This window comes from Hyperoodon ampullatus (genome assembly GCF_949752795.1).
Source record: "Hyperoodon ampullatus genome assembly, chromosome: 4".
NCBI classification, from domain to species: Eukaryota; Metazoa; Chordata; class Mammalia; order Artiodactyla; family Ziphiidae; genus Hyperoodon; species Hyperoodon ampullatus.
In genome coordinates this window covers 98,095,079-98,167,167 of record NC_136917.1, presented here as the reverse complement: position 1 = coordinate 98,167,167, position 72,089 = coordinate 98,095,079, and the positions used below count along the sequence as shown (strand labels likewise).

General features: G+C 39.7%; 1 protein-coding gene across 2 annotated transcripts; it reads right to left on the bottom strand.

The window, feature by feature from the left end:
• Window positions 1-27,726: 27,726 nt before the first annotated feature.
• On the bottom strand, window positions 27,727-67,266 carry PCSK1 (proprotein convertase subtilisin/kexin type 1; the record flags this gene model as incomplete). Of its 2 annotated transcripts, none has more annotated exons than XM_079702058.1 (14): window positions 27,727-28,098; window positions 29,994-30,161; window positions 31,712-31,845; window positions 33,236-33,393; window positions 36,519-36,752; window positions 44,579-44,679; window positions 47,202-47,414; window positions 48,430-48,602; window positions 51,245-51,333; window positions 56,962-57,038; window positions 58,344-58,490; window positions 60,434-60,544; window positions 63,836-63,940; window positions 67,087-67,266. In XM_079702058.1, 14 exons carry the CDS (start codon window positions 67,264-67,266, stop codon window positions 27,727-27,729), a joined length of 2,262 nt encoding a protein of 753 aa, XP_079558184.1. The 2 variants fall into 2 exon arrangements, with proteins under 2 accessions (XP_079558184.1, XP_079558183.1); XM_079702057.1 differs by having other exon boundaries at window positions 27,727-28,104; window positions 30,000-30,161.
• Window positions 67,267-72,089: the final 4,823 nt, after the last annotated feature.

The following is a 72,089-nucleotide window of genomic DNA, read 5'->3' as shown; positions in this document are numbered from 1 at the left end:
TCTGAGTGTGGGCAGTAGCATTTGCTGTTCCATTTAGCATATGAAGTTTATATAAAACATGTGTAAAAACATTAAGATTGGGCACTTTATGTAGAGAACCTCTTCCGTGCCACTCAAAACTGGGTAATTGCCAGCTATTCAAATATACTTGGTGGAGAAAAGATGAGTTTCCATGGCACCAAAACAATGTCTGCCTGAACCATATGTTTTCCAATCCAAATACAAGGTTTTTTTTTTTTTTTTAAATCAGAATGTTCTCCCTCTTTATCAGATTTTTGCTATCATGACAAGCAAGAAAACAGCAGGAAATACTTAGGACCTTATAACACAGATCCATTTCCAGAAAACAAGCCAGTCCTTTAGAAAAGGACATTCCAGAAAAAATCCTTTATATGCCCATGTTAAGTATTTAATCTATTCTGAAATTTTTGACATAGAAAAGGTGTAATAGAAAGGGTTGTGGACTGAAATAATTTGATTTCCATTCTCTAGGCTCGGGATGAGGGAGGTGGGAATGCTACACAACAAGAACACCATCCCAAGCCTTCTTTGTGGCTCAGCAAAGTATCAACTTCAATCTGAATAATCCATGCACCCGTGGGTACAGTAAGCACCTATGGCTGCTTAACATCTTTTGAAAACACTCTCTTATGTCTTGATCATGTCCCCATTTTGAGTCCTGCCTTGTTGAGATATGATGCAAAAGACTGTCCCAGAATCCCTCACTGCTTAAGGTACAAAAGCACATGACCTAGATTTTCCCATTTGGATGCACCCATGCAAGAGATGGATGAAGAAGGGAACAATGCTAGGATGTGGTCCCACACAAACCTGGCCAGCATGGTGGCAGAGGGGTTCTTGTTCTTCTGGGTTTGCAGTGGTGGCACATCTGGCACCGAGTCCCAGGTACTCTCAGTGCTGAGCAGTGGGCAGTGGCAGCTGTGGTGTTGTCACTAGGGTGTTTCCCCACAGGTGGCTGGGTGTTGTTCTTGGGCACTTTATTACTCACTAGTCAGCAATGTAAGTCTAATTCTCTGACTCTCCTTGAGATTCTGGAAACAAAACATGGTAACAGAGAAGTAGTTTAACTTCAGCAGAAATAGATAAGAAGGGCTTTGGAAATGGAAGATTCAGAGTGTCCACAGAATAAAAGAATCTGATAGATTTTGGAGGCCTTCAAATTGAGTGTTCTTTTTTTGATTTAATATGAGATTTTTCCCTTTAACTTTCCCCATAGCTGTACAAGGAACGACACTAGGGAAAAATTCTTGAGTATCTTCAAGGGCTTGTAAAATAGTATGAAGGAAATAAAAATTGTCCCAAATCATCATTTGGGATAAGTTATTATTAGCTTTTTTTGCTCCAGGTTTATTGAGATATAATTGACATACGACATTGTGTAAGTTTAAGGTACACAATGTGATGATTTGATATGTGTATGAATTGCGAAATGATTCCCACAATAAGGTTAGTTAACACATCCATCACTTCACATAATTATCTTTTTTTTTTTTTTTTTTTTTGTTTGTTTTTTTTTTTTTTTTTTGCGGTACGCGGGCCTCTCGCTGCTGTGGCCTCTCCCGTTGCGGAGCACAGGCTCCGGACGCGCAGGCTCAGCGGCCATGGCTCACGGGCCCAGCCGCTCCGCGGCATGTGGGATCTTCCCAGACCGGGGCACGAACCCGTGTCCCCTGCATCGGCAGGCGGACTCTCAACCACTGCGCCACCAGGGAAGCCCTTATCTTTTTTTTTTTTTTTTTGCGGTACGTGGGCCCCTCACCGCTGTGGCCCCTTCCGCTGCAGAGCACAGGCCGCGGACGCGCAGGCTCAATGGCCATGGTTCATGGGCCCAGCTGCTCCGCAGCACGTGGGATCCTCCCGGACCGGGGCACGAACCCGCATCCCCTGCATCGGCAGGCAGACCCCCAACCACTGCGCCACCAGGGAAGCCCCATAATTATCTTTTGTGTGTGTGTTTATGTACAGTGAGAACTTTTAAGATCTAGCAACTTTCAAGTATAAAAATACAGTATTGCTAACTGTAGTCACCATGTTGTACATTAGATCCTCAGAACTTATTCATCTTATAACTGGAAGTATGTACCTTTTGACCACTTTTATCCACCCACCCCCACCAGCCCCCTGCCTCTATCTAACTTATTTCACTTAGCATAGTGCCCTCAAAGTTCATTCATATTGTCACAAATGGCAGGATTTCCTTCTTTCTATGGGTGAATAGTATGCCATTGTTTATCCATCTATCTCACCTTTTCTCTATTTGTCAAGGGACACTTAGGTTATTCCTATGCCTTGGTTATTGTAAATAATGCTGCAATGAATGTGAGGGTACATATATCTCTTTTAGATAGTGTTTTCATTTCCTTCACATATATACCCAGCACTAGACTTACCAGATTATATGATAGCTCTATTTTTAATTTTTTTAGGAACCTCCATACTGTTTTCCACAGTGGCTGTACCAATTTACATTCCCACCAACAATACACAAGGGTTTTCTTTTCTCCACATCCTCACCAGCACTTGTTATTGCTTATCTTTCTGATAATAGCCATTGCCATTCTAATAGGAATGAGGTGATATCTAACAGTGGCACTGACTTGCATTTCCCTGTTGATTAGTGATGTCCAGCACCTTATCATGGACCTGTCGGCCATTTGTGTATCTTCTTTGGAAAAATATCTATTCAGTTCATTTGTCCAATTCTTAACTGGATTATTTGGTTGCTTTTTGTTTTTGCTATTGAGTTGTGTGAATTTCTTATATATTGGGTTGGCCAAAACGTTCATTTGGGTTTTTCCATAAACATTTTACTGAAAAAACCCAAACGAACTTTTTGGCCAATCCAATATTTTGAATCTGAACCTCTTATCAGATATAGGATTTGTAAATATTTTCTCCCTTTCCATAGGTTGCCTTTTCATTTTGTTGATCATTCTTTTGCTGTGCAGAAGTTTTAGTTTGACATAGTCCCACTGGATTTTTTCTTTTGTTGCTCATGCTTTTGGTGTCATATCCAAAAATTCATTGACAAAACCAATGTCAAGGAGATTTTTCCCTATGTTTTCCTGGGAGTTTTATAGTTTCAAGTCTTACATTTAAGTCTTTAATCCATTTTGATTTAATTTTTGTGAGTGGTGTAATATAGGAGATCAGTTTCATTCTGTTGCATGTGAACATTCCTTTTCCAGCATCATTTATTGAAGACACAACCTTTTCCCCATAGAGTATTCTTGGTCCTCTTGTTAAATATTAGTTGACTGTATATGTGTGGGTTTATTTCTGAGCTATCGATTCTGTTCTGTTGGTCTATGTAAATGATTTGATGCCAGTACCATACTGTTTTGATAGATCTTTCCATCTATTAATGTGATGTTTCATATTTATTGATTTACAATGTTTAACCATGTCAATAATATTGAGTGTAAAATGGACTTGATTCAAAAAACTTTATTTATTTATTTATTTATTTATTTATGACTGTGTTGGGTCTTCGTTTCTTTTTTTTTTTTTTTTTATTAGTTTCTGCTTTATAACAAAGTGAATCAGTCATACATATACATCTGTTCCCACATCCCCTCCCTCATGCATCTCCCTCCCTCCCACCCTCCCCATCCCACCCCTCCAGGCGGTCACAAAGCACCGAGCTGATCTCCCTGTGCTCTGCGGCTGCTTCCCACTATCTATCTACCTTACGTTTGGTAGTGTATATATGTCCATGCCTCTCTTTCCCTTTGTCACAGCTTACCCTTCCCCTTCCCCATATCCTCAAGTCCATTCTCAAGTAGGTCTGTGTCTTTATTCCCGTTTTACCCCTAGGTTCTTCATGACATTTTTTTTTCTTTAAATTCCATATATATGTGTTAGCATACGGTATTTGTCTTTCTCTTTCTGACTTACTTCACTCTGTATGACAGACTCTAGGTATATCCACCTCATTACAAATAGCTCAGTTTCGTTTCTTTTTATGGCTGAGTAATATTCCATTGTATATATGTGCCACATCTTCTTTATCCATTCATCCGATGATGGACACTTAGGTTGTTTCCAGCTCCGGGCTATTGTGAATAGAGCTGCAATGAACATTTTGGTACATGTCTCTTTTTGAATTATGGTTTTCTCAGGGTATATGCCTAGTAGTGGGATTGCTGGGTCATATGGTAGTTCTATTTGTAGTTTTTTAAGGAACCTCCATACTGTTCTCCATAGTGGCTGTACCAATTCACATTCCCACCAGCAGTGCAAGAGTGTTCCCTTTTCTCCACACCCTCTCCAGCATTTATTGTTTCTAGATTTCTTGATGATGGCCATTCTGACTGGTGTGAGATGATATCTCATTGTAGTTTTGATTTGCATTTCTCTAATGATTAATGATGTTGAGCATTCTTTCATGTGTTTGTTGGCAGTCTGTATATCTTCTTTGGAGAAATGCCTATTTAAGTCTTCTGCCCATTTTTGGATTGGGTTGTTTGTTTTTTTGCTATTGAGCTGCATGAGCTGTTTATAAATTTTGGAGATTAATCCTTTGTCAGTTGCTTCATTTGCAAATATTTTCTCCCATTCTGAGGGTTGTCTTTTGGTCTTGTTTATGGTTTCCTTTGCTGTGCAAAAACTTTGAAGTTTCATTAGGTCCCATTTGTTTATCTTTGTTTTTATTTCCATTTCTCTAGGAGGTGGGTCCAAAAGGATCTTGCTGTGATTTATGTCATAGAGTGTTCTACCTATGTTTTCCTCTAAGAGTTTGATAGTTTCTGGCCTTACATTTAGGTCTTTAATCCATTTTGAGCTTATTTTTGTGTATGGTGTTAGGGAATGATCTAATCTCATACTTTTACATGTCCCTGTCCAGTTTTCCCAGCACCACTTATTGAAGAGGCTGTCCTTTCTCCACTGTACATTCCTGCCTCCTTTATCAAAGATAAGTTGGCCATATGTGCGTGGGTTTATCTCTGGGCTTTCTATCCTGATCCACTGATCTATCTTTCTGCTTTTATGCCAGTACCACACTGTCTTAATTACTGTAGCTTTGTAGTATAGTCTGAAGTCAGGCAGCCTGATTCCTCCAGCTCCGTTTTTCATTCTCAAGATTGCTTTGGCTATTCGGGGTCTTTTGTTTTTCCAAACAAATTTTGAAATTTTTTGTTCTACTTCTGTGAAAAATGCCAGTGGTAGTTTGATAGGGATTGCATTGAATCTGTAGATTGCTTTGGGTAGTAGAGTCATTTTCACAATATTGATTCTTCCAATCCAGGAGCATGGTATATCTCTCCATCTATTTATATCATCTTTAATTTCTTTCATCAGTGTCTTATAATTTTCTGCATACAGGTCTTTTGTCTCCTTAGGTAGGTTTATTCCTAGATATTTTATTCTTTTTGTTGCAATGGTAAATGGGAGTGTTTTCTTGATTTCATTTTTCAGATTTTTCATCATTAGTGTACAGGAATGCCAGAGATTTCTGTGCATTAATTTTGTATCCTGCTACTTTACCAAATTCATTGATTAGCTCTAGTAGTTTTCTTGTAGCATCTTTAGGATTCTCTATGTATAGTATCATGTCATCTGCAAACAGTGACAGCTTTACTTCTTCTTTTCCAATTTGGATTCCTTTTATTTCCTTTTCTTCTCTGATTGCTGTGGCTAAAACTTCCAAAACTAGGTTGAATAAGAGTGGTGAGAGTGGGCAGCCTTGTCTTGTTCCTGATCTTAGTGGAAATGGTTTCAGTTTTTCACCATTGAGGACAATGTTGGCTGTGGGTTTGTCATATATGGCCTTTATTATGTTGAGGAAAGTTCCCTCTATGCCTACTTTCTGCAGGGTTTTTATCATAAATGGGTGTTGAATTTTGTCGAAAGCTTTCTCTGCATCTATTGAGATGATCATATGGTTTTTCTCCTTCAACTTGTTAATATGGTGTATCACATTGATTGATTTGCGTATATTGAAGAATCCTTGCATTCCTGGAATAAACCCCACTTGATCATGGTGTATGATCCTTTTAATGTGCTGTTGGATTCTGTTTGCTAGTATTTTGTTGAGGATTTTTGCATCTATGTTCATCAGTGATATTGGCCTGTAGTTTTCTTTCTTTGTGACATCCTTGCCTGGTTTTGGTATCAAGGTGATGGTGGCCTCGTAGAATGAGTTTGGGAGTGTTCCTTCCTCTGATATTGTTTGGAAGAGTTTGAGAAGGATGGGTGTTAGCTCTTCTCTAAATGTTTGATAGAATTCGCCTGTGAAGCCATCTGGTCCTGGGCTTTTGTTTGATGGAAGATTTTTAATCACAGTTTCAATTTCAGTGCTTGTGATTGGTCTATTCATATTTTGTATTTCTTCCTGAGTCAGTCTTGGTAGGTTGTGCATTTCTAAGAATTTGTCCATTTCTTCCAGGTTGTCCATTTTATTGGCATAGAGTTGCTTATAGTAATCTCTCATGATCTTTTGTATTTCTGCAGTGTCAGTTGTTACTTCTCCTTTTTCATTTCTAATTCTACTGATTTGAGTCTTCTCCCTTCTTTTCTTGATGAGTCTGGCTAATGGTTTGTCAATTTTGTTTATCTTCTCAAAGAACCAGCTTTTAGTTTGGTTGATCTTTGCTATCGTTTCCTTCATTTCTTTTTCATTTATTTCTGATCTGATCTTTATGATTTCTTTCCTTCTGCTAACTTTGGGGGTTTTTTGTTCTTCTTTCTCTAATTGCTTTAGGTGCAGGGTCAGGTTGTTTACTCGAAATGTTTCCTGTTTCTTAAGGTGGGATTGTATTGCTATAAACTTCCCCCTTAGAACTGCTTTTGCTGCGTCCCATAGGTTTTGGGTCGTCGTGTCTCCATTGTCATTTGTTTCTAAGTATTTCTTAATTTCCTCTTTGATTTCTTCAGTGATCACTTCATTATTGAGTAGTGTATTGTTTAGCCTCCATGTGTTTGTATTTTTTACAGATCTTTTCCTGTAATTGATGTCTAGTCTCATAGCATTGTGGTCGGAAAAGATACTTGATACAATTTCAATTTTCTTAAATTTACCAAGGCTTGATTTGTGACCCAAGATATGATCTATCCTGGAGAATGTTCCATGAACACTTGAGAAAAATGTGTATTCTGTTGTTTTTGGGTGGAATGTCCTATAAATATCAATTAAGTCCATCTTGTTTAATGTATCATTTAAAGCTTGTGTTTCCTTATTTATTTTCATTTTGGATGATCTGTCCATTGGTGAAAGTGGGGTGTTAAAGTCCCCTACTATGATTGTGTTACTGTCGATTTCCCCTTTTATGGCTGTTAGTATTTGCCTTATGTATTGAGGTGCTCCTATGTTGGGTGCATAAATATTTACAATTGTTATATCTTCTTCTTGGATCGATCCCTTTATCGTTATGTAGTGTCCTTCTTTGTCTCTTCTAATAGTCTTTATTTTAAAGTCTATTTTGTCTGATATAAGAATTGCTACTCCAGCTTTCTTTTGATTTCCATTTGCATGGAATATCTTTTTCCATCCCCTTACTTTCAATCTGTATGTGTCTCTAGGTCTGAAGTGGGTCTCTTGTAGACAGCATATATATGGGTCTTGTTTTTGTATCCATTCAGCCACTCTGTGTCTTTTGGTGGGAGCATTTAGTCCATTTACATTTAAGGTAATTATTGATATGTATGTTCCTATTCCCATTTCCTTAATGGCTTTGGGTTCGTTATTGTAGGTATAGTCCTTCTGTTGTGTTTCTTGCCTAGAGAAGTTCCTTTAGCATTTGTTGTAAAGCTGGTTTGGTGGTGCTGAACTCTCTCAGCTTTTGCTTGTCTGTAAACGTTTTAATTTCTCCATCAAATCTGAATGAGATCCTTGCTGGGTAGAGTAATCTTGGTTGCAGTTTTCTCTCCTTCATCACTTTAATTATGTCCTGCCACTCCCTTCTGGCTTGTAGAGTTTCTGCTGAGAGATCAGCTGTTAACCTGATGGGGATTCCCTTGTGTGTTATTTGTTGTTTTTCCCTTGCTGCTTTTAATATGATTTCTTTGTGTTTAATTTTTGACAGTTTGATTAATATGTGTCTTGGCGTATTTCTTCTTGGATTTATTCTGTATGGGACTCTCTGTGCCTCCTGGACTTGATTAACTATTTCCTTTCCCATATTAGGGAAGTTTTCAACTATAATCTCTTCAAATATTTTCTCAGTCCCTTTCTTTTTCTCTTCTTCTTCTGGAACCCCTATAATTCGAATGTTGGTGCGTTTAATGTTGTCCCAGAGGTCTCTGAGACTGTCCTCTGTTCTTTTCATTCTTTTTTCTTTATTTTTCTCTGCATCAGTTATTTCCACTATTTTATCTTCCACCTCACTTATCCGTTCTTCTGCCTCAGTTATTCTGCTATTGATCCCATCTAGAGTATTTTTCATTTCATTTATTGTGTTTTTAATCGATGCTTGATTCATCTTTAGTTCTTCTAGGTCCTTGTTAACTGTTTCTTGCATATTGTCTATTCTATTTCCAAGATTTTGGATCTGGGAAATAGAATCTTGGATCATCTTTACTATCATTATTCTGAATTCTTTTTCAGGTAGACTGCCTATTACCTCTTCATTTGTTAGGTCTGGTAGGTTTTTATCTTGCTCCTTCACCTGCTGTGTGTTTTTCTGCTTTCTCATTTTGCTTATGTTACTGTGTTTGGGGTCTCCTTTTTGCAGGCTGCAGATTCGTAGTTCCCGTTGTTTTTGGTGTCTGTCCCCCGTGGCTAAGGTTGTTTCAGTAGGTTGTGTAGGCTTCCTGGTGGGGGGGACTAATGCCTGTGTTCTGGTGGTTGAAGCTCGATCTTGTCTTTCTGGTGGACAGGTCCACGTCTGGTGGTGTGTTTTGGGGTGCCTGTGGCCTTATTATGTTTTTAGGTATCCTCTCTGCTAATGGGTGGGGTTGTGTTCCTGCCTTGCTAGTTGCTTGGCATAGGGTGACCAGCACTGTAGCTTGCTGGTCGTTGACTGAAGCTGGGTGCTGGTGTTGAGATGGAGATCCCTGGGAGATTTTCGCTGCTTGATATTATGTGGAGCTGGGAGGTCTCTTGTGGACCCGTGTCCTGAAGTTGGCTCTCCCACTTTAGAGGCACAGCACTAACTCCTGGCTGCAGCACCAAGAGCCTTTCATCCACCCGGCTCAGAATAACAGTGAGAAAAAGTAGAAAGAAATAATTAGTAGAAGAAAGAAAGAGAGATTGAAAGAAAGGAAGAAGGGAAGTAAGGAAGGAAGGAAGGAAGAAAGAAAGAAAGGAGGGAGGGAGGAAGGATGGAAAGAAAGGAAAGAAAGGAGGGAGGGAGGAATGAAAGCAAAAGGAAGAGTGAATGGAAGAAGAGAGGGAGGGAGGGAGGAAGGAAAGAAAGAAAGAAAGACAGGAGGGAGGGAGGGAGGAAGGAAAGAAAAAGAAAGTGGAAAGAAGAAGGGTGGGAGGGAGGGAGGGATGGAGGAAAGAAAAAGAAAGAAGGAAAGGAGGAGCGGAGGGAGGGAGGGAGGAAGGGAAGGGAGGAAAAAAAGAAAGAGCAGGTAAAATAAAATAGAATAAAGTATGGAATATAGTAGCGTTATTAAAATTAAAAAGTAATTATTGAAAAAAAACACGGACCGAAAGAACCCTGGGACATATGGTGGAAGCAAAGCTATACAGAGAGAATCTTACACAGAAGATTACACATACACATTCACAAAAAGAGAGCAGGGGGAAAAATCAAAAATCTTGCTCTCCAAGTCCACCTCCTCGATTTGGGATAATTCGTTGTAAAAAGAGGAAAAGGGCGAAAAGTCTGAAATCTTGCTAAGTCCACCTCCTTAATTTGAGATAATTCGTTGTAAAAAGAGGAAAAAAAAAAGGGGGGGAAAGTCTTAAATCTTGTCCTCAAGGTCCACTTCCTCAATTTGGGATGATTCGCTGTCCATTCATGCACTCCACAGACGCAGGGCACATCAAATGGACCGTGGAGCTTTAATCCGCTGCCTCGGAGGCTGCACAGAGAGATTTCCCTGTCTCTGCTCTCACAGCTCCCGGGTCTCAGCCTTGGACCTGGCCCCGCCTCTGCGCGTAGGTCGCCGGAGGGTGTTCGTTCTTCGCTCAGACAGGACGGGTTTAAAGGAGCCGCTGATTCGGGGGCTCTGGCTCACTCAGGCAGAGGGGAGGGAGGGGAATGCCCTCTCCTCGCGCACCAGGCAACAAAAGGGAAAAAAGTCTCTTGCCTCTCCGGTAGCTCCAGACCCTTTCCCCGGACTCCCTCCGGGCTAGCACTAACCCCTTCAGGGTCTCTTCCTGCCGCCAGCCCCAGACCTCTCCCTGCGCTCCGACTGAAAGCCGATACCCGAGCCTCAGCTCCCAGCCCCGCCCGCCCTGGCGGCCGAGCAGACAAGTCTCTCGGGCTGGTGTGTGCCTGAGGGCACCGATCCTCTGTGCCAAAATCTCTCTGCTTTGCCCTCCGCACCCCTGTTGCTGTGCTCTCCTCCGCTACTCCGAAGCTTTCCCCCTCCGCCACCTGCAGTCTCCGCCCTCGAAGGGGCTTGTAGTGTGTAGAAACCTTCCCTCCTTCACGGCTCCCTCCCACTGGTGCAGGTCCCGTCCATATCCTATTGTCTCTGTTTATTCTTTTTTTCTTTTGACCTACCCAGGTATGTGGGGAGTTTCTTGCCTTTTGGGGGGTCTGAGGTCTTCTGTCAGCGTTCAGTAGGTGTTCTGTTGGAGTTGTTCCACGTGTAGATGAATTTCTGATGTATCTGTGGGGAGGAAGGTGATCTCCGCGTCTTACTCTTCCGCCATCTTCCTCCGGCTCCGGGTCTTCGTTTCTGTGTGAAGGCTTTCTCTAGTTGCAGCAAGCGGGGGCCACTCTTCATCGCGGTGCGTGGGCCTCTCACTATCGCGGCCTCTCTTGTTGCGGAGCACAGGCTCCAGACACGCAGGCTCAGTAGTTTTGGCTCAGGGACCTAGTTGCTCTGTGACATGTGGGATCTTCCCAGAGCAGGGCTCAAACCCATGCCCCCTGCATTGGCAGGCAGATTCTCAACCACTGCGCCACCAGGGAAGCCCCCTCAAAAAAATTTTAAATGCTACCCTAATAAATAATTTTTGAGGAATTTTGCATTTCAATATCATGAGGCTATACCAAGCAAGTTAATATATTCAGCAATAGATTAGGATGACCTCCCAATTTGAATGTAAAAGTGAGAATAATAATCAATAATAGTCACATAAATAAGAGAAGTCAGAAAGAAAAACAGTTTTAAAAGCCTCTTTGACACTTTGTTCACATGCACTGAAGACTACTGAACTTGGTTACTGGCACAAGATGGTGAACGCAGCTCTTGGTCTCCTAGGGAAGCTGTTTGCTTTGCCATGTCACATACACACTTTTTTGATCTCAGATACTATTCTTCTGTCTTGTTTCCTTGTGTTTAATACTTCTGACATATGGCTTGTTTCTCTGTCTACCTTTTATTATGTCGTTTCATTGGGGGTACTTTGAAATCAGTATGAGGAATAATCAGCAGGCTACAATTCTGTTTTAAGTGCATTTCCTTATCAAACTACATAGAATTATATGGCATTCTTAGGATTCAGTGCTTCTACTGATGACATATAATGTAGAGCTGAGTAAAACTATAGAGCCTGAGAGAGTTAAGTCTATTATTACCTGATATAGAACATAAAAACAGAAGAGGGAAAGCAGCTGGATGAAAACAGCCAGAGAAAGAAAAGAAAGATGTTTTCCTGCTGTCAGTATTTCTTTTTCTGAGCTTTGAATTTATCTCATTTCCTCTCTCCTTGGGACTCTGTATTTTCAGCTAGTTTGATATAACTTAAGCTACTGTCAGTACAGTGAAGTCACCTGTGCTCAAATGCATCTTCACCACTTATTAGCTATGTGACCTTGATCAAGTGACATCAGCTGTCTGTGCTCTAATTCCCTTTCTATGTAATGGGGATAATACTAAGTGAATCTACATCATTGAATGAAGATTAAGTGAAACAATTCATGTACCATGTTCAGCATCCTGCCTGCCACCCAGTGAGTCCTCCATGGATATCAGCCATGACTCTTCTGCCCTACTTTTACTCATTGGCACTTTTATCTCAACTGTACTTTAAATGAGTAGGAAAAATAAAGAACTATATTAGATACTTCAACAAGTACATATTAAACTATTATATACCAGACATTGTGCTAGAGTTGGGGATACAAAATGAATACAAACAGTGTCTAGAAGGACAGATGCTTTGTCCATGTAGCACATTACTCTATTTCTAGCCTCTATCAAAGTGTCTGACATATAGTAGATGTTTTAAAAATATGTGCTGAAAAGTAAATAATCAACCTATGAGGTAAGTATAATTACTCTCACCGTTTTACGGATGAAGAAACTAAAACTTAGGAAGATCCATTTATTCAGTGTCACCCAGCTAGTAAGTGACAGAATCAGAATTGTAACTACCTCAGCTTCACTCAGCTTGGAGTTGGTACCTATGCTGCATCTATAGGAAGGAAATGCTAGCACGAGCTATCTGTGATGCTTGAGAGGTATGAATTTGGCTCCTTAATTTCTAGTTTCCAAAGAATATCATCACCCTGCAGATAAACCAAATGCTCAACAAAACATTTCCTAAATGTTTATTGAGTATTCACCTTCTTGAATAGGACACTGTACTAATCTTTGAGGATGTATCAGTTAATATGAGAGATGTTAGTGGAACTTACATCCCAACCATGGGGACAGCCACTAAATAATTAATTATGTACATGATTGCCTTTGTGATGAATGCTGTATGGGAGCATATATCAGAGATTCTAAATTAATCTGACAGAATGGTCAGAAAGTCTACACCAAGGAAGGAATGTTTATTTTTTACTTATTTATTTTTAACATCTTTATTGGAGTATAATTGCTTTACAATGGTGTCTTAGTTTCTGCTTTATAACAAAGTAAATCAGCTATACATATACATATATCCCCATATCTCCACGCTCTTGCGTCTCCCTCCCACCTTCCCTGTCCCACCCCTCTAGGTGGTCACAAAGCATCCAGCTGATCTCCCTATGCTATGCAGCTACTTCCCACTACCTATCTATTTTACATTTGGTAGTGTATATATGTCCATGCCACTCTCTCACTTCATCCCAGCTTACCCTTCCCTGTCGCCGTACCCTCAAGTCCATTCTCTACGTCTGCTACTTTATTCCTGTCCTGCCCCTAGGTTCTTCAGAAACATGTTTTTAAAAAGTTTATTTTTAGATTCCATATATATGTGTTAGCATACGGTATTTGTTTTTCTCTTTCTGACTTACTTCACTCTGTATGACAGACTCTAGGTCCATCCACCTCACTACAAATAACTCAATTTCGTTTCTTTTTATGGCTGAGTAATATTCCATTGTATATATGTGCCACATCTTCTTTATCGATTCATCTGTCGATGGACACTTGGGTTGCTTCCATGTCCTGGCTATTGTAAATAGAGCTGCAGTGAACATTGTGGTACATGACTCTTTTTGAATTATGGTTTTCTCAGGGTATATGCCCAGTAGTGGGATTGCTGGGTCATATGGTAGTTCTATTTTTAGTTTTTAAAGGAACCTTCATACTCTTCTCCATAGTGGCTGTATCAATTTACATTCCCGCCAACAGTGCAAGAGGGTTCCCTTTTCTCCACACCCGCTCCAGCATTTATTGTTTGTAGATTTTTTGATGATGGCCATTCTGACTGGTGTGAGGTGATACCTCATTGGAGTTTTGTTTTGCATTTCTCTAATGATTAGTGATGCTGAGCATCCTTTCATGTGTTTGTTGGCAATCTGTATATCTTCTTTGGAGAAATGTCTATTTAGGTCTTCTGCCTATTTTTGGATTGGGTTGTTTGTTTTTTTGCTATTGAGCTGCATGAGCTGCTTGTAAATTTTGGAGATTAATCCTTTGTCAGTTGCTTCGTTTGCAAATAATTTCTCTGATTCTGAGGGTTGTCTTTTCCTCTTGTTTATGGTTTCCTTTGCTGTGCAAAAGCTTTTAAGTTTCATTAGGTCCCATTTCTTTATTTTTGTTTTTATTTCCATTTCTCTAGGAGGTGGGTCCAAAAGGATCTTGCTGTGATTTATGTCATAGAGTGTTCTGCCTATGTTTTCCTCTAAGAGTTTTATAGTGTCTGGTCTTACATTTAGGTCTTTAATCCATTTTGAGTTTATTTTTGTGTATGGTGTTAGGGAGTGTTCTAATTTCATTCTTTTACATGTAGCTGTCCAGTTTTCCCAGCACCACTTACTGAAGAGGCTGTCCTTTCTCCACTGTACATTCCTGCCTCCTTTATCAAAGATAAGGTGACCATATGTGTGTGGGTTTATCTCTGGGCTTTCTATCTTGTTCCATTGATCTATATTTCTGTTTTTGTGCCAGTACCATACTGTCTTGATTACTGTAGCTTTGTACTATAGTCTGAAGTCAGGGAGCCTGATTCCTCCAGCTCCGCTTTTCTTTCTCAAGATTGCTTTGGCTATTCGAGGTCTTTTGTGTTTCCATACAGATTGTGAAATTTTCTGTTCTAGTTCTGTGAAAAATGCCATTGGTAGTTTGATAGGGACTGCATTGAATCTGTTGATTGCTTTGGGTAGTATAGTCATTTTTACAATGTTGATTCTTCCAATCCAGGAACACGGTATATCTCTCCATCTGTTTGTATCATCTTTAATTTCTTTCATCAGTGTTTTATAGTTTTCTGTATACAGGTCTTTTGTCTACTTAGGTAGGTTTATTCCTAGGTATTTTATTCTTTTGGTTGCAATGGTAGATGAAAGTGTTTCCTTGATTTCTCTTTCAGATTTTTCATCCTTAATGTATAGGCATGCAAGAGATGTCTGTGCATTAATTTTGTATCCTGCTACTTTACAAAAGTCATTGATTAGCTCTAGTAGTTTTCTGGTAGCATCTTTAGGATTTTCTATGTATAGTATCATGTCATCTGCAAACAGTGACATCTTTACTTCTTCTTCTTTTCTGATTTGGATTCCTTTTATTTTTTTTTTCTTCTCTGATTGCTGTGGCTAAAACTTCCAAAACTATGTTGAATAATAGTGGTGAGAGTGGGCAGCCTAGTCTTGCTCCTGATCTTAGTGGAAATGGTTTCAGTTTTTCACCATTGAGGACGATGTTGGCTCTGAGTTTGTCATATATGGCCTTTATTATGTTGAGGTAAAGTTCCTTCTGTGCCTACTTTAAGGAGGGTTTTTATCATAAACGGGTGTTGAATTTTGTCGAAAGCTTTTTCTGCATCTATTGAGATAATCATATGGTTATTCTCCTTCAATTTGTTAATATGATTTATCACATTGATTGATTTGCATATATTGAAGAATCCTTGCATTCCTGGAATAAACCCCACTTGATCATGGTGTATGATCCTTTTAATGTGCTATTGGATTCTGTTTGCTAGCATTATGTTGAGGATTTTTGCATGTATGTTCATCAGTGATACTGGCCTGTAGTTTTCTTTCTTTGTGAAATCTTTGCCGGGTTTTGGTATCGGGGTGGTGACGGCCTCATCGAATGAGTTGGGGAGTGTTCCTCCCTCTGCTATATTTTGGAAGAGTTTGAGAAGGATAGGTGTCATCTTTTCTCTAATTGTTTGATAGAATTTGCCTGTGAAGCCATCTGGTCCTGGGCTTTTGTTTGTTGGAAGATTTTTAATCACAGTTTCAATTTCAGTACTTGTGATTGGTCTGTTTATATTTTCTATTTCTTCCTGGTTCAGTCTCCAAACATTGTGCTTTTCTAAGAATTTGTCCATTTCTTCCTGGTTGTCCATTTTATTGGCATATAGTTGCTTGTAGTAATCTCTCATGATCTTTTGTATTTCTGCAGTGTCAGTTGTTATGTCTCCTTTTTCATTCCTAATTCTGTTGATTTGAGTCTTCTCCCTTTTTTTCTTGATGAGTCTTGCTAACGGTTTATCAATTTTGTTTATCTTCTTAAAGAACCAACTTTTAGTTTTATTCATCTTTGCTATTGTTTCCTTCATTTCTTTTTCATTTATTTCTGATCTGATCTTTATGATTTCTTTCCTTCTGCTAACTTTGGGGGTTTTTTTGTTTTTCTTTCTCTAATTGCTTTAGGTGTAAGGTTAGGTTGTTTATTTGAGATGTTTCTTGTTTCTTGAGGCACGATTTTATTGCTATAAACTTCCCTCTTAGAATTGCTTTTGCTGCATCCCATAGGTTTTGGGTCATCGTGTTTTCATTGTCATTTGTTTATAGGTACTTTTTGATTTCCTCTTTGATTTCTTCAGTGATCTCTTGGTTATTTAGTAGTGTATTGTTTAGCCTCTATGTGTTTGTATTTTTTACTGATTTTTTTTCCTGTAATTGATATCTAGTCTCATAGTGTTGTGGTCAGAAAAGATACTTGATATGATTTCAATTTTCTTAAATTTACCAAGGCTTGATTTGTGACCGAAGATGTGATCTATCCTGGAGAATGTTCTATGTGCATTTGAGAAGAAAGTGTATTCTGTTGTTTTTGGATGGAATGTCCTATAAATATCAATTAAGTCCATCTTGTTTAATGTATCATTTAAAGCTTGTGTTTCCTTATTTATTTTCATTTTGGATGATTTGTCCTTTGGTGAAAGTGCGGTGTTAAAGTCCCCTACTATGATTGTGTTAGTGTTGATTTCCCCTTTTATGGCTGTTAGCATTTGCCTTATGTATTGAGGTCCTCCTATGTTGGGTGCCTAAGTGTTTACAATTGTTATATCTTCTTCTTCTATTGGTCCCTTAATCATTATGTAGTGTCCTTCTTTGTCTCTTATAATAGTCTTTATTTTAAAGCCTATTTTGTCTGATATGAGAATTGCTACTCTAGCTTTCTTTTGATTTCCATTTGTGTGGAATATCTTTTTCCATTACCTTACTTTCAGCCTGTATGTGTCCCTACGTCTGAAGTGGGTCGCTTGTAGACTGCATATATATGGGTCTTGTTTTTGTATCCATTCAGCCAGTCTGTGTCTTTTGGTTGGAGCATTTAATCCATTTCCATTTAAGGTAATTATCGATATGTATGTTCCTATTACCGTTTTCTTAATTGTTTTGGGTTTGTTATTGTAGGTCTTTTCCTTCTCTTGTGTTTCCTGCCTAGAGAAGTTCCTTTAGCATTTGTTTTAAAGCTGGTTTTGTGGTGCTGAATTCTCTTAGGTTTTGCCTGTCTGTAAACTTTTAATTTCTCTGTCGAATCTGAATGAGATCCTTGCTGTGTAGAGTAATCTTGGTTGCAGGATTTTCCCTTTCATCACTTTAAATATGTCCTCCCACTCCCTTCTGGCTTACAGAGTTTCTGCTGAAAGATCAGCTGTTAACCTTATGGGGATTCCCTTGTATGTTATTTGGTGGTTTTCCCTTGTTCTTTTAATATATATTTTTTGTATTTAATTTTTGATAATTTGATTAGTATGTGTCTTGATGTGTTTCTCCTTGGATTTATCCTGTATTGGACTCTCTGCATTTCCTGGACTTGACTGAGTATTTTAGTTCCCATATTAGGGAAGTTTTCAACTATAATCTCTTCAAATATTTTCTCAGTCCCTTTCTTCTTCTCTTCTTCTTCTGTGACCCCTATAATTTGAATGTTGGTGTGTTTAATGTTGTCCTCAGTTCTTTTCATTCTTTTTTCTTTATTCTGGTCTGCAGTAGTCATTTTCACTATTTTATCTTCCGGGTCACTTATCCGTTCTTCTGCCTTAGTTATTCTACTATTGATTCCTTCTAGAAAATTTTTAATTTTATCTGTTGCATTGTTCATCATTGTTTGTTTGCTCTTTAGTTCTTCTAGATCCTTGTTAAACATTTCTTATATTTTCTCCATTCTATTTCCAAGATTTTGGATCATTTTTACTGTCATTACTATGAATTCTTTTTCAGGTAGACTGCCTATTTCCTCTTCATTTGTTTGTTGTGTTTTTACCTTGCTCCTTCATGTGCTGTGTGTTTCTCTGTCCTCTCATTTTGCTTAACTTACTCTGTTTGGCACACTTTTCTCAGGTTGCATGTTCATAGTTCCTGTTGTTTTTGGTGTCTTCCCCTAGTGGCTAAGGTTGGTTCAGTGGGCTGTGTAGGCTTCCTGGTGGAGGGGACTGGTTCCTGTGTTCTGGTGGATGAGGCTGGATCTTGTGTTTCTGGTGGGCAGGACCATGTCAGGTTGTATGTTTTGGGGTGTCTGTTCCCTTCTTATGATCTTAGGCAGCCTCTCTGCTAATGGGTGGGGTTGTGTTCCTGTCTTGCTAGTTGTTTGGCATAGGGTGTCCAGCACTGTAGCTTGCTGGTCTTTGAGTGGAGCTGGGTCTTAGTGTTGGGATGGAGATCTCTGGGAGAGCTTTTGCCATTTGATATTATGTGGAGCCAGGAGGTCTTTGGTGGACCAATGTCCTGAACTCGGCTCTCCCACTTCAGAGGCTCAGGCCTGACACCCAGCCGGAGCACCAAGGCCCCATCAGCCACACGGATTTTGGGAGGTCTGAGTTCTTCTGCCAGTGTTCAGTATGTGTTCTGTAGGAGTTGTTCCACATACAGATGTATTTCTGATGTATTTGTGGGGAGGAAGTTGATCTCCACTTCTAACCCCTCCACCATCTTGAAGGTCTCTACAACAGTCCACTTCTCTGTGGTTTGTACCCTGAAGTTTCCTCCTTCTGTAGTTCAGGCACTTTCTGGTTTGGTCAGTTGACTGATCATAAGGTGCCCAAGTGAGGACTTTACAAAGCCCCTGTTCTTAAAAGCCTGGCTGGAGTCTCCAAGGTGTCCTGTGTCTTCCTTGACATTTGAAGCCACTAGTTTCAGAAACAGGACACATTTCTCAGTGTAATTTTTTTACAATGGTGTGTTAGTTTCTGCTTTATAACAAATTGAATCAGCTATGTATATACCTATATCCCCATATCTTAAGGAAGGAATTTTTAAATTAATCTGTGAAGGGCAAATAGAAAAGAATTAACTAGAAAATAAATTGAGAAAGAGCACTTCTGGCAGAATAGCACGTAGTCATGACTAACTTGGGGCATTGCAGTAAAAGAAAGAGGGCCAGTGTGCTACATTACACCCAGAGAGCAAGTAAGGCAGTAAGTTGCATGAAGCTATAGAGACAGGTTAGGGCCAGATTTTTCAGAGCTTCAGAACCAGGTTAAGCATTTTGGTCTTATCCTAAATCCAGTAGGATTTAAAGAGAGTGATGTGGTAAGATATACAATTCAGAAAAATCACAGTATGAAAGGACATGAGGGAGAACTCTGTTGAAAGAAGATGGCAGTGTGGACCAGGATAGTGGGTAGGAGATGGAGAAAAGTGGGTAGATTTGAAAGATACCTGTGGTGTAGACTTCACAGACTTGTTAACTTAGATCAGGGAGATGATCAGCAGGCCAGTCCAGATTTTATCAGACCTGAAGCTTACGAAATTGTGGCGCTCCTCCAGGAATTGATTTCCTATATAAAGGAAGGTCCAAGATGGCTGGCAAAGGTCCAGAGACATTGCATGCAGAGCACAATGAGGTCTGGATGAGGAAGAGGAGGGGCTTCCTTTCCTGCATCTCTCTCTTTTTTTTTTTTTTTTTTTTTTTTTTGCGGTACGCGGGCCTCTCACTGTTGTGGCCTCTCCCGTTGTGGAGCACAGCCTCCGGACGCGCAGGCTCAGCGGCCATGGCTCACAGGCCCAGCTGCTCCACGGCATGTGGGATCTTCCCAGACCGGGGCACGAACCCGTGTCCCCTGCATCGGCAGGCGGACTCTCTACCACTGTGCCACCAAGGAAGCCCCCTGCATCTCTCTTTATTGAGGGCCAACACTTTCCCCAGAATCCTTCACAGCATTTCTCTCAAGTGTAGGAGGTTGGATAGAAAAATAGACGATCCCTTCTAATTCTGAGACTCTCTGATTGTGTTGGGCAGAAAACAATTTAGGCAAGTGCATTATCATCTGTGAGCCAAGAAGGCAATGCACACCCATGCTCTAGTAACAAAATACAGTTATCGTCCAACAAGGTACTTTTGAAATAATAATTTATGCTTGGACAACAGAGATAAACTGAGCTGTACTCAACAAATTGGGACGATGCCCACTCTATCTATTATGGACATGAGTGACTGGGTAGGTTCCCTCTTTTTTTCTCACATCTCACTTGTCTCCCCTCATGAAGATGAGTTCCAGCTCTCCCCAGGGATCACTGTGGGTAGGCTCTGACTCATCTCCTCATTGATAACAGTTGGCACACGTTTTCTGTCAGCTGACGGGTGCTGTAGCACTTTGTACTGAGGCAAGGAGAAGGCATGAGCTGTAGAGTCTCAGAAAGAATCAGGCATGTGGTGATTGTAAGCCTTACCTCTGATAGAACCCAGAATCATGCTGGGAAAGTATTAACTGGAGGTAGTGTGCTGGAAGGTCATGCCTCCCCAAGTGAGCTGAGAGAACACTGGTCCTGGAAGACGGTCCAGGAAAAAGGGATTCTGTCTGGAGAAGTACATCTGCCTCTTGAAGAGTTAGAATGCACAGCATTGTATCGAGAGGACTTCTGAGAACTCCTACAATAAGGGAATACAAAAAAACTCAGTTTTTCATGCACTGTTTCACAACTGTACATGATCAGGGAATCCCTTTTTAGCACACACAGACACACACACGCCACTGATTAATATGCTGAAGAATACACTTTCAGGGAAAAAAGGTACATCAGCATCAAGGCAGGAAGGGCAAATAAAATGGCCCAACATAGTAGAAAAGTCCTAGAGATCATGCCCAGACCAATAACATCCATTTTCAATATGTTTTGGCAGCCCTTGGTCTGGACTACACATAAATTCATGTGGAGTTGATTCTTGATCCAAAGGATGCCTGAGTTATTGGATTGGACTGTTGCTCTCTTAAGAGAAGAGCTTTGGTTCATTTCAAGATAGGTCATAAAGTGATTACTGATAAAGACAACTGCCTCTCCCAGTTTTAAATTTATTGAGATTTGAAAATTTGAAGTAAAGAAGCAGTATAAAATCTATCTAGTTGTTTCTGGAAGCATAAGATTGTCTATTGAGGCATCAGTTTGAAAGTTGGAAGTACAACTGAAAAGTCAAACAGGATGGCATAGTGAAAAGATGGGGTCAGATAGACCAGTTTTAAAATTTTGGCTTAGCTGTGTGACCTTGGGTCAGTGACTTAACCTCTCTGAATCTCATTTTCAATATCTGGAAAAACATTTCCCTTGTAGCATAATGCAGGCATTAGAAATAGTACATCCATTCTCGTGAATTATTATCTCATCATTGTGAAAATATAGAACCTATGTGCTTATCATGTAGTAAATGTTCACTTAAAGCTATTTCTATTAATTCTAATAGAAGAGAACTAAGACACATACTATTCATTTGATTCCCATACTATAAATATTTTCTCAAATCTATGTCACCTTTTTGTCTTTCTAATATAAGGCATAGCCTGGGGTCTGGAATTACTGCCAGGTTAAAATCTCAGCTCTACTACTTGTTATCTGTGTGACCTTGAACAAACCACAGTACCTCTCTCTGCCTCAATTCTCTAATCTACAAAATAAGGACACTCATATTATCTATCTCCTATTTCTTTTACAATTTTTGTGAGAATTCAACTAAACAATGCACTGTGCTGCAGATATAGTTTTTCATTGTTGTTAGTATCAACATTTCTCAATGCTTTATAAAATGTTTGCATTTGAAAACTCTGACTCATTGCACACAGAAAAAGTGATTGGACATAAGACAAAATGTAGCAAATGATTTCTTTATTTCTTCATCTCCTTTCTCTTCACATGTCACCTGTGGCTTTCCTTGGCCTTGGGTAACTGCTGTCTGAGTCTTAACTGTCACTTTGACACTGACTTCTCATTGCAGTCCAATCTTCGTTGGCTACAATTAAATGGTTTCCAATATTGCCTTAGGAGAAGAAGGTTCCCATTGGAATGACAATTTCCAAGGCAACATCACCTTGACCAGTAATAATTTACCGTATTTCCATCTTCTTCATTCTAATTTTTTCTCCTTTCTTGAATTTGTAGGTAAGAGCTGCAAATTCAAATCTATTTGGCTTTAATGTCCATTTTCTTTTCACAGCACCACAGTAATAATAAGAGTAACAGTCTCACTAATTATAAAAACTAAAATTTATTGAATATTTATTAGGTCAAGAACCATACTAAATTATTTATCTCCATTATCTTATTTAATTCTAACAGTGAACCTATGAGCAGTAGACTTCATTGTCATACATGAAGAAACAAGAGCCAGAGAGGTGAAGTAACCTTCTCAAGGGCACACAGCTGGGACATTGTAGAGCCAGAATTCAAATTCACTTGTGGCTGACTCAAGAACCTATACCTTTAGCCACTTTGTGTTGCTGTTGCATTTTCAGACTTTTCTTGCCCTTTAATAATGATGATGCCAGAAGTAACTCTAAAGGATTGAAGGCAGAACCAGATATAGAGGCTACTCTCCTCACATCAAAGCAGCATCTAGATTTATAAATCATCTGCTGTTAGGGCTACTAGGGACAGGGATAAAGGAAATGACGATGGAAGGGAATAGTCATGACAGCACTGCAGGAACAGACCTGAGAATGTTTCCCCCTACCTTCTCCTATGAAAAAGACCCTTTTTGAGACTGTGGCCCCTTCCCCAGGTAAATATTCAGTGAAAATACCTACAATATGGGCTTCTGTGGAAGTGGAGGGTATGTGGGTGTGGATGAGAGTGAAAGTCCTTTGTGGAGTTCCAGGCAAGTTGTCTGGAAGGAGCACGTATCATAGAGGTCCCGTATAGAAAGTGATTTTTGCCTCCCTTGCACATGCCCTGAGAATGGTGGACACATAATGACCATAGTCACCTCTTTGTCCATACACCGATGATAGATTAGTGCTTACCTAATATCTACATGTAGCAATACACAGGCAACACAAATTGTACAGATGTACAAATTGCAAGCCAAAACCCAAGTGAGCAAAAGTTACTTCATTTTTTTTTTGTAACAGAACTTTGTTTATGTTGAAAGTTGCCTTTCTAATAAGTGGTGTCAACTTGATCTCAGCCAATCAAGTTTTCTTCCCTTATGCTGGGGTTGCTTCTGAGAGCAGCTGGTGGACTATGAAGGCATTGGATGGGGTAGGGATGGGGGAGAGAGGGGAGCATAGGTGTCTGCTCTGAGCTACCTTCTACCAATGCCATTGTCAGCTGAAACATCCATCCTAGTCTTTGGGAAGTCTTGTGCTGATCAGTGTTACTCCATGCTCCTTGAGAGTTATGTGAGAGTCATTTTTGCTCTTGGCTATTACCTCCTAAATGACTACCTGTATGCAGTTGTTCATTATCTGAGGCTCTGCTTCCAGGTGGAGCTAAGCTTGGGCAGGGTCTTTGTTTATCTATTGGATCAGCATTAAGAGGTGCATGGCTTAATACTGGCTCTTTTTTTGTACTCTAGGCTCAAGAAGGCACAATTTGAAAGGGATGGTATTGGTAGTGGAATGAACAAATGGAACTTTTATTAGTTTTGTTGATATAGTAAGGCTGTGTAATCAACTACCTGAAGACTCAGTTGCTTACAACAAGCATTTATTCTCAATTCAACTTGCCAAGGTGACAAGTTCAGTTTATTTAGGCTGCACTCATCTGGACAGCTCTGGTTCATGCTGTGAGATGGTTGGGTTTTGTTCCAGAATGTGGATCTGCTCCATATACATCTGTTCTGGAAACAGGCTGAAGGGGGAATAGCTCCCAGGAACATACTCTTCTCATAGCACTGAACCACTGAAAAGTAAGTGCCAAGCCAAACTGTGAGCAGATTTAGGGCCCTTACTTGCACCACGTTCACTAATATTTCATTGACCAAAGCAGATCAAGCTTAGCATCCATAGGCCAGGAAAGTACACTCTGTCCACTGAGACAGAAAGAGTAGAGTGAATAATCATCATTGTGTGTATTAGTGCTATATAGCCTTGTAAAATTATGAGGCAGTTAGGAAAACATTACTCTTCCTCCTTATGGGTTTACATTTATATTTAAGAATTAATGTCTGTCCTTGAGTCATGTGTGTGTATTTGTGTTTGTACTCACAACCTGCACATGGTTAGTCCAATAGTTACCAAATGGGCATTCAAAAGAAAACAGAGATATATCTTCAACCCTCCTGGTGGGAAGACTTTGAAGATGGCTGGATATGGAGGACAAAAGCCAGTTGAACAATCCTCTGGAATTCTTGAAAAATTATTTTAGTTTTACTGAGTATTGATAACTTAGGGGGAAGGAATGGGGTCTGGGGGAAAACCAACACTCCCCCTCCCACCCCCCAGTAGGAAGAGGTCAGATTCTGAAATGGTGGGTGGAAATTCCTGGAATGAAGGTTTGAAGCAGGAGAGAAAAATGGGCCTGAGAATAGGAGATCAGAGTTAGGAATTGGGGGCTTCTAATGAGGGGCCCTCTGGGAAGGAGTTAATGCTTAGTTGCTGTAATCTGGCCTATAAACAATGTCATGATTAGTGAACTGTTGCAAATGACTTCTCTCACATGCAGTCCCTGTAGTTCGGGGTTTTTGTTTTTTTGTTTTCTGTTTTTCCCTCAACACTTTAGTTAATGCTCAATCATACAACTCACACAGTGAAAGACGGGGCTATAAAGGAAAATGAAATATACCTATTTAAGCAGATTCTTAAATTACCATCAAGAAAGCCCATTTAGGGACTTCCCTGGTGGTTTAGTGGTTGAGACTCTATGCGCTTCCACTGCACGGGGCTTGGGTTCAATCCCTGGTCGGGGAACTAAGATCCCACATGCCCTGTGGTGAAGCCAAAAAATAAAGAAGAAGAATAATTAATAAAAAAGGAAAGAAAGCCCATTTAACTCTTAATGTAAACCTTCATCTTTTCCTTTTTACAGTTCATTTGGGAAATATAATAAGTAAGAGAAGGAGGTCCTGTTTTTGTTGGAAACATAAGCTTTTTTTTTTTTGACTTTGTGAGAAACCATTTATTCTTTTGATTTATAAGCATATTGTACATATTCTAGTTAATACATCAAGTATATAATGTGGGAGTTCCTTTAAAAATGCTAAGATCATACATATTAAACTCAGCTACACATTATATTAGGCTACTAGACAAATGTCATTTTTAATACCACAACACGTATATATTACACTTTTTTTTTCACTGACAGAGGAACATGCCTTTCAAAAATATTTTATTGGATGAAACTCTCTTATTCTCAGGAAAATTTTGTTTTTTGATATAATTTATTATGCCTTTTAAAATTCTGTTTGATAAAAGCATTTGGTAAAGCATTATAAATACCTGTAAAGAAAATATAGTTTAAAATTCTGAGGGAAATATTATATAAGTTTCCTTTTCTACATTTTCACAAAAATCCACACAGGCAGTAAGAAAGACTGACAAAAATATTTTATGTCTGACCAGTATGTTCCAGGTTGGAAACATTCAAACATGACTTTATTTAAACATTAAAGCTTCTCTTGATTGAAACTTTGGCTACAATCCAATGGTTGGTTGGGGTTTTAACCAGGAAAAGATACTGTCAGAAGAATGAAAAAGAAAGCTTCATACAATTAGCACTAGGTTAGGAATGGGGATAGGATGAGTTTTCATTTTTTACTGTTAATTGGCCTCTCTGGGCCTTAGCTTTATTTTTTTAGTTGAAAATTGATCTAATAACTCTCTGGTACTTTTCAGCTTTATTTAATACTTTTTGATGTGCAGAAATTTTCAAAATTCTATCTAACACTATGTATCAAACAACATGTGATACTTCCAAGGACAGAGTGATACTGCAATTCTTTCAGGAGAACATCCTAGATGCATCATGGATATTGCTCTGGAAATACCCTCATTCTGCACAAATTCAAATGGTAGAATTGAGGGTGAAAGTTTGTCTTACCAAACACACTTTAAAGCAAGTGACAGACTCTAGGGTTCTTTTCCTGATCTAGTTCAATGTAGTTCTCTTCCTGGTCCAGTGCATGTGTGGCCTTATGAAGTTCAGACTTCATGGAAGAATTGCAAACAGCAAACTCAGTGGGAGAATGCCAGTATTGTAGGTGACTGGAACCTTTGTGAGCATATAGGGAGTGGGAAGTGAGGGGATTGGCAGTTAATGAATTAGTATAAATGAGCATCTGGGTAAGGTGAGATTAAACACATAAGTCAAACAAGATTTCAGAGCTACTTTCAGGGGTCTCAAATACCTTTTTTTTTTTTTTGCCTATAAATTAGATCATGACAGATTCTTATAATTATTGATTATTATACAGGTCCTACCTGAAAGAAGTTGGGGATATTTCTTTCCTAATGCATTTACACTTTGTACATGTTCATTAGTGCAGGAAAGGGTAAAATCAAATGCCTATTGAATGCTGACCTGTAAGGTGCCCATGATAAGCAGCACAGAACAGGGTATCATGGGGGCATGTGTTCAAGTCTAGCTGGGCAGCTGCTACTCAGCTCCAACCAACTGTTGCAATGAGGGAAGATGGGTCTGAGAATTAGGTTTTATGTGAAATCTCATATTTTCAATAATCACTCACATATTTAAAACATTTAACATGCCAAACAAAATCTAGACTTTAGGCTGCCAGCTTGTGTCCTCTGAGTTGAAGCTTGGAAACAATTTGGTGAGAATTTGGATACTATCATCTATAAGACTGGAGAAGGGCCTTTAGTGTCAAGGAATGAACACTCAGTTTCAAAGATCCAGAAAAATCTGCTCTAATGAACATAATTTAAAAAACAAATGAAACCTCCCACTGGCTCTCCTTATTATGAATATTTTCCTGTTATTGGTTTTCCATGTTATGAGTGGTTTCCTATTATGACTATTAAAAATATTATGATTAGGAATTTGCCAAGTCCCAAGTATAAGTTTGTTCTAAGAAAGTGGTATCAGTAGCTCTCTCAGTATTTAGTTTGTGGCTGAGAAAGGAGAAGGTAATGAGGAAGAGAGGAAGGCCAGAGCTCACAGCATGAGTCACAGTCACCTTTAGATCCATGGAGGCCTCTCCATGGCACACCAAGCAACGAAAAATGATCTAAAACTGCTCAAACCAGAAAATGCAGGGTTTGAGGCCTGTTTCTGGATCTAAATAACCCAGCCTTTCCCCAGAATGATCTAATGGCCACTTCCTGAATGAGCAGTACTTTGGAGTAGAAAGACCCAGGGTGTGAGTCTGATTGTGAACTCCTTCATTAGAGACTTTCCAAACCTTTCTTTGGCATCAAAATTTGAATCACCACATGGCAAAGACAGAGGACAAGCTGTTAAGAATAGTCTTCCTTCCTCTTATTTTTTGCAGATTACTTTTTCAAATTAACTGTTGCCCAGGTTATGCCTTTTCTTTTCAGACATGCAATGGGAGGCCTGAGGAGGCATTCTCATGTGGTATGAGGACCACGTGTGAACCGTGGCTCCAGAAAGAACAAAACATTTGACTTGTGCAGGCAGGGAAGATGTGTTTTGAAAGAGCTATAATCAATTCAGGAAGTTGGATTTACTGCTTGAGCTCATAGCTTTCAACTATCCAGGTTGGAGAGAAAAAGAAAAAGTACCGCAAAGGATATTACAAGCAGAAGAATCAATGACAACAAGCACTTCAGACACAGGCAATATCTAATGGGAAGGAAAAAGCATGACTATTTCCAACTTAGGACCACCACTCATTTTAATTTTCCTTCCTCAAAATGTCCACCAGAGCTTGCAGCAGCCGGTCATCCCTGTGCTTGTAAGGTTTCGTGTTATAGAAAACATCAACGTAGTCATTATACAGACTATCCTCAGAGTCTTTAAGCTGGGAAGGTTTGTTCAGCCTTTCCAGGGCTTCATAGAAATTTTCGTAGGGGATGTTGAGCTTTGCGCTTGGAGACTTCTTTGGTGATTGCTTTGGGGGTGAGTTTTTGCTGAAAGCGCTTTGTAGGAGTTGTAGCATGGCCTCAGAAGGGGCTCCCTCTGCCAGCTCATCCCTTCTGCCCCCCACACCGCTGCTGCTGGGGCTTTTGGATGCCAGAGTGTTCACATTCAGGTTCTCTTGTGTGGGCTGTTCCTGAAACACAGAAAGCCACCGGCAAAGGGGAGAAGGCTCATTATTTAGGAGCAGGCAAGCCAGCTGCAGCACACGCCCACTGCCTGCCCCTCGAGAGGCAGTCTGGGGAGCAGAGAGATCACAAGGCTTGGAATCACACTATCTCGGAGTTCAATCCTCATTTTCTCATTTACTGAGGCACCTTTGGCACCTTTTTAATCTCCGTGAACTTCTCCTGTAAAATGGCAATAAGAATCCCTCTATTTCTGGTGGTTTTGAAGACTGAACGAGATGATGTATGTAAGCGCTCATACCTATCTGTCTCCTTCACTTGTCAGCCTGCTGTAGTAGAATTCAAGTTAGGGAATTTAACAATATTGAATTCATTAATTTTAATGTCTGAATTCTGGATGAAAAAATAAATTTTAAAAGATAGTAGGGGGCTTCCCTGGTGGCGCAGTGGTTGAGGGTCCGCCTGTCGATGCAGGGGACACGGGCTCGTGCCCTGGTCTGGGAAGATCCCACATGCCACGGAGCGGCTGGGTCCGTGAGCCATGGCCGCTGAGCCTGCGCGTCCGGAGCCTGTGCTCCGCAACGGGAGAGGCCACAACAGTGAGAGGCCCGCGTACCGCAAAAAAAAAAAAAAAAAAAAAAAAGATAGTAGGGTTTCATCCTATGGAAAAGAATCAGTTTACCACTCCCACTCCCTTTCCTCCCACCCATGTTTTGGGAAGGAGCTGATATTAAAATAGGTAATAACTCGTATAGAGGTGCCAACAGTGCTGTCCTGTGGGAATAGCTTTCTAGAGGCCTCTTGCTCTGTCAGGAGCTGCCCTTTCAGCCTCTGAGTTGTCAGAAGGGCCTGGGGAGAGACTGGGGTGGTGGGCGGGGAAGGGGGGAACTGGAGAAATCAGAGAAGTGGCTCTTTGTCAACGGTTGTGGAAGCATTTCAGTATTTTAACAGCCAAATGGTCCTGTTAATACCCCTTAAGGAATCTTGGAGGAAGAAATACCCACAAGGCCCACCTGCCTCCAGAATTGGGAAGAGGAGGCCTCCAAGGCGGAGTCCCAGAGGAAAGCTGTTCCGCAGAACGTAAATGGGGCCATAATATGAGCTGAGGCCTTCTCACAGCTAGTTTATAAATTTCTTGAGTAAATAATGTCTTTGTACCTTCCAAAACACCTGTCACAGAGCCAGACCTATTCAGGAAAGGACATTCTGGAGATTCTGATAACCTACCTACTACATCTGAGGCACTGTGCTAGAGGCCTGGGGGATACAGAGATAAAGAAAATGTGCTTTCTTCCCACCATCTGATAAGGGAGAAGCCAGCAGCCTCAGTAGGCTGAGACCTAGGAATGTAACTGACTGACTTTAGCTTTCCTTGGCAATTTTCTGAGAGAAACTGTGATTCTATAGCTCCCCTTGGAGTTGCCAAGAAGTGTCAGTTAAGGAATTAGTAAAGAGAAGCCTGCATGATTTGGTCAGTTGAGTCTTGGTCTTCTTTCTGTAAAATGGACATATTGAGGTCTATCCTTTCTAGGTTACAAGGATTATAAGTTAAATGAGACAATGTGAAAAATGCTTACAAACTAGGTGCAATACAAATGTTGGCTATATGTGATCATACAAAAAGACAGCTCTCTTTAAAATTTGATATTGTTATAAATGGATAAAATTCATGTTAGAGAACTGAATAATTTTGAATTCATTCATTTTAATTTCTAACTTTCAGATAAAAGAATAAATGAATGAAACAATTTCCTGTGGAAAGTAAACAGTTTACTCCTACTCCCTTTCCTCCCAACCCATGTTTGATTCACTTCCTGCCTAAAAGTTAGGGGCAGCTTCACCCACTACATTGTCTACTACAGTTCACAAAAGAACATGCCAGTAAGAACAGAGCCACACAGACCTCCCCCGAATCCACCATCTTCTCCACCCCTCTTCGGTCATTCTGAACGGTGTTGTAGGACGTGTACACTCGGGGCTCTTTCATGTGTTCTGGTTGAGAAGAGGTCCCATGCAGAATTAGCTTCCAGTTCACGATTCTTCCTTCATTTTGCATTCTTCCAGACTAATGAGTAAGCATACATAATTTTAGTGTATATTCTGAGCAATATAAACTCCTTCAAAATAGCTAAATTTTATAGTTTAATTTTAAAATTCTGTGCATTTTATGTGTAGAGCTCTGGGTACAAAGACAAGAATCACTGGACTCACTCTTCCTATGAAAATAGATAGTTGACAGGTTCAAAGATTTAAAAACTGATTAATTGCCTTCAATTAAAAAAGGAGAACTCTACGTGAACCTTCTTTTCTATACTGGGTGTGTCCTTGAAAAGTTGGCTGTATCTTATATAATGAGAATTATATTTATCAATTATCAACTTGTAGAAACATTCCATTGGGGGGAAAAAAAAGTCTGCAGAGTCATATAAATAGCCTTCAGCCTTAAGCAGTCCTTAAGAACTGTATATTTATGGGAAGAGTAATAATTTTCACAGGCTCAACAATTATGTTAAAAATAATGCTGAAATCTAAAATATCTTTTAAAAAAATCTAAAATATCTTTAAAAAAATCTAAAATTGTAGAGTCAGATTTTGCAGACTTGGTATAAAATAGTCCCATCTTGGTAAACAGATTTTCTTAGTTTCCTTATGGTGAAACTGAGTTAAAGAATGGAAGCCAAGGTCAGGAACAGGGCCATAAACTAAGAACGTTTTCTTGTTCTCCCTATGAGAGCAGAAATTTTTACAACTTCCATTGCTAAATCACAATTTTAGCAGTCTTTAGCTGAAAGCTATTCTCAGAGAAAAAAAAGTAACAATGACTGTAGAATTTTTATTAATTTAATTAACATCTCCAGGAATTTAAAATCATTTATTTTAAAAAAGTTATCTAGACATTGAATCTGGTGCTACTGGTACTTATAACACTGCTAACTCAGAATAACTTGGGCCTGAAAAACCATTCATTTATATGCTCACCTATAGAAAATGCTGGAGAAATGATATAAAAATAAATAATTCAACTGTACTTGGCTTTTTGCTCAGACACTTTATTTTTGGGACAGTGTGTTACAATTATAGAAGAAAATCAGAGTGTTAGCAAACAGAAAGAAAACTGAGAAATGCTTTTGTTTCATAACTGAAACAAAACCAAAAAAGTCATATTAAATAAGATATGTTATCTAACAAGTAAGCTACTTTTAAATAGCCACTGCAGTAAATATTGGTAAGAGTTCTGTCATATGACCCCAGCAGAGTGTCATAGCAAAGTTGGTGTAGCATTTAACTATGGTTGAGAATACAGCTGATTCTGGTGGCTGAGTAGGTCATGTGGCTGGCTGTGTTCTGACATGGGTATACTTAGATTTGCCCCACAGTCTGTCACATTGTGTATCAAAATATCTTTTCTTCCTTCTTATATGGCTGGTGCCTAATTTTTTAAAATTTATTTTCTATATAGCCAAGTGGGCAGAGCTTGAAACACTAAACTTTCTCCTTACCTCCATAAGGAGTGATCAGATTTCCTTTGGGCCCTTTCTTATGCACTAACTTTAAAACAGCTTCAGAGTGTTTAAAAGTGAGCTTGTGGTTCTATATCCTTTCATTCATACTTACAATGTCTGTAATTCCCAAAGTCCAAGTGCCTATGGGATTCTCTCCCCACGTGTGAACAGACATGAAATCCCAATTCTTAAAGCCATTAGGAGATGTATCCCGCTCTCTTTCAGCCAACAGTACGGTGCTGGTTCCTGTTTTCATGCAAGAATCACAAATTAACAAATGTCCTAACAGATCTGATAGTAGGCACACTTTAGCATTTGATAACTGAAAATGGAAGCCGGGAAAAACTAGCCCTCTTAATTTTCCCTTTGAGTATAATACTAGGATGGAGACATTCTCAGGAAATAAAAAAGTTTTTATTCACAGTACTTAGTGCATTGCCTGACATATAATAAGTTGTCAATAAATACTGTAGAAAAATAAATAATGGATGAATATATTGAGTAAGGTTTATCTGAATAAGGAGAACTCAGAGAACTATGTTTATGAACTACATTAAAGAAGAGCATCAAAGACCTAACATACATATTAATGGAACTATCATTTTGAAATTTAAGAGGAAGTTTTGAAAATTTAATAGGTGCCTGAGTCTATAATGTAGCATAGACATAATAAAATAAAGCCATATATAATTTAATCTCTTGTCATATAAAAGCTACTATTAAGAGTAGTTTACTAGTAAGAGTAGTTACTCTAAATTTTCAAATCCAAGTTCTATAGATCAATAAATAATATTTTTAAGAGAAAGTATCAAGTGAACTATAGGGCCATTAATGAAAAAGCATTCTGCCAATATTTCCAGCCAATTCCAAGGTATTAAGGAAGTGTAATTCCAGAATTAACAGAACTTACTCCAAACCTCTAGGAAGTTCATATCCTGGAAGGGCATTATAGAGATAGTTCATCTTTCTCATACATCACTTATAGGAATTAAATTTAGTCAGTTGAATCCTACTAAAACATGAAAAAGGATCAGGACAGCTTCTCCTGGTTGGATCGTGGTTTATGTTTCACAAGCTCTTTACCATCTATGATCTTGTCTGACTTAGTAACCTTTCAGGAAAGGACAAATGCCCATATATCATATCATATGCCTCAATCATATAATTGTGGAAAAATTTGTTAGTCTCCTCAACTCTCTTTCATGGATCAGAATTCTCAGTTTTTCCACTTAATTCCTTGGATGAGACTGATATATCTGTCAGCTTAATTATTAGAGTAACTTTCACTAATGTGTTACCTGAGAGAAATGAATGATAGATAAGTGACCTGGGATAATGAGCACAGTTTGAAAATGCATAACTCAGAAGGGTTTATTAATTGGTATTATTTGAATAGGCCTCATTCTTTGCTTATCTAAGGATCAGTTTGAATGAGCAGAGCAGAGTTCTGATGCAAAACAAACAAACAAACAAGCATATATTTTAAGACCTGAAAGTATCTATGGGAAGACTTAGGTCTATATATAAAGAAAAATCAATCACTGATTTGAAATCATTTAATTTATACTGAAAAATTTAAACACATAATTTAGAAGAAATTGAATTTTGTTTTTTGTGGTTTTTTTTTGAAATTTACCAGCAGCAGAAGTGAGGGTGACATGAAGGTCTCCTCTGCGGGAATATTCAATTGTTGCTTCAAATTGCACATGTTCCAGTGACTTGATAGCATTTTCTTGTCCTTCACAAGCTCTTGTTGGAATTTCTATGATAACTTCTCCATTAGCTTTCAGGGCTCTAAATACATTAAAGAATCATCACTGAACAAAGTATATCTCTTCTTCCTTGCATTTTATGGAAATACATACACAACACTCTTAAGGAGATACTCAGCTAGGCTTGTTGTCTCTCTCTATTACGAGTAGAAATCAATTCAGGATTAGGTATAAAGTAATTTTAATGCACAAGAAAATGATAAGGTTTTTGTGGAAATAGAAAAAAACAATTCTACAATTTATATGGAACCACAAAAGACTATAAATAGCCAAATCAACCCCAAGAAAGAAGATCAAAGCTGGAGGAATCACACTTCCTAATTTCAAAATATAATACAAAGCTACAGCAATCAAAACAGTATGGTACTGAAGGGAAAAAAAGCACTAATTCGAAAAGATACATGCACTCCAGTGTTCATAGCACCATTATTTACAATTGCTAAGATATGGAAGCAGCTTAAGTGTCCATCAACAGATAAATGGATAAAGACGATGTGATATACACACACCCATATGATGGAATACTAACCAGCCATAAACAAAATGAAATTTTGCCATTTGCAACAATATGGCTGGACTTGGTGAGTACTATGCTAAGTGAAATAAGTCAGAGAAAAACAAATGCTGTATGATATCACTTATATGTGGAATCTAAAATACACAACAAACTAGTAAATATAACAAAAAAGAAACAGACTCACAGATATAGAGAACAAATTAGTGGTTACCAGTGTGGAGAGGGAAGTGGAGGGGCAATACAGGGGTAGGGGGTTAAGAGGTATAAACTCTTAGGTATAAAATAAGGTATAAGGGTATATTGTACAACACAGGGAATATAACCAATATTTTATAATAATTATAAATGGAGTATAAACTTAAAAAATTGTAAATCACTATATTTTACATCTGTAACTTATATAATATTGTACATCAACTATACTTCAAAAGAAAAAAAGTATAGTACTGGCATAAAGACAGAACTGCAAGCCAATAGAACAGAATAGAGATCCCAGAAATAAACGCACCCATTAGACCTGAAACTGTAAAACTCCTAGAAGAAAACATAGGGAAAAAGCTTCATGACATTGGTCTTGGCAGTGATTTAATGGATATGACATTAAAAGCACAGGCAGCATACACACAAAAAATAAACGAGTAGGACTACATCAAACTAAAAAGCCTCTGCACAGCAAAGGAAACAATCAAACTGAAATGGCAACCTGCAGAATGGTAGACAATATCTGATAAAGGGTTAATCTCTAAAATATATAAGAACTCCTACAACTCAATAGCAAAAAAAACCAACAACCTGATTCAAAAATGAGCCAAGGACCTAAATCAACATTTCTCCAAAGAGGGCATACAAATGACCAACAGGTATGTGAAAAAAAAAAAAAGTTTACCATCATTAATCATCAGGGAAATGCAAATCAAAACCCACATCAAAACACCTGTCAAGGGACTTCCCTTGTGGCACAGTGGTTGAGAGTCCGCCTGCTGATGCAGGGGACACAGGTTCGTGCCCTGGTCCGGGAAGATCCCACATGCCGTGGAGCGGCTGGGTCTCTGAGCCATGGCTGCTGAGCCTGTGCATCTGGAGCCTGTGCTCCGCAACGGGAGAGGCCACAACAGTGAGAGGCCCGCGTACCGCAAAAAAAATAACCAAAAAAGAAACACCTGTCAAGAGTCAGATGACTATTACTTAAAAAAAAAAAAAAAGACAACTGTTGATGAGCATGTGGAGAAATTGGAGCCCTTGCACAACTGGTGGGAGTGCAAAATGGTACAGCCACTATGGAAAACAGTATGAAGTTTTGTAAAAAAAATAAAACTGCCATATGATCCAGCAGTCTCACTTATGGATATTTATCAAAAGAATTGAAACCAGGATCTCAAAGAGATATTAGCACTCCCATGTTCATTGTAGTATTATTCACAGTAGCCAACACCTGGAAACAACCTAGAAATTCATCAACACATGAATGGATAAAGAATATGTAATATTCCATACATACAATGGAATATTAGCTTTAAAAAAGAAGGAAATTCTGCTTTATGTGACAATATGGATACAACTTGAGGACATTGTGCTGAGTGAATAAAGCAGTCAGAGGTAGATAAATATTGCATGATTCTACTTATATGAGGTATCTAAAATAGTCAAATTCATAGAGTCAAAGAGTGGAATGTTGGTTGCCTGAGGCTTGTGGGGGGAATGGAGAGTTCCTAATCACTGGGCATAAAGTTTAAGTTAAGCAAGATAAATAAGTTCTAGAGATCAGTTGTACATTGTACTTATAGTTAACAATTATGTATTGTACACTTAAAATTTAAGAGGGTAGATCTCATGTTAAGACTTCTTAACACAATAAAATAAAAAGGGAAAAAAGGAAAAAAAATGTTAAGGAAGACACAGATACTTAAATACAAGCTATTTGCCGTGGCATTGAATTCAAGCAGATTTGCCTTATAGCCATCAAAAAGTGGTCCAATACTGAAATATACCCTCTTAAGAAATGATTTTCTCTCCTTAATGCAGGCCCTCCAAGCCTCCCACCCTTGGATATTTTGTGTGAGTGGGTCTTCAGTACAATTGCAGTTGCCTTGATACGAGATTCTGCTTCCGTGGCTAGATGTAGTGGGAGAGGTGTAGTCTAATTGAAAGCCATATGATAAAAGATCCTTCACGGAAGGAAAGTCATGAATCACAAAGCACTGTGGCATGAAGCGAGGTTCTTTTGGAAATAGGTTTGGGGTAACACTGGTTGGCAAGTACTGCATTTCATCATTTCTAAGATGCATTAAAAAAACCATTTTAACATCTTTGAATTTGGAGTGAATATTAAAGAACTGATGGTTGGTAATAGTTTAACTGGCAATGATTTTTCTTAGTGATATATAAATCAATTGTGCACATTAACTTACTGCTATCTGGTTGGTAGGCTATGAGAGGAAAATACAAACATGTTAACACGATTTGCAAATCTTTGATCTCTGTGATTCCTCATGGACACACAGGGAACACTGACAAATGCCATCTCCATCTACTTCAGAAGGGTAGGTGAGAAAAATTAGGCAGAGTGACAAACGTCATACTCAAATAGTGCCTTGGGCACACATTTGTTTAAAATTCCTGGAGACACTTACCTGGGCTCAAAGTCATTGTCCTTTACAACACACTCCTTCTTCTCAGACACACTGCTCCAGGTCCTGGGATCAGCTAAATCCACCAGAGCTTTGGCATTTAGCAACCCAAATCCAAATCGACTATTCACCATCAAGCCTGCTCCATTCTTTTTCCATCCAGGGTTATTGGCCAGTGGGTCATACTCAGAAGTCCAGACAACCAAGTGCTGCATATCTCGCCAGGTGAGATTTGGACTGGAGAGGAAGTGACCCAAAGAATCTTTCAGGGACAAAAAGAAGTTTCCTTGCAAAATCAAGTGCTAAAAACAATCATCTCCATTCAGAGATGATGACGTATCTTTTGCAACTGTACTTATGTAATTTTTGTGTGTATCACTATTGTTATGTCTTTCATTCATAATTAAAAATACAGTCTTGAAAACTTCTCCTCATACCGCATAAGTTACGATCTTAGCATGAGTAAAATTCGTTTTCAGCATTGTAGAAAAGTAGAACTTGGTCCCTGATTCCTGTGTACTTACATTTAACTGGAGCAAAATTTAAAATGTTAGCACTTCCTTTGTGCCCTCCAATCTTCTGCTGTTCATTAACAGTCTTAGTATTTTCAGCATTATGAACCCACAGTTGAGCTTTTGACTTCCTTCTTAGGAAGACTCAGATTTAGACATGGGCTGGCTACCTACTCTTAAATTTTTTTTTTTTTTTTTCTGTACATGGGGCTCTCACTGTTGTGGCCTCTCCCATTGCGGAGCACAGGCTCCGGACACGCTGGCTCAGCGGCCATGGCTCACAGGCCCAGCCACTCCGCAGCATGGGGGATCTTCCCGGACTGGGACACGAACCCGTGTGGCCTGCATCAGCAGGCAGACTCTCAACCACTGCGCCACCAGGGAAGCCCAACTCTTAAATATTTTTTAACTCTTTTCTTTATATAGCAAAAGTGTCAAGAAGCTCTTAGCTACTTGAGATCATTCTTACAAGGCACCATGCTGAATAGTGTGGGGATATTCAAGGAGGTAGTTCATGTTTTTAAGAAGTGTACAATCAAGTAAAGGAACTAAGTCTTTCAATAACTATAATATATCTGTTGAATGCTGTATTCATAGCATAATGTATTGTAGAACTTTGAAGAGAAAGAATTCTTTTGGGATGGAAAGATCTAGGAAGGCTTTTCTAGGAGGAAATATTTGAGTTGATTTTTAAAGGGTGGGTAGAATGTCAAAAAGTTGAAAGAGAGAGAACAGGGGATGAGACAATTGGTCAAAACCTCTGACAGGGGAAGGATAGGATGTGGCCAGAGTACAGTGAATAGTCTGGTTTACTGAAGCAAGGAAGAGGTGGGCAGGAGTACTGAGCCAGATGGTGAGGACCTTGAATGCCAGGAAAAGGAGCTTATACTTTATCGTTTGGGCAAGGGGGAGCCATTCAGGATTTTTGAGCAAGGGAATGGTATAATGAGGAGTCTTGGCAAAATTAATTTAGCAGCAATATAAAGATAAATCAGAGATGCATGGGATTATCAGGTCTGTTATAATGAATATGAAACCTTCCCTGATCACCCTATTTAAGATTTCAATTCTCCCCAAATACTCCTGAGCTCTCTTACCTTGCTATACTTTTTTTTTTCTTTCATAGTGCTTATCATCTTCTAACATACTGAGCAACTCATTTGTTTTGTGTATTATTAATATCTGTCTCCCCTGCTAGAATCAGCGGGGAGAAGGGCTGAGATTTTTATCCATCTTGTTCTCTGATGTGTACCAAGCACTCAGAAGAATTCCAGGCACAGGGTATATATGCTGGGTAAATATCGGTTGGTTGGATGATTGAATGTGTGTAAGTGTTAACTAGCCTTAAATACAATTTTAAAACTTACTGCTATTAGTCATTAGAGTCTTTCATGATCTCAAGCTTTTCCTTAGCTTTAAGACCTGCATTGTTTCTATCAAGCCAATCAAGCATTATTTATTAAATAATAAATGCCTAAGTTCTGAGTCTTCAAGGTTTCTATCTTACCACTTGGCTGTGAAACAACCATCAGGGGAATCTGGCTCAACTTGCTATTTTCTCCCCAGAGCCCATAATGGACTGGTTTAACAATCCCCTGGTGACAAGCAAGAGGCAATACATTCCTAAACACTGAAGAGTCTGTTGCTGGCTAAAATCCTAGTCCTCATCATAAGCATTGCAAAGGCTCTATCTGGTGGGCCTCATGGGGAAGCTGTCCTCTCTCCACACCAGTTTGAGTGCACAGCCCGTGCATCACCATCTCTGAAGGGAGCTGCAGTCAAGGACTCAGGCCTTCCTCCCCCATCAAGCTCTTCCCATATTTACATTCCTAGGCCCTGTGCCTTCATTCCTAGGTCTCCTTATCTGAGGCCTTGGGCAAAGCTCTTCTTCAGGCGCCTCAGCCAAGGCCTCCTAATGGGGGGAGGAGAAGGAACCTTGAAGATACTTCTCCCCACTCTGACTCAGTACCCAGTACTTCTCCACTCTGAGCCTTCCCCCTCACCCCACCCCACCCGAGTCCATAAAACTACCAGAGCCTTCTGTTGGGGCTTCCTCAACAGTGAGACAACCCCCATGTCCATGCTTTCACCTGACCATCAGCTGGTGCACCTTTCCATGGGGGAAAATGGAATAGGGAGAGTCAGTGTTTTCTCTGGTTTTAGACTCTGGCCTTTACCATCACAGTAAGTGATGAAAGGCTTAACTCTTTAATTTTTGGTCTGTTGCTTTAAAGCTACTTTGACCCCTGGCAGCTCAATATGCTTTCTCTCTGCTCAGCTGAGCTCCTGACAAACAACAGAGAGTGACTGATAAAGGCCTAAACCCACTGAATCAAAATATCTGAGGGTAGGGCATGATTTTGTATGTATATTTGAAAAAAACTGTCTAGGCAGTTTTATGTTATACCTAAATAATAGGAGTTGGAAGAAAGAATACAAGAATATAACTAATTAAGACAATTAGGGGTCAGAATAGGGAGTAACAGAAGGCACATTAAATTATATTCTACTGCCAAAGACCTGTGTGACCTTAAGCAAACCAATTCACCTCCCTGGGCCTGAGTGGACTCATCTATAAGATGAGTAGTTGAGTATGACAATCTAGAAAATTCCATATTATTCAGAACTCCAATCTGCCCATATCATGTATACTTCATTGTAGATCTTGTTTCCACATTGGCCATCCCACACTGAGGAATAATTAACTAGCTGAGCAGAAATGGCTTATTTTCTGAATGTGGAAACTAGTTCTGGCCTATATGGCTCTTTATTGAAATTCTTGCTTCCAGTCTTTTAAAGGGAGTTTTAGGTAAAAGCCTCTTATCAAGGGGGTCTCTGGGCAAAACACCAATTTCCCACTTGGACTCTCAGTGTGGGCAGGTGTGTGTGTGTGTGTGTAGGTTGGGATGAGGATATGTAGTAAGGAGGCATGGTCTTGATAATCATGATAATCAAACACAAAGCAGATTTTCTACATTTCTATAGTTAGAGAATTATTTTTTATTTAGTTGAAGATTTTATTGTTTTTTAATTTTCTTTTACCTATTCTTTGCAAAATATTCAAAGAGCTTCATTGTCATGCAATTAGGAAAATTAAGCCTATTTTTCATTTGAGTGATTGCATTTCATAAATGAAAAGGAGCTTCTAACAATAGTGCTTCTCATTCCTGACAGTCTTCCTCTGTTAATTAGCATCTCACTCCTCAATGGCATCCAGAATAATTAAAATTTTTAAAACTACATTGGGTTGCTAATTAAGGATGCGTTTATAGAAAATAAGGGCTTTGGAATTAAACACTGAAATTAAGCATTGCTTCTAATTAGAAGAGTGTAGGTAAAGTAATCTGGAGACAAAATTCTAAGGTGAAAAATCTTAAAGGCTACATGGTTTAGCCTCTAATCACAATTAGATAAGCCTAAATGTTGAAGATTTTCTAACCTAGAGATTTTCCAACATTTCACAATCCACTGAGTCAAGGATTTCTTTGATGTGATTTATCCAAAGGTTTCATGCAACTTTGAAAGTCCGTTTCCCATCCTCTAACCTTTAATGAAAACAGAAGATTGGTTCATCTGTTTGTTTAATACCTCCAAAGGTGTGAAGGGATTCAATGTTTCACTTTTTGCTCTTTATTAAAAATTATTCTGATTCTTTGCTCTCCCCTCAAAAGACAGGTTACTGTCTGCCATCTTTCTTAAGTATAATAGTACCACAGGCATTTATCCAAGGAATTCCTGTCTCTCTTAGTGTGTGTGTGTGTGTATTTTATATATATATATATATATATATATATATTTCCAGGATATGCCTATTAAGTATCCTAATGGGCATCTTCACAGTCACAGCCCAATGAGGTTGTAGGAAAATACAGTTGTAAGGTAACCCTTCATAGCAGCTGTTTCTCAAATTTTGGTTAAGGTAACTACCAGCATAAACATTGCCTGGGATATCAGAAACTTCTGAATCTGAGTCGCTGGCATTTGGTCCCGGGAATCTGCAAACTAAATAAACACCCAAGGTGATGACTGTATGCTGGTGTTTGAGAAACATTCTTCTAGGGAAGGAAAGTATTCCTCTATACATTTGATCCAGAAACTATTCTTTGAGCCAGAAATCATTTTTCTCCTTCCCTCTTCTCTTCCCATTCCCCAGAGTCCCATATTTAATGCAGCGTAGTAAGTAGTCTGCATGACAGGAGCCTTTTATTCAGAACTCATAAATATGAGTTAAGATGTTTCTTTATCAGTCTCAATCTTCTTAACTCCTCTTTCTTTGAGGGGATGAAATTTCCCCTCCCTCACAGGACTATAGGAGGCAGTGTCCTGTAGCTGCTGGTAGTACAGGCTTTGGGGTCAGACAGACCTAAGTTTGAATCTTTTGTGGGATCTTGGTTACATTTCTCAACCTCTCTAAGTCTCAGTTTGTTCCTTAGTAAAATGCAATTAATAATTTCTGTGTCACAAGACTGTTGTAAGGATTAGAGTTGGTCTTTGTATATAAAGAGGTTAGCACAGTGTCTGGCCATGGTAAGAGCCTGATAAATACTGAATGTTATTATTCTTGATAAATTTAGCCCAGAGTTGTTCTTCAGTCTCCATAGTTGTTCCTTGAGGAGAAACACATGGTAAAATGATTCTTCCAATCTTGATTGTCTAGGGACTCTTCTAGAAATTCTGGCATTCAGATTTTTTGAAATAGTCATTTGGGTATAGACAATTGAATGGAGCTAAGAAAACTGCCCAGTTGAGAACAGACATCCCAATAATCTGTATGTACTTTGGCAGGAAGTTTATAAATGTTAAGATAGATTATGGCCATCTTACTGATGATTGAATCAAAATGAAAAGAATTAAATTCTTATTACATGCACCAGGGAGATCATAGACTCTTAATGTCTCTTAAATCATGAGCAGTGTGAGAATCTGATGGAACCTACAAACCATTCCCCCCAAAATGCCAGACACGCACTCTCAAACATTTCTGCATCTAGTTTCAAAGAAGTTCATGGACCCCATGTATTTCATAACAATCCATGCAGCCCCTGCTTTATAAATAGTCCATTAGGAATTAACTGAGATTAATGAGGCTAGATCATTCTTAGATCACTTTCTCCTTATACAGAAATAGAAGGTTTGAAATTTTAGAAGTCAGAGATTACACTTCTAAAATTTCAGTTCTTAGTCAAAATAATATTACATCTGTTCAGCTAGATGGGTGTTTCTACTATTCTGGTCACTAGACAAGGATGGGCTAGGTCTGGCTAGTTACATTTGCATGCATCTGATAGGTGTTGGGTAGGGAAGACAAGATTTTACAGATGGTTTTCTTTTAAAAGCTCCCTGGAGCTAAAAGCTTATATCCTAAAATCATAAATATCATGATCTTGTTTCACTACCTGTGTGTAACTACTTGCCTTTATAGGACCTTATTTCTTTCACTCTGGACCTCTTACCACCAACCTCAGCAATTCATGTTAGATGATCTATATATGCTGATACCTTCAGTTTCAAACTGGAGGATTTTATAAAGGGAAAAGTTTCAAAAAAAAAGATCTGATCTGACCCCTCCATTCTATAGATGATAAATTGAGCCCTCTTAATTTGCCTAAGGTCACATAGCTAGTGATACACCTAGAACTTGAAGCCAGGTGTTCCTTGCACTTTTCACTGCTTAGATTATCTTTCCTCAAATTTGGTTTGGGTCTGCTGATGCCAGTCAAAGCTTGTGTCTTTAGACTTTGCCCTCTGTCCATCCCCTTCCTGTTACAACTGGACTCAGATTCTGAACATAGCTTTTCTGTTGGATTCAAGAGCTTCAGATTTCCCTGTTTCTGACTGGGCATCTGGATTTGCTCTTCCTTTATCAGTATCTTTCCAGCCCCTCCAAGTAGGTAGACTCTTGATACAAGCCTTACTAGGCCTATCTTTCTTAGCCGCTGTGGCCGTTTCATAGCTGAGATACCAGGGACTAAACCACAACTCCACAGGTGGCTCCAGGGCTCCTGAAACAATGCTGGACTCTCCTCAGCAGCTGCAGGGCTTTTCCAGCTATGGCCCGGGCCAAGGAGTTCTATTCTTCTACTACTGTGAACCTCAACTCATCTACTGAACATGATATGAAGGAACTGCTTTGTTCTCTCTGTAGAGAATATGGATGTTCTTCTAAGATAACTTCCTTATTAGGAAGAATAATAGTAATTTACAAGTTTTAACACGTCCTCTATCATTGCAACCATAGCACCTGACTTAACATTTAAAGATTTCTCACCACACAACATCGGAACATTTTTTTCCTCTGTATTAAGTATTAGGCTATTGAATAACTATTATGAAGTGGAAAATGTTGCTAAATCTCTTTTTGGTAACATACACTAAAATAAATTCCAGGGGGATTTAGAGCATAAATATGGTAAAGGAACCATAATAAAAGACATATAGATAAATGTGTATATAATTTGGAGTTGTAAAGATTTTTCTGAGCATAAAAAGGAAAAAAACCTTAAAGAGACTAACAAAGATAACTGTATACATATTAACTTCATTACATCAAAAATTACATGTAAGTAAAATTAAAAGGTAAATGTCAAACTAACCAAGCATTAGTAGCTTTTCTAACTAAGGCCATAAAACAAAATCAAGGTCATAAACAGTCACAGATGATAAATGGCAAAAGAATATAAAATATTGAACTTCATTAATAATGAAATAAAAGCATATAGAGATGAGATGCCATTTTCACCTATCAAAGTAGCAAACATTTTAAAAGATAATAAAAGTAGGTTTGATAAGGGTTTAGGAAACTGGCACTCTCACACATATACTGCTGGTGGGAATACAAAATGGTACCCGTCTTTATCGACAGTAACTTGTCAATATGTATCAAAATCATTAAAACATGCATGCCCTTTGACCCAAAAATTCCAATCATAAGGGTTTATCTTAAGGAAATTATCAGGAATGATAACTATCTATGGACAAGGGTGTTGAGCATGAAATGGCCTTAATAAAATTTGCATTTATATAATGGTATACTACAAAAAGATAAAAGTCCTGTTTTTAATTCTCATGTCCCCTGATGTGTTATATCAGCTCTAGGGTGGGGCTTATATAATCTAAAAAAAATGATGTTTTTTAAACTTATTATTCCTAACACTACCCACAGGAAATTATCTGGACAATTATCTGGACAATCTGGTGGGAATAAACAGAAGTGAGAAGGCCTTATAGCTGAGTGGTAGGAGGACTGGAGGGGACTGAGTGGGAGGAGAGCATGAGTTTTTAAAAGTCAAGGAAGATTGATTTAGATATGAGAAAGTGCTTTAATATAGGTAGATTTAAAAAATTACAAAATAGTGTGTGAATTAAGATTCCAATTTTGCAAGATAAGTGTGTGTATTAAATCTACATTGAGATGTTGACAGGAAGAGAGCTTATTTTTTATTATTTTTTTGTAGTTTTCCACTGTAACCATATATTCAGAAAAAAATATATGCTATGAAAAAGAAGGAGAAACAGCTTTTTACAGGTGATTAGATGGTTTCTGGGCCTTACTTTGCTTCCAGGGCCAGAGCGAAGATGCCAGCAGCCAGGGGTGCTGAGGCAGAGGTGCCTGTGTGGGTCTCTGTGCAGTCGTTGTGCAGGTCAGCACTCGTCTGAGGGGCACCAGGAAAGAAAGAAACATGGGAGAACATGTGAGGAGTGTGATCCTGTCCCCGGGGGTTAACCCTACCAAGGGCTGCATCTGTTAGGATCAGGAAGCCCAGCTGATTCGATTCCCTACTTCCTCCTCTAAACTACAGGCGGATGTTTGCCATCTGCTGATATTTTAGCTCACTCTCCTCTATATGCAACTTGTCTATAATTCTGGCATCAGAATGCCTTTTCTGGGGATGAAGTCCTCCCACTATGAATTTTTTTTTTCTCTTCTGAGATTCCCAAATGAAACGCTGTCTGTAAAAAAGGGACTATTTCAAAATCACTGTGAATCATGCTGGCCCATTAATCATCAGGTCCATTGTGTTTGGCCTGGCATATTTAGAAATTTTGCCTCATGCACAATTCCCTTTTGCCTTCAGATTGGCATTTGACTGCCTCTTCAGCATGAGGAGGTAAAGCCATCCTGATTTGGGCCACTTGAACTATTTGCACAAAATGTGTTTAGTGTGTAGTTTGCACTCACTGTTGATGTAATCTGATGGCCATGAGTTAGTGTCACATTTGTACTTTGATGAACATGGCGAGTTTTTCAAATGAAAGTGTGCTGGACTTAGATCTGGGCTCAAATTCTAAACCTGCCACTCAGTAGATGTGTCCCATGGGCAAGTCACTTGGTTTCCCCATCTGTCAAATGAGGTTGATATTTCTTGACTCATATTCTGAGGCTGAAATGAGATCCTGTCTGTGAAAGCATTTTCACACAATGTGATTGCACATAAGGAATTACCCAGGCTAATTTTAGCCTAGTGAAGAGGTTGCTGAGATGAAAGGAAGAAACCAAAGAGACTTCCGATTAGTCTGACTTGAGGACCACAGTGTTGTTGGTTGAACAAGTACTTGGGCCAAAGGATTACTAACAAGACTCCCACCCAGGCTCTTACACTATGATTTTTAGCTAGAGATTTCAAGGTGTGGGAGGGAGGTGCAAAAAAACAGTTTATTCTATTATCACCTCCTTTGGCTTCCCACTTGGAGTCGCTGAATATCTCAAGTTCTGGTGGCCCTGTTCCTCTGGGGGCTGCGGAAGCAAGGTTGCCCTTTTTACCTGTTGACGCAAGTAAGCCCCAGAGATGACTGTGCTGAGGAAGAGGTTTGCGTAAGACAAAGTCTATGTTAGTGTAACTGTCTCAAATAGAATCCACCAGCAAAGGCTATGTTAGTGCAATTGTCTCAAATAGAATCCACCAGCTGTCTCTTCTATGGCTCATTTACCTAAGGAGCGATCTTTACAAAGATGGAAATTCTTCCTCCTGCTTCACAGCAGAGTGGCTCAGATGAGAGACCGTCTGTGAAATGGTGACTCTGAAATGGACCACAGGCCATTTTTTGAAAAGCCACTCTGAACACCCACAGGGTCATCAAGAGCCAGGGGCTGTGAATGCAAGTGGGGCACATGTCTGGTAGGCTCCTTTACAGCAGGGTATAAGATATACCTGCCGTAAAGAACCCCTAGGTAGAATGTTACTGTCTCTTTGAGTAATTGAAGATATGGGCATGAGACGTAGGCCAGAGTTTCTAAGTTGAGACCATAGTTTTACTGTCTAAACTAGAACAGGCAGTTCCAGAAGAGTGATCCTGCATGAAGATCGTAGTTCTGACAATTTTGTTGAGATGCCATTAATATGAATTTTACACACATTCCAAAGACTAATTATTAGGCAGGTTACCCACAATCTAATTGGATCATGACCTGGTTTTTTATTGAGATTAGGATCTACATACTTTAGCCGGTTGGTTCTTTCTGTGTCAGGAGTTAAGTTTGAGGCTTTCAATTTTTAAATTAAAAGAAATGCCTCTCTTTGTTCTCAAAGCCCCTGAATGGGCCTTCATCATCATGCCCTTGAAGGGAAATCCAATAATTGCCCTTGGCAGTCTGACTCATGGAAGTGAAGGCACAATCAAGCGGGGGCTGGAGATGTTCTCTGAGCATATAACCTTCCTAAGCTGCTTATTCGGATGCTGAAAAGTTCACCTCAGGGGAAATTTAGACTGTTATTTTCCTGTAGGTCGTCCATCCTTAGGAGACATAGCTGGTGTATGCTCTGTATTTTTATCATCTGCTAAAGGGCAACTCAGACATTTTCCCTGCTATTAAAGGATCAACAAGTACAAGGGTGATAAAGCTCCAACAACTCTAAAATCTCCTTTAAGGCTGTTTTCAGGGAGGCATCACACAAGCTGAACAGACATTTGGAGTCTCGGCCATATGTAATGACAGATTGGTGGCTTCTCAGGGCTGAGTTTAAAAATGACTGAGAGGTGACATCATTTTGGCAGAAGCATCATTATCCCTGGGAGAGAAAGCTTCCCAATATATACCCACCCTTCAAGTGAGCAAAGCGTGACTCTCCCCAACTGAGAAGTGAAGCTTAAGCAAATCGGTTTGACCAAAGGATCCTTCTGAAGGCAAGCCGTGTTCTCCTACCTAAGCAGAGAGAGTTAGACAAAAGCAACCTACGATTCGCTGGTCGGTGTAATCCCCGCTGCTGTACGAGGTGGCCAGCGTAGAGGAGCACTTCTCAGCGTACCAGGGGGATAAGCCTTGCTGCGAGGCACTGCTGATGGAGATGGTGTAGATACTGTCCGTGTACCCATCACAGTCACAGTTATCTCCCTGACGCCCCCCATTCCCAGAAGCCCAGACGAAGATAGAGCCCTTTCCTTGTCTCCCCTAAAGGAAAAGCCAAAACATATCACGCCTATTATCATCACTGGGGTCACTGTCACATCCCAATAAAATCCCCAACAAATATATAAATACACGCATGAAGTTCTCAGAAACAGTAATTTGGAGTCTGTTTCCACTCCAGGTCCTCCAGCGTCGATGTTGGAACTCTCACGAGACTGTATGTTATAAGCCACTGAGCTCTGGTGCTGCCAACCCTCCTTCATCTGGGCCCTCTCTGGGATGGTGCTGAGTGAGGACTTTTCTTTCTTTTCTTTATTATGTGGATTCATAATCTGGCCTTCAGCACTCAATTTTTTTCACTGTTCCCTTGGCTTATGTCACTACGCTTGAATCTTTGAACTTCCTCTCTTTCTTTCTGCTTGAATCTTCTGGCTGACTGATAGAATGACAAAATCAGGCATTATTCAGATCTGCTTTGCAGCTGCATTAAAAGGGACTCTTCAATTGAATGGAACTCGTCAAGGCTACCCTTTCTATGATTTTTCAATTTGTGCTCTCCAAAATTTCTACTTTTGTTTCATCCTGTGCCGAACGAGGCCTTAGAATCCTGGCAAGAATGCACTAAACCCCAGTGACAGAGCAACACAACCAAGGCACAAGTATTCATCAGGCACGTGCAGAGAGGGAGGTGGCACGTTGCTATATTTAAGGCTGCATTTTCAGAGTATTTGAAAGAAGTCTGGGTAGTAGTTTACCTCGTGTAGAAATCCAAAAGCAGCAGGAAAATGAGAAAGGACATATCCAGAGTATTTTTGAAAGTAAATATTCTAAGACTAATGAATATCTGTTGAATGTCAGACCCAAATGGGGAAAACTTTCTTAACCCTTAACTTCCATCCCTCTGAAGAACGATTTGGCTCTCTAAATGCACTTCAAACATAAACAATAACAAGAAGTTCACAACCATTTCTTTGCATATAAACTAAGTGTTCTTCCCTTCTCCTCATATTCAAATGGTCAGGTTTCATTTCAAGTGGGTCTGTGTTAAGCATCTCACCTGTTTGACACCGTATTCAAAAGCCTTCTGGGCTAGTCGGCCAGGCCCCTCCACAGTTTTCCCATCATCATTAGGGCCCCAGCTCGCACTGTAAATATCCACATGTCCAGGATTAAATCCAATTGAGCTGGCTTCAATAGCATCCGTCACAATGCCGTCGAGCATTCTTATCCCTGAACAGCAAAACAGACAAATAACGTATGTTGATGTCAGTGTGTACATGTAGAATGCACAATGCTCTTAATATTCATTTTTTTAAAGGACTCCCAAAAGAGTCAAAAGTAGGTAACCAGTGTATGTCCCAAATGACTGTGACCCAGCTGCTAAAAGCACAGCAGGAAGATCATGTCACCGCCTCCATAAGCTTCCTTATGTGCTGTGCTGTGGCCATGGTTGTTGTCACTTACAAAATGTCTCCCCTCCCTCTGCTGCCCTGATAACCTGAAAATGACAGGATAGCTTTCAGAAAGAGGCATCAAACAGCTCTCTCTCAACATGGCTGCTCGTGACTATACCACGAATGGCTGTGGCCCAGTGGCCTTACGAAGGACTCTGTACGGGAAACCGTGTAACTTGAAAAGATCTACTTACAATAGGAAACTCACAAATAGGGAAAAAACTCTTGTTTCTAAGCACTGATGAAAACTAACCCAGAGGCCATTCTTTTATGTGTTTGCTAAGAAACATTTTCAAGGAACATGCTTCCTTTTCTTCTAAATAATCTCAAGGATGAAATCATTGCCATGGATTTTACTCCTGAGGGGGAATCCGTTTTCATCAGGAGAAGGCAGATGCAGTGACTCTTTATGCTTTCCAACAGGCTGTCACCCATCATCAGACTCATGTATTCAAGAGCCAGGAAGGCAAAAGCAATTTAGACAGATACAGGCAGCTACCTGGTTATTCCTGGCTTCAGGCTAATGATGCAATGGAGTGCACAGCTTTATATTTTCACACTATTATTTATTATGGAGCTTGGGTAAAAGAACATGTAGTTGACATGACTAGTAGAAGTTATATTTATTTTTTTAAAATTGTTTAAAATGCATTTGGGAAAAAAAATCCCAGCTCTGCTATTTACTAGCTCTGTGATCTTGGGCAAGCCATTTAACTTCTATGTGCCTCAGTTTCTTCAGCTGTAAAATGCGGATGATAACAGCTCGTGTGCATTGAGGATATACTATATGCAGCTACCATTGTACAGGCCTTAAACATATGAACTCATTTATCCTTATGACAACCATCTGAGGTGGGTGCTGTAATTCTCCCCATTTCACAGGGAGAGAGACTGCGGCCAGAGAGGGACAGGGACTTGCCACACAACTTGCAGCTGGGAAGCTGGGACTTGAATCCCAGAAATCTGGCACTCAAATCCATCCTGTTAACTTCCAGGATGTGGATAATGTCTTGGAAGGTAAATGATGGACATACAGTGGGTGTGTTTTGGTTTCCTTGAGAATCTTGCTTCTGATTCCTCCTCTATAAAATGAAGGGATGAGATGATTCTCCCACAGACTATAGCTACTTAGTTCATCATTACTTAAAAAGTGCATTCTTTTTCTAGGTGATTATGTAATTTGTGCTCCTGCCTCCATTTTCTTTAAATTAACATGGCATTTTGATGATGCTGGTATAAAGGAATCAAGAATGACCCTTAAAATCTAGGAGTGTGGTGTAATAGTGAGAGGTGCATTCTATATGCTAGGATGTATATTTATTTGATTTCTGAAATGGAATACAAAGCCAGATTCAGGGTATACTCAGGTAGAACTTAAAGGAGTTTTCCTGTCATTGCCATGTTCTACAGTAAATCTTTTTTGTTGTGGTTTTAGAAAACAAACTAAATGCAAGGTTCATAGTATAACCATGAAAGCCTGAGGCAGGGCTAGTGTGAGGAGGAGCGACAAGTGTTTTATTCTCTGTGAGCCCCTGCAGATCCACTCTGCACCCTGCTTCACGGAAACGTGGATGGCAGCAGTGGGTTCTTTTGTCTTCCCATTGGTTTCAGCCAACTGAAACAGCAGCAGGAGGTTTGGGGGTGAGGGGAGAGTGAGGTACTCACTCCTGGATCCCCCCTGCTTAGAAGCAGCTCCATTGTTGTACTCAGGGCCACAGCTCCTGTCCAGTGGCTGTCTCATGTGGTCACAGCTTTCTGTCTCCAGTTTCCATGACTACTCCCTCCCCTTGCTCCATTAAGTCTAAAGGTGGTAACATCTGCTTACATCAGTTAGTCCCTTGTTGGTTTCTTTTAACTCTTGTAAATAGTTCCTTTATTAAATTGCCCTGATGGAACTTACCATATGCTTACCTATAAAGACACTGACTGAAACAACCAAAGCTTCTAAATTTTTGCTACCACAGATAACCTTTGGCTTCTTACTATAAGAAGTATGTATTCTTTTTATTGTTTTTAACTGTTCTTTGTTATGAACTAAAGGACTACAGAATTGAGAGGCAGGGAGAATCTGTGCCTAAATTTACCTCCTCCTTCTGTCTCTTAAGTAACAATAACAAACTCTCAATAACAAACTCTTCTAAATCAGAACACAGAGAAAATTAGATTTGCTTCAAAAGCTATTCAACCTTTCCTTTTCCCACCCAACAAAGATGTATGGGCTATATTCAGCTATCATTTTCTAAGAATCCAGATCCATTGATTTGCTTGCAAATCACATTCAAGTCGTGTAGCAAATTTTGCATGGAGTTCATTTCTTCCTCTGGTTGTTGAAAAGTCCCCCCACACCACCCCATTTACAGCAGGTAGTGCAAGACTCAAATTAAAGTGCAAAACTACAGGAACAACCCTTTGCTTTACCTCCAACTTTGGAATTGTATGCAACTCCGACCCCACACTTGTGATTATTTGCTTGCATGGCAATTTCTCCTGCACATCTGGTCCCATGTCTGAGGATTAGAAAATAGGATTTATAAAACGTAAATGAGGACAAACATTGGTGTTGCATATGAATCCATGGTACATGGATATGTTAACTTTTTGTCAGGCTTGTTGCTGGTTTTCTTCCCATCGGTATTAGATGAAGTGTAGGTATCAGATGAAGGGAACACGTACTGGAGCCCAAGTATATGAGTTCAAGTTCTAGCTTCTGCCACAAACTAGTGATGTGACCTTGGGTAAGTTACTGGTCTTCAAAGAATTGTGGCATCCCATGAAATATTGTATGCAGAACACTTAGGAAAGTGGCTGGTATATAGTAAGAACCCAGGAAGTGTTAGCTATTGATACCATCTCAAAGAAATGGTTTCTGCACCAGAATTTTGGTGTTAAAGTGACTCCTCCCTTCCCCTCACTAGTGAATTCCTTGGATTAGTTTAACCTGTACAAGTCCTAGTAGGATGTGTAAAACAGAGCCCCCTCTCAAGCCCTCCTCTCCTCCTCTAACCATATACCAGACTAAAACATCTGAAGGTTTCCTGGTACCAAGAGGATTTTGAAATTTTAACAATACACTACAGGCTATTTGGGAAACCAGGGTGCTCCTGCAACTCTGACTGGGACCAGAAACCTGAATAAGACTAGTTTTGCAACTAGGGACAATGAGGGAAATTTATGATTTCAGAGCGTTTGGGCAAAAAAAAAAAATAAAAAAAAATCCATCTCTAAAACAGACCAAAGTCCACCATTAAAGTATCAATTCTGAAATTCTGGGGATAGTGATTGTCTTTTCCCATCACTTCCCTGACCTCAGGAGGGTCAATAAGTTGAGTGAAACTTTAATGTGAATTTGTTTACTTCATGACTTTATTCCATTGTGGAAGCACCTGGGAGCAGCATGAAGGCTGTTGGTGCCTTGGAGGAGCCACTGACCAGATATGCTGACATAGAGGAAAAAAGAGGAAGGGTTAGCTCTGAGCAACTCTGTCAGCCAGCTCCCTTTGCACACTACTGTACTAGACATCAATTAATTTAGCCCAGCATGAAATATAAAAATCCTAAATTGACTGGGTCATTTAAAATAAGCCTGTTTCAATCCCTCGTCTGGGAAGATCCCACATGCCACAGAGCAACTAAGCCCGTGCACCATGACTACTGAGCCTGCGCTCTAGAGCCCGTGAGCCACAACTACTGAGTTCACATGCCTAGAGCCTGTGCTCTGCAACAAGAGAAACCACTGCAATGAGGAGCCTGCACCCCGCAACAAAGAGTAGCCCCCACTCGCTGCAACTTGAGAAAGCCCGCACGTAGTAACAAAGATCCAATGCAGCCAAAAATAAATACATTAATTAATTAATTTTTAAAAATTGCCATCTCTCAAACCACTAAAAAAAGTTTTTAAAAAATCTAAATATTGATACTTGATTTATTCAATACTTGTATTATGAATTAAAGAAAGAATAATTCCTAAGGAAAAAAATAAAATAAGCCTGTTTCACTTATTTTTTTTCCCTAAAATACCAAAGATGATTTCCTGTTCTCCTTCCACTAAATGATGTTCCTCCTTTATGTTACTACTGGATAGGAGTCCTAAGTTAGAACAATGTAATTATCTTTAATTCATAGTCTTCCCCAATGTAGCAGACACCCACTTCTTTTTGGTCTTCTAGCATTTCCCCCTTTTGGGAAGTGGCCCTCGCTCACTTCTTGTGATTCTCTATCATGAGGCTTGTCCTCCCAGAGAGCATTTCAAGAATTGATGCAGATTCTGGGGGAAAGAATTATATTATTTCTCAAGAATCTTCAGCTTTAAGTTCCACGTGAGCCATGTGGATCTTGCTACCAGGCAGTGTTCTATTGAGAATGAAGCTAAGTGGAGGTGAGCAGCACTAGGAGATGGATACAGAGTAATTGGTGTCCTGATGGCATAGTATTTGAGTTTCTGGATCTTACAATGCCTGAAGCTGAACATCTCTTGGGTAAAAATATTTTAATATCTCCATTTTACTTAATCGTTGTGTTAGGATTCTCTCACTTGCAACTGAAGCTCTCCTGACCAACACACCCATTCTCTGAGAAATGCATGCATATTGAACACATAGAAGGCACCTTATGCCTGTGGATTAGCCTTCTTTCCTTTTGTGGAAGGGAAAATTCATTTGCCATCATCGGGGAAATATGCTACCAGAAGTCACCACCACCTGTATTTCCATTTACACAAGATGGAAGACAGCGCCCAAGATAACAAAGTCTCCAGGTAGAGCCTACAGAATCAACCTGTTGGCAAACATCTCCAGCATTGTACCTCTGTCCTAAAAATGATGCAGTATGACACTACCTATTATTTATCTCTCTTTATATAGTGTTTATCTCTCTTTACATAGTACTATTTTCTTAAAAGGTGCAGGATCGTGGTACAAATAGGGGTTGATATCTTTGCCTCCTCTTATCCTCACTTCTCACCTCCACACCTTGAGAAAAAAAGACTTTATTAAAGTGGTTCTATATCATTCTTCCTAAACCTGCAGTTTTCTTTCCTTAAGTCAGGCTCTGAGATAACACTCTATTATCTTAGAGCAATGGTTATAACTGGCATTTAAACAAATTGATTTTTAAAAACTTATTCCAGAAGATAATTTAAAGATTACTATTGTACTAGTTAAAATATCCTTGCCACACGTTATAAAATAGAATAATCTGTAATTGGTGTTGAAATACTGATCACAAATTCATGCCAGATTAGTAGTAAGAGTTACCTGCACTTTTAAGATTTTGTTATTTAGTGATTCCTCATTTGATTTGCAGAGGAGAATTCAAATGTAGCTTTTATTAACCTCATTTACATAGTAATAAAGAACAGCAGCAACACAGATAGTTTGGAGAGATAATGCCCTTGGAATTGGGAGATAATAGGTCTCTAACTGCTATAAAGGCCAAGACAAAATGGGGCCATTCATTTTCTAAACCTAAGGGATTTATTTCTGACAATATGCTAGAAGGGTAACTCTACTTTTTATTATACCTTTTGAAAAATGATGGGGATGCTAGCTTTTTGGTTGATAGTCAAGAGGACCCTGAGAGATAGCTGCTTATTGTGTAATTTTCAAATAGCAGATTCTGAATTGGCTTAGAAAATTGTCTCTGCTTCTCCTTTTATCAGATGATACTATTCTTGTCATGCTTTTTTTTCTCAGTGAAAGGAGGTCTACCTTAGTTGCTAAATGAAAAGCCTTGATCATTATCATCATCATAGCACACATTTAACTTTTTCTGTATACAAGGCATTATCCAAGCCAATTACATATATAAACTTATTTAATCCCCCTAAGAACCCAATGAAGTAGGTACTATTATTACCTCTTTAGTAGATGATAAAACTAGTCACAAAGAAGTTAAATAATTTGCTCAAGGTCACTCAACTATTAAGTGGAAGATCTAAGATTTGATCTAAATCTAGCTGCAAAGTCTGTGCTCTCTTGTTTGGCCATGCTACACTAACTCTATGCTATGTGCAAGATCCACAGTCTGCTATGCTCTGGAAGCTCAGAGTTTTCAGGCACAAAATACATACAATTATGGGTTGCTTCCTTGGGGCCTTTGGAACTCTGAATTGGGGGAAATGTGGCTATTATCAGTACCATAAGTTGAGAGTCCCTTTTTTTGGGGGGGAAGGGAAGAGGGACATCTGAATTCCCCTTCTCATGAGTACAAAACTCTAGAGAATGTCATTTCATCCGGTATTCACCTATCATGCATCTACCACACAAGTTATCACCCACTTTGGATCCTGGGCCGGACCCAGTACACACTGCCTAAGAAGGAGGCTGACACCTTCAGCTAACAGCCTCCTCAGCTGTGCCCATGTGGTCGGGAGCAGATTTCCCTCTTAGTCTTGATCAAGGGGATGGAATGAGAGTTGTCATTTTTACTTCATTCTAGGAAGAGTGTCCTTTTCTTCCAAGCACTTATTGCCCAGTTCCTTAGGAAGCTTCTTTTAGGAGGGTAGGGGACAGATACCTTGTCACCATTTTAGGAGACGAAATAAAAAATAGAGGCAGAGTGAGATGAGTGATTTCCTCAAGGTCATCCTCCCTCCTGGTAATTGGCAAAGCCATCACTACCAGGCAGGCTAACATTACAAGGTCATGCTCTAAAAGAACATGTGTTCCTCCTAGTCTTGCACTGCCCTCACTCAGAAATATGGCTGAACGTTTGTCTGGTGGGGGGGGAGGTCCTGCTCTAAGTTCCTGAGATATCCCACTTTCCTCCAAGGGTGCCCTCTCATGGTTCCTTTTGTATTGTTACTGGAATGTTCTAACCTCAAGCGCTGTTTGCTGTTGACCCCTTTAAGAGATAAACCCTAAAAGAAGTAAATGGTACTGAAAGAACCCTCCCCAAGCCTCCCCTTCCCCTCAAGGAAGAAATATACACTCGGAAGTTGAGGCCAAGTCCTGGAGCCCCAGCCTCCCTTCCTGGGGTTTGTTGGCCTTCTGGAGGACAATCCAAAGTAACAACTTTAGGTCAACATTACTACACCAGCCACATGGGAATTCTGAGAAAATAAGGGAGAAGGGGAGAGGGAAATTGAGAGCAAGAGAGAGAGAACTCTATTGACCCTAATTGGTTAATAATCTGAGAGAGGAAGAAAGAAAAGGGAAGCACTTTATGGGGCATCCACAAAGAGCTTTTCACTACTTTTTCTTTCTATCCCCACTTGTAGCAGCACTCATTTTGCCTTGGCTTTCATCTGCTTTGGTGCAAGTTTCTTTTGGGTGGAGCAAATGAAGAGGAAAGTGTGAATGTCTCCTTGAAGTCTGTGAGAGACATCATTATGCACAAAGATGAGTTTTCACATGGGCATTGACACTTGAGGCTGTGTGCCTAGAGGGTGAAGTTCCTCTGGAGCTAAGAAAAAAAAGGTTAAAATGTCTCTTGCCTTTGGGTCTTTATTTGGCCTCTTGCTTTGGTGGGTCTGGCTCTTGGCCTCACTCGTCACCTTGTGGCTGCTATGGAGAGTTAATTTAGGAATCAGAAGATATCCTTTTTCTCTTCCCTTTAGCTTTAGAATACCCAGCAGAAACTCTGGAACAGGCTACTAATTAGCCCAATGCCCCAGAGACTGTGTTGGATTTGAGGGCCAAGCCCATGGTATATTTCTCATCTGGTGCCTTGCCATATTCTTCTGAGGGAACTAGTGAGCATGGTTGTGGCCAACATAGGAAGTCATGAGGATTTGTTACCTTGGTCATCTATATTTCTCTTCATGACTAACATCAAGCATGTTGCTAGTAATAAACGATTCATAGAGGAATTGGGGGCAGGGGGATGGACCCAGATTTTTATTCTTTATGTCTCAAACAATTTTTTTTAAAGCCGTAACTATTCAGTAACATTTGAGGGGAACATTTCATAATGTAAGAAGAAAGTTTAATTGAAATATGGTTCTATAAGCCCAAAGGAATATATAAATAGAAACTTTTGTTTCTGTTTTAAAAGCAACAAAGTATTGTGGTATGGATGGTGTACATGAACATTTTCTGAGAGCTAAAATGTGGATCATATTTATAGTGTAATTTTCTCAAGTAAGATGAAAGCATTTTAAAGCACTTACCCCCACCCCCAAATCCACATTTACTCACTTGTTCTCATTTGTGGGATCATATCGGGGAAATGGATCATGGTCATTATCGTTAAAATCATAGCTAGCCTCTGGATCCTAAAGAGAAAACAAGAATAACACTGTAGCATCATAAAAAAAAGCAGTACTTTCCGAGTCTTCTATCCCTATCCTATTCCCATCCTGGCTGATAGCTCGAAAGCCTGCATTTTAGAGTTTCTGGCTCAGTTGCTGATCATTTATCATCCCCATAAACCAGGCAGAAGTGATGTACACAGAAAAGTGAGCCATCATGCAATTCTCAGTGAATGTTTCCAAACCTCTCACTCATAGACTCATAGGATATTAGAACAGAAGGAGTCAAAGTTTACTTAGTTCAACCACCTCATTTTCCAAATGAGAAAATTGAGGCCCAGAGAATTTGAATGGCTTAATTAAGCTAGAGCACTAGTTAGTGACATTTTGATGCTCATCTTTCTTAAGAATATAGGTGCAAAGAGCTGGCTGTGGGCTGGGGCTCAGGTCTACAGTGATCTCCTTCAGCCTCCTCAGTTAAAATAAACATGTAATTTAATTAAAGAGGCTGTGTTTGAAATTCAAGACAAGCTTCCAGGTCCCACCCTCTTCTGCAATCAGATTGCTAAACTTAAACATCTTCCACATAGGAATTTTATCACTACTACTGCTACTTCTCTATATTTTCCATATCTTTTAATAATTCCTAATCTTTTTCATCTCTTCTTTTCCTTCCTGTTTCCTTTGCTCTTTAGCTGGGGAAAGTTGGTTGAGTAGAAAGGATGAGAGAAAGACAAGGGGCAATATTCAAGATGAAACACTGATTTAAAGACCTAAAATATAATGGAGAACTTCATAACCAATTAAGTAAATAAGTTTCATTTACTTATTTCCCATTTTTAGTGAACTTTTCTCAGCTTGTCATTTTTGTATTGTGTAGTGCACACTTTGATTTGCATGGAAGGAATCACATTCACATAACTTCACAATGTGAGAGATATTGCCCCATAAGGGGTGTGAGCAGGGAGACTGTGAAAATGGTCTCAGATATTAGGCTTGATTTGATTGCTTTCATGTCCCCAAATACTGAGTGGCATAGAGTTTGAATGGCTTTTAATAATTTAGCTGATGTTAAGTGCCTCCCCCTACCCCAACACACATGCTTTTGTATAATCCTTGGCTCCAGCAAATTCTTTCAATGCCCAGTGATACAAAAAAAAAAAAAAGTTTATGTGCACTGGCAGAAGGGTGAGGGAAGTGGCAAAACCGTGGCCCGTCATTACCAGGGCTGACATCAGAGTAGCCTCCTGCTTGAGGGAAGCAAAGTCCTAACTGTGTGTCAGTGTAGACCACTCCCTAAGTTGCAGCAATGGGAGGGCTTAGACTCACATAGTTGGCATAGATGTCTGTGTGATTCCACTCCAAGCCATCATCCAGTACAGTGATAACAACTCCTTTGCCTGTGATGCCTTTTTGCCAAACAGGTATCACATGGAGGTCCAGCTTGGGCAGGGCTGCAGTCATCCTAGTATCTTGCTGATAAAGAAAGACAAAGAAGCATTGGTAAAACCACGATTTGTTTGCTGCAAAATAAGAACTGAAGCTCCAGTCTGGAGACCCATCTTCTTCCTGGGGTCACTCTATTCTTTAGAAGCGGGCAATTAGATGAAATAAAAAACAAAGTTAAGGGTAAGACCAAGTGAATCATCAGAGTGCTGCTCTTTTTCCAGTTGTTCCAATGGAAAATCACTCAAAAGGATGAATCACCCTGTGGCCCTTGTCTTTGAGCTGTGTGGCTTTGAAGAAGTTCATCCCTAAGTTGCTTTCATTTATAATTACATGCTCAAGCTTTTCATCTACCAAAGCTTTATTTGATGTCCCATGTTTCCATCTCCCCCCAAATCCTGAGCCTCCACTGCCACACTGAATGTACTTTATATTGTCTGGTTCACAGCTCTTCATGGATGTTTTTATAAATTTTCTAAAAGAAAAGGCAGAACCTGGAATGCCCAGGAGGCTGTGGTCTTACCAAGACTTGCAATCTAACTGCCTATGTCCAAGTATGAGTGATTTAGGGAGTAAGTATCTGTGAGAGAAGATCTGGGATTTGTTTTCAGATAATTTTTCTGTTAGTTGCTGTATGTGGGACTGTAAGGAAGAAGAGCTGGACAGCAAGGGAACACAGATACGAGCACATCCCCAAGCATTCAAGAGAGATGCACTAGAAGAATGCCAGCTTTTTAGTGAAGAGGTCAACAAGGAATTTATGAATAACAACAATCAAAAGTATCAGTGAATGCATTGGCCCCTGGCTGATGCTCCTCAGAAAGAGGTGGGGGAAAACAAGAATTTACTAGGCCAACATGAAGCTGAATCACAGGAGGCTGGAACTACACACAGATTGTTGGCCAACGCCAGAGATGAAGGACTCTCTGTCAGTTAGAAGAACAATCATAGAGTGTGGTTGTTAAGAATATGGCCTCTGGAGCCATGAATTATGGCCCCTCCACTATAATTACATGATTTTGGCAAGTTATTCAACCTGCCAATGTCTCTGTCTCTTCATCTGATAAATGGGGGTACTTACTATACCTACAACAAAATGTTGTGTGAGAACTAGATGAGTTAACTCATGTCAAACATTTAGAATAGTATTTGACACATAGCAAATGCACCAGTGTTAGCTAGTGAGTCTCTTCTGCTGCAGTGAGTAGGTATCGCCTAGGTTAAGAGAGTTTCAAGAGGAATTGCTCTCCTTTCCCATCCATTATGCAACAAGGATGTCTAAGCGTTAGCTTATGGTTGTCATGAAAATTCATCTTTTATAATATTCTCAACAATAAACACTTCTATTAACATGTATTACTACGATAGAGGCTTAACATTAAAACAGAGGAGAGCGCTCTGCAGGCAAGCAGGAACACTTACAGTTTCTCCACTAGGTGCCTACATTCCAACAAGGATTTGATAACTATCTTAAAGGTAGAACTGGTTTGCAAGTCTAGACATCTGCAGATAGATGCCTTTTGTCTTTCCTTGTGTTCCTTCCTTTAGCCTAGTTCAGAAATTCTCACCTGTAAGCATGTACAAATTGCCTCTCAGGGCTATATATACTGAATCATGTTCACTGTACTCTTTGGGTGATCTAAAGTGTTCTCAAGAGTAACTTTGATCAAATATGTTTTTTTGCCATGAGTACTGTTTTGGAACCCCTAACTTGCAAGACATGATTCTTCTGTACTTATTCCAGATAAACTTAAGAAGACAAAAGGCAACAACGCTTCCTCTCATAGTAGCTAAAGATCTGTGTTTCAGACATCCTCACATAGTAAAACAGAAGATCCAGATCATGGAAGGTCCCATCAACCCTAATCTCTAGGTAATACAGCCCTCTGCTGAATTATCTATCATTAAAAAAATCTATCGTGCAGATATAACAAATAACCCAGGTCCTACACAGTCCTCCTGTAGGTACTTACCAAGTACCACTGCTGATTCCACATCGGATCATTGAAGAGATCTAGTGCTGAGTCTCTTAGAACTGAACGTTTACTTCTCTCTTTTTCATACTGTTGTTCAGCCCATAGCACCTACAAGGAGTTTTAGAGCAAAAAAAATCAACAAATAGGCCACCTGTGGTGTAATCATCTTCCCTCTAACTAGCTCTAGTACTCTCTCCATCAGAGTTCAGGCAGCTCCACAGTGTTTTCATTTGACTATAGATCAAACTGGCAGCTCAGTGAGAAGAAGGGATTGCCCACTGGGGAGATGAACATTTCCTCTATTACAGTAAAATGTACCTTTAGGGGGAGGAGAAGCAGTCAGTGAAGTGATGATTCCCTCAGATTATTTACACTGTGATTACAGTGGAAGTAAAAGTTCAGCCTGCTTTCATCAGCAAATGGACCATATTACTCACTTTTATATTGAGGTTCCAGGGTTCTGTGGCAGAAAATTTGTGCATTTTCCTGGAATGAGTCAACAAGCTAAGAGATCCCAGAGACTGCTGTTATGTTGCTCTTACAGCTTAATTTCTCTTTCTTTATATACAAAAATAGAAATTGCAAATGTGACAAAGACAAGAAAGGCGCTACATCTTTGCAGATTTGAAATTCTGCCTCCTCTATTCTTCAACCTTCTGCTTAAGTGTATTTAATATGAGAAACAGATCCAGGGTGACGAATGAGCACTACTGACCATGCACACTTACCATTGATTTAGTTTCATGTATTATGCAAAGGCACCTGACAATACAAAAATTACCTTCCCCACATTTAGAGCATAATCCTGTTATACTTGAGGCCCTGAGTGGGTGAGGGGCTGCCTTGTGGTTATATTCATTATGAGATAATACCATGCTCTAATTTTGCTGAGCAACATGACTCTTTCCTACCCAAAACATATCCTCTCTTCTGTACACATGGTGATAGTCCATGGTGTGATAGGATATTGTTAATGTGAGAATACTAATGAGTCAGATCCAAAAATAAAAACTGAAAGATAATTTGCAACTAAAGGATAAAACCATCCACTAAGACTGTCCTGAATTTCCAATTAGAAAATATACTGCAAACCTATTATAAACATTGGGAGCGACTTGAGAGTTGGAAATCAGGACATATATAATTTATTTTTAAAGTGCCTGTATTTTCAAGCTTAAGTGTTTTGGCTTAAAATACCTCAGTGCTTGGAATATACTGCCTGTCTTCTGAGTTGGTCTTTGGGAACTGGCTGCTAGGGAACAAGTACTAATCTTTGAGAGAGAGAGTCACTTACAGTTGGAAATTTCATTAACAGACTTATAAAGATAGCTTACTGCTGCATTTCAGAGTGCTAATTTGAAAGAATATCACCCCTACCAAAAAAAAAGGAGCAATAAAATGAAAATCAAAAGCAATTTTTAAAAAATGGAATATAAGAGGAGGCACTCTGTCATCTGATCAGATAAACATCCAATTGTTGGAAACAGTGTTATGATTAATGTCATTAACTCCAAATGCCATATTAATCTCTGTAAGAGCAGACCAAGTGGAACAGAGCAAATTAATGGTGTCCTTCTATTATGTATATAATAAGTATCATGTACTTAATTGTAAATAATCCTTTTGATTTGAAAAGGGAATTAAAAATCATCTAGTCTAACCTCCTACTGCAAGCTTCAGTGTGTTCTAGGGTTTTTCCTGAACTAAAGTTATTCTGGGTATAACTTTTCATAGGATTATATAGACTCCTTTTTTATGAAGTTATGCTGAAGAGTAAATTCTTAGCTCTTCCTCCTTATGCTTTGAGATTTCTCCCCCAAATCAATTATTAAGGAAATATCTAAAAAATAGAACTGGGCCATCTGTTCATTTTAATGAGATACTTGAGTAACAGTAACAGTTAGGTCTGCTCCACTCTATCCAATTTCCTCCTATTAAGATGAGAAGGAAGGTCAGTTTGACTTTCTTGTGCATTAATGTCAGGCATGTATTTAGACAGACAAGCAAATCTCTCTCTTGTTTTGCCCAAGGACTAAGCCTAGCCAGAGTGCTAGAAGTTGCCCTACTTTCAAAGCCCACATACAATTAGCCATCTGCCTTGGGACAGCGAAGAGAAGATTTCACTGGACAAGAAACATTTAAAGTAACGTTCAGGGCCTCTGATTAGGTCTCTCACTTCTAGCCATTAACTTGGGTAAAAGCCAGCAATGGTTGTTTGTGAGCTGTGGTGTTGCTGTCTGTGGTCCTGATACAGCATTCTTGGTCTGGGTTTGGTTGCTTCTTTCATGTTTGAACACTGGTAACCCAGGCCCAGTCATTTCCTACTCTCTTAATTTGTCTTCCTTTTCTTCTTCTTTTTTAAATTCTATCAGTTGCATAACAAATAAAATAGCAAATTATTTTACAGGGTTCACGAATTCCTGTGCTTTAAACAGTTCTGGCACCTTTCTGTCACTTATATTTTCTTTATGGGATGTTGAAAGTATGTGTTTTATCTCTCACAAAGCTTCCAGAATTCTTTAGAATGGCCTAGACAACAGAAATCATGTACACAGATATCAGGCCAGCCAGGATAAGTTTTCACCAGTATGACACATTCTTGAGAAAAGGCAATATTGTGTATGCAGATTCCAATACTTCAAATTTCTATTTCATCTCAACATTCTATTGGTGTGTTTGCTGACCTTGAAAACAGACTTCAAAATCAAAAGGTACATTAGATATACATGAAATTGGCTCCACACTTTACCTATATTCATTCTAGACATTTCCTGCTGTTGCCTAATCATTGAATATGTATACAAACCAGGATAAAAAGAGATCAAATGCTTTGGATCAGACTATACAATACTTATAGAAACATTTGCCTCATGAAGACATGGATTTAAAGCTCCTTCAAAAGCACTAGTTCCCTACATAACCAAACCAGACAGAATGGCAGAATGTTTTTTCAGTTACACTGAAATGTTATTAAGAACAGGGTTTATGTATTATATTTCTTTGGCATCATCACATCGGATATCAAAGTGCTTGGTACATAATAGGCCTATAATAAAAGTTTGTTGATTGATTGCATTGTCAGACAGTTCATCAGTGCTGCCACTTGATTCTCAATATTCATTTTCATGCTCTTAGACTGGATTTGTGAGCTAGTGTTTATATGTATAGTGTGTGTATATATATACTTTATATATATTTATACATATAAAATTTAGTCAACCAATTCAATCTGATCCAGTTATTATTATATGCAATTATAACCCTATGGAAATAATAAGAAACACTACAGATTTTGTGAACACAATAAAAAAAATCATATTTGCTTTTGCTCTTGTTAGCAATCACAAAGAAGGCAGATAAGTCAGGTTACTGGTTTGAAGACAAATGCACAACACTTACACGATCATCATCAGATAATCTCTTAGTGATATGAAGGGCACTCCTTCGAGACCTCCGAGGATGGTTTTTATGTTTGAATAAGTAGTGATTTTCAAGTGACCCAATCTATAAAAGAAAAAATTAAAATAAAAATCCTCTTTCCAAAATAAGTATCTATAGGTTAGGTTGAAACACAGCTAACTTGGAGACAGGCAGCTTTTGTTAAATCCATTTCTTGTACTGAAGTTAACTTTTTTCTTCATGAGGAAGACACGGATAAAAGCCTTCCCTCTCAGTGTGTTGAGTGAGATGAGCATCATGATATTATCACTTGGGCTCACAGCATACTTGGGAGCTGATGTGCTTCTGTTCCACATATTTCAGAGGAACTACATTTGCTTTTCTAGGTGCTGTTATTGTGTAGATAGACATTTCTTAAAAAATATTCATTTTGTCAAATTTATTCTGTCAGAGAACAATAATTTGTGGAAGGCAGGCAAACCCTTTGGTATGATATATAGGCAGTGCCACATTCAGCTAGAATAATTTGTTGTTATTATGAAATATAGCCATTGAATCCATAGTGATAATTATTATAAGCTACTAGTAGTGACCATCTGACTTTCCAATAGTTCAAGGCTTTGAGGAAGAAGCCAGCATGCCACATTTAGGACAGGTGTTCCACCTGGGAGTGTGTAAACTTCTCTGGGTGACTATCAATGCATTTGGTCCATTTAGAACTAAGTTCATTATTCTTTTAAGCTAGTTTCCCTTTATTCAAAATGGTACTTAATTTGAACCTACCAAAAGCTCTAGATGCCCTGTATGTTTTTAAACTGAGACAAACAATTGACAATGGGTTATTTCAGAAGAACTACATTCTTTAAATTGGTGTTTCTTATCACCTAGAGAATTTTTTAATAGAGATGCTTAGGCCCTGCTGCAAGCCTGAACCTCAGGGGCTGAATCTGCTATAAGCTTTACATGGAGTTGGGGAGAGAGAATATTAGCCATAAGAAAAGATCACCAGTGCTTAGCTCTGTTTCTTCTATCAACTAGTTTTGCTTCTTGTCACCCCTGCCCCCAATCCTAGCTTTTGAGGCCTTAAGGAGCTCAAGATAGTGATGCTAAGTTAAGTGTAAACAAAGGAAGAAATAAGCAGAGCCAGGAAAGCACTATCAGTCTTTTACAAAGAATTATTATTTTAAAAACATTTATTAGTAATGCCATTTAACTGGAAATATGCATATGCAAATCACATGCAAGTATAGATAGGTTTTCCCACTATTTCTAAAGACTCTTGTGACTATGCCACCCCTTCCTCGAAGATCCTACCAAGAGTACTGATTTATTGTTATTTATTTATTTATTGAGACTTGTGATTTTGAAAGACAGTCCACATAATGAATGGTCTGGGTTTGGATGTATGTCTGGGGCTAATAAGGTGAGAAAATGAAGAGGGAGTTATTTTTTGCTCTCTCCTCCAATCTCCTTTCACACAATTACCAATGCTATTTAGCTGCCCAAAAGATTAAGTTCCCAGTTTTTTTTTTCCCTTATAGGACACACAAGATTTCCATGATACCCACAGTACCCACCCATACAGTTCCACCCACTACTCACTCTCTTTTTAGATCCCAACAATGCCTTGCAGTTTCCAGACTTATAAGTCACTTTCTTTTTATCTCCCTGTTTTCCCACAAGTTGTTTTCTATGCCTGGAGTGCCTTCTCCAATGTCATAATGTTCTCCAGGGCAAGCTTTGATTCTTCTTCCTAAACGTGTGCAAGTGTTTCCTCCTTGGGCTGTCTTCTTTCACCTCTCCCCAATTCCCTTCCATCCTCAATCCTTCAATCAATAAGTATTGAGACTCCAGGAACGGCTTCTTTTGCTATACCAATTGCTTGCAACTGCAGTCATTTGTTTCTAAACCAGTCTCTAGACTCTTGATTCCTTGAAAGTTTATTTTCCTCCTATTATTCCTCAGCCCCTAACACGGAGCCTAGCAAACAACAAGGACTGGGCAAAAGCAAAAGTATGGGTTTGCTACTGGAACACGGAGAAGAGAATTCAATATGTGTATTGACTTCCCTGCTGGGGATTTCAGACAGTTTGGCTCATGAAGTTGGAGAATGAAGCCTCTGGCAAGGAAAGGCACATTTCCCAGTGGATCTGGATCTATGGAATTGCCAACGCCCACACCCCATTACTCATCCATGACTTCAGCTGCATCTCTACCACCACCTCTAGAAAAAACGCGCCAAAATGTTTTACAACTCCTTCCTCCCTCCCACCTCCCGTTTCCATGCACAGCAATTTACAAGGCAAGGAATGAGGGCTTGATTCTGAGCCAAGGGAAAGGAAAGCTCAGATTAGAAGTCACACCCCCTGCGGTGCACAGCTAACAAGCCCCCTACATAATGCCTTAACGCTCCCCCACCCCCAGCTGTCTATTAACCCAGGCCTTGCTTGGACAGGCAACAGTTTTTTTCACAAGATGAAACCCCTGGAAAGCTAATACGCATTTGGCTGGGGAACAAGAAAGAAAGCTATCCTTTCCCCAGTCACTTCGGCAGCTTGACCCTTCAGGGGAACTGACCGAGCAAAGTTGTGAAGCTCGGACTTTGCAAGTTTCCATTGAGAATCCAGAGCTCGCGGTAGAGGCCCGGAGAGTTGGTCCCATGTCTTTCACCCACCTCATCTGCCACTCCATAGCCCCCGAGCCCCCGGGTCGGGAGGCCCGGCCACTGACACTCTCCCAATGCCCTGGGCGTATCCTCGAAGGCTGCCGGCGAACATCTCCAAGCCTGCTTGGCCCCTTGCAGCAGGACTTGGATCTGATGCTGCCATATTGAAAAGAATGAAACAGCCAGCTCCTGACGCAGACCCGCTGAGTCTCAGGGGACAGAGCGCACTGCCTCTCCTCTGGGCACTGGTTGGTAAGAGCCTGCGTGCATCTCAAGTTCCGTGAACAAGCGTGGAGGGATTTTTCTTCCACACCGTGCGGGAACGGATTTCAATTCCAGAGCGGACAGCAGCAAGATTAAGCTGTACCCAGCTGCAGCGGCTTGGTTCTGCCTGGCTGCGCCCAGCCCAAACAATAAATAAGGCAAGCCTTCTCCAAGCGCGCCAGGGCCGAGAGCTGGAGGAGCTCCTGCTCTTTGCCACTGTGCTCAGGAGAGTACAACCTGGGACTCCCACATGGGAGATTACGCTCCAGTCCCGCCAGTCCCCTCGAGCCCCAGAAAGTTTTTTGAAAGTGCAAACTCTTACCTGACCCAAAAGGTCATAGCCCAGCTCCTCGGCTATCGCTGAGGCTGCCTCCGGTCCCCCGGGGATCTCCGCCGCCCATTCATTCACAAACTGCCTCTTCGCTTTTACATTATTCAATGCACACCAAGCGCAAAAGAGAGCGAAAGCAGTACACTGCAGAGTCCAGGCTCTTGGCTCCATGGCTCTCCCACTCGCTCGCACACGAGTGGGAAGGAGAGCGGGGATGAGAAGCAAGATAGAAAAGCCAGAAAGGATCGACCCTTCCACCCTCCGGCTCTGGACCACTTCTCGCTCCCGGTTGTTCTGCGACAAGACAGAGACGCGCAGGAGAGGCAGGGCGGCGGCGAGCGCTCAGTGCAGCGCTTCGGTCTCCCGGTCTCCCGGTCTCCCGGCAGAGTGGAGCCCCAGCCCTTCCGAGTCGGAATGGAAATCAGTGTTTACACGTCAAATCTACGAAAGCCATCTCTTGACGTCAGATCTACCTGGACTAAGATCTGGATGGTATTCCCAGCGGGATGAAGAAGCGGCTAAAATAAGCAACAGAGAAGAAAAGGAAGGAAACGTTTGCTCGTATCGGTTAAGTCTGCGCCCGTTCTGATTGTAAATTCTGTAGCCGTGAGAAACACCTTTACTTCTCAAAGAGAAGTGCCCCATTTGAATATAACTACCAGGAATCAAAGATCTGGAGTGCAGCACACTTTCCTTGCCTTCTGTCCGTTTTCTTTATCTTTACTTGATTATCTTGTGTAAGAGGAGAATTCTTATAACGGCCCTGTGGATATCGTCACCTGCTATGAAGAACAGGGCTTTTCAGTCTTTCAAATCGGACAGAGGCTGGGAGGGCAGAGAGAAGAAGGGAAGCTTCTACTGCCCGGATTCTAACCTAAATCGCCTGGGATAAACGAGCACTTCTGGAAGACAATGCTAAAGCAATACTTTTAAAAAAAGTATTTTTAACCGTTCAAACCACCTTAGTTAACAAGTTTACATCCTTCTCTCCTCTGTTTCTCAACCTCAGTAAAACAATATCTATAATTCTATCCCAGATATTGCAGGGCCCACTACCACCCACTTTACAGTCCTTTCAGAAAAAAATGATTAATCTCCTGATTTAAAAATTTTATTTATTTTTATTCACATGATTTTTAAAAACAGAAAATTATTTCCTTTATTTATAAACAAGGGAGTGTAGGGACCCAAGTGCTGTTGTGTTGCCTCAGGGAGAGAAGGAGCAGGTTTCATTAACTCTGAACTTTCCATTCTGCCTTCAGTAGAGCTCTTCACTTTGGTGTTGAACTGAAGCTATGCCATTACTTTCCCATAAAATGCACAATTTCTTTTTGTGGAAGGGTGTTTTCCCGTGGAAAGAGAATAAGCAGACGTCTAAATGGTTCTCCCCGCCACCCACCCCTCCCCCCCCGATCCCAGAACAGGGAAATGGGTACAGTGCACTGTGGCTGAACCTATTCTGATCCTGAGGGGTTGAACCTGGAGGGAAATGCCAGGATCACCATTCAGCACCGAGGAATGGACAGCGCCACAAGCGCTGGCTGCTGGAGCTGCTCTTCTGAGCTCCAAAAACTGTCGTCTTCCCGCAACCGCCTAGAGCCAAACTGTTTCTCTTTTGACTGGTGCCTTTCCTCTCTTTAAAATGGAAAAATAAGAAATTGACCTCAAGGGAGAAGGACGGTTAGGTAATGATCGTGACTACTTGCGTCGGAGTTCGCGGGAACGCGACGGTCTCAGCCCAAAAGTAAAATTGCAGGGGATTCAAAGTCTTGCCTGCGAAAGGTCTTTTTCTTTTCTTAAGCTCCCAGCCGCCGGGGGGCGCATCCTATTCTAAAAGAAGAAAAGAGATAAGAGTGGAAGAAAGCATATGAGCTTGTGGAGAAAGGAAGCAAGAGATAACTCTTTACGGGAAGCAAATGAGATGGAGGCTTGGTGGAGGATAAGGCTGAGAAATGCATTTGCCTCCATGTTTGCAGAAATGTGGAGTAGATTGATAATTTCTTTAAACATAAAGCTTCTTAACAAAAACAAATTCCAACGTTAATAAGCCATGTGATGCAGTTAAGTCTATTACTATAATGTAACTCTCACATGAGGTGCTGTAGAATGGGCTCAGACTGATAGTTCTTCTGTCAGCTCTGTAAATTCACATGTGTGAATGTTGGCGGCTGGGTGAACTGTCTTCTTTTCTCTTCGTGCCTCAGCCTGAGTTGTGGCCTCAAGCTCTCTAGGATGTTTCATTCTCACAACAGACAGATGCTAACTGTGTGCTAGCAAAGCAAAAGAAACTTGTGGCAAATATTTAATAATGGTGTTTCATTATTAAATATTTTAAAATATTTAATATTATTTACTTAATAAATATTTAATATTATTTAATAAATATTATTAAATATTTACTGTCAGTTTGACAGTTCAGGTAAATCGTTAGTGAGGCCAGTGTCTCAGTAATGAAGAATTTGTCTTAAATGGAGCACCCTACACACCTGGAATAAACATTTGGTTGATATATTTAATAGGGCAAACTAAATTCTCACAGTAAAAAGATAATATTCCCATCCAAACTATATACTGTATATATATATATATATATATATATATATATATATATATATATATCAGTAATTTATTTTGAAATTCTCTGAATCTTATCTGATGGACCTTATTTGCCACAGTTTCTGGGATGCAGAAGAAATGAATGTTTACCAAGGCTGGAGGGTGCAAATAGATGTAGAATTCATCTTAACTTTGTCATATCAAGGGCTAGTCTTATCCTGCTATGTGGATCATAGTAATAACCTCCAGGCCCATCACTGTCATATTTTATATCATGAATTATAAGAGCCAATTATCACCCTTAAGTTGGTTTTAACAGCATTTGATTCATCTGATTAATTTATGTAGAAAACAGGATAATTCAGAAACCGAGGAGGACTATGTTTCTATTATGAATTATTAAGTAAGTGTCATGCCTTTCATGACTGCTCCCAACTGCCCAGTGATACAGTTAATCATTTATTAGGTTTTCTTGGAAAGTAATAAGAGCAAGGCTATTATGAACAGGAAGTAAGAAGATGTTCAGAGATGACCGTATCTCTTTAGTCTTAGAAAACAAAATGTTTAAACCTTTTGTTACAGTGAAATAAACTATGTACACTAAAGTGCACAAAACCAGGTGCTCAATAATTTAATCACAGTGTGAACACTATATAACCATTCCGGTCAAGAAAAAGAACATTACTAGCCCTCCAGAATAATATTCCAAGTTTTTTTTCAAGAGGCATAGGAGAAGGAGTGAGGAAATAACTTAGGTTTAACATTTTCCAATTGTTATGTAGACTTACCTGTTTTCTTTGGGTAGTAGTAGCTATATATTAAGACAAATATATAATTAATTAGTCTGTATACTTGAAGATATTTGGTAACAGAACATATTATAGAGGAAAATCTACCTATAGCAGTGTTCCCCCAAATAGAAAGTTACAATATTTGTATGACACACTGGGGTAAAACTGGAGGAAATTTGGGAATATCGGTATGGTACTTAGTAAAGATATTCATTACATTTTTTTATATGATACAGTTTTGACAAGAAAATAAAATATAATATTTGGAGCAATATATTAAAATTGAATATAGATAACATTAAATTGAGAACTGTGAATATACTTCCATCAATATAACTTTTTATCTCAGGTTTTATGCTTGAAAGCCTATATACCATTTCTTTTTTTTTTTTTTTTTTTTATTTTTATTTTTTTTTTTAAATGTACATTAACATAGTCTGATATAGCTTTATTTCACCACTAATGTTTTTTTTTTTTTTTTTTTTTTTTTTTTGCGGTACGCGGGCCTCTCACTGTTGTGGCCTCTCCCTTTGCGGAGCACAGGCTCCGGACGTGCAGGCTCAGCGGCCATGGCTCACGGGCCCAGCCGCTCCGCGTCATGTGGGATCTTCCCGGACCGGGGCACGAAACCGCGTCCCCTGCATCGGCAGGCGGACTCTCAACCACTGCGCCACCAGGGAAGCCCCTATATACCATTTCTAATCAAAACATTTTTTGTTTTGTTTTGTTTTTGTTTTGCGGTACGCGGGCTTCTCACTGCTGTGGCCTCTCCCGTTGCGGAGCACAGGCTCCGGACGTGCAGGCTCAGCAGCCATGGCTCACGGGCCCAGCCGCTCCGCGGCATGTGGGATCTTCCCAGACCGGGGCACGAACCTGCGTCCCCTGCATCGGCAGGCGGACTCGCAACCACTGCGCCACCAGGGAAGCCTAATCAAAACATTTTAATGTAAGTCTTTTTGAATTGTTGATGGTTGCTGTCAATGAAAAAAAAATTTGTACAAGAGAATAAAGATTTTGAAACAAGTTTTACAACCATTAAACAATTTGCAATATTTGATTTTAAATATTGCAACTCTTCCTTTTAGCTCCTTGCCAAATTTACCATTGGAATTTCATAAGAGGATGCTATAGATTTAGAATTTACCTAAACTTTATATGTCAAGTATTACAAAATCATTTTTCTAAATTGAAAAATACACATACCTTTTAGAGATATTACCATGCACCTACTTTGCCACAAATAGATAAAAGTATTTAATGTATGGGAAGACTGATATCAGGATCATCACCTAAAGATACACCTGCCAAAAACCTCTTTCTTTCTCATTGTCTATCCTCCCATGGCCAAATTTTGGTGGGCATGCTATGCTAGTGAAGCACTTAAGACCTGAACTTCTCCAACAGATCCACAGAGCCTTCTCCTAGGATAAAAACACACATGCTTGCAGCAAGTTGCTGAAGTTGATATCAAGACGATAGACACTTGGCTTGGTTGAGCTCAATGTCTTGAGGCCAGACTAATGAGTGCTAGGTGTCACTCACTAATCATGATTGACTAATTGCCAACCTGGTTGGGTCTTCTTCCCAGGAGCCCAGGATCAAGCTACTTGCCTGGCCTTCCCAAAGGATAAGAAGACCGAATATCTT